Source organism: Prionailurus viverrinus, chromosome X (assembly GCF_022837055.1).
Source record: "Prionailurus viverrinus isolate Anna chromosome X, UM_Priviv_1.0, whole genome shotgun sequence".
Classification (NCBI taxonomy): Eukaryota; Metazoa; Chordata; class Mammalia; order Carnivora; family Felidae; genus Prionailurus; species Prionailurus viverrinus.
Window position 1 is genome coordinate 90,766,185 of NC_062579.1, and position 71,182 is coordinate 90,837,366.

The following is a 71,182-nucleotide window of genomic DNA, read 5'->3' on the forward strand; positions in this document are numbered from 1 at the left end:
GACGGGTTCAAACTCACGAAACTCTGAGATCAGGCATGACCTGAGCCGAAACTGAGAGTGGGACCCTTAACCGACTGAGCCACCCAGGCGCCCCTTGCCTGCGCTTTTGAAACACGAACGTGCATGTGACTCCTGGGGGTCATGTTAAAATGGAGATCGTGATTCAGTAGTTCTGGGATACTGGCCAAGATGGAGCGTCTCCAATAAGCTCCCAGCTAATGCCACGAACCACACTTTAAGTCACAACCCCCATCTGAATACAAGGTCCTTTCTGCAAATTTGTTCTTTCCCCTGCATACCTCCTCTTGGTGGATGATACGCTATCTGCCCAGCCACCCAAGGGTTTGGGGCATAAATTAGCTGTAGAGGGAATGGGAGAAGTAGACGCGGAATCCTAAGCCCTGTCCCATTCAACTTCTTAACCTGCGTCATATTCATCCCTGTGTTTACATCCTCGCTATCACGACTTTGATTTAGGTCCTCCTTTTCTCCCGAGGTAGGGCTCCTCACTGGTGTCCCTGCTCCAATAGCCACTCGTCCGAGGCACCCTCAATGTTCCCACCAGCATAATACTTCCAAAAAAGAAAAATGATCTCGGGTAAAGCCTGAACTCCGGAGTCAGCGCTTTGAGCTTAAGTCCCAGCTCTGCCCCTTACTAAGTGTGTGACTTTGGGCAAGTCACTTAACCCGTGTCTCAGTTTCCTCATCTATAAAAAGAGGATGATAACAGAACCTGACTCAGGGGAGAGAAATGAGTTAATTTACGTAACGTGTTTGTAACACGCAATACACCTTAGCTGTGAGGTTGGCCACATCGCTCCTGGTTTTAGTATCGTTGTTGACGGTACAAAGGAAGTAGAGGGGCGCCTGGTTAGGTCTGTTAAGCCTCGGACTCCGGCTCAGGTCATGATCTCACAGTGCATGAGTTCAAGCTGCCTTGGGTTGTCAGCGGGGAGCCCACTTAGGATCCTCTGTCCCCCTCTCTCTCTGCCCCTCCCCCGCTCATGTGCTCACGTTTTCACGTGCTCGAGCTTTCTCCCCGCCCCTCCCCCCGCTCCCCCCAAAAGAAAAATAAACATTAAATAGAAGAAGAAGGAAGTAGAAAGAGATCAAGCTGGACAGGTAGGCTGAGGCCAGATCATGGAAGGCTAGAGCCTTAGGCTGGGTTCCCTGGGGAAACAGACTCTGCGATGGGGTTTAGGTTATCAGAGGCTGATTGGGGAGTGCTCTTGGGATGTCCACCTGAAGGGTAAGGCAAGGAAGCAGGATCCGGAGAGCAGTCACAATGCAGCCTCAGTCAATCCCACGGGGAGCTCTGAGGCTGGGATGGCCCCACCCAGTCTGCCCCACAAACTACCTGCCTCGCAGTGTTTTATGAAGGGTACGTGAGTTATCCAATCACTAAAAAGAAACGCTAATGATGTGATGTGACAGAGGCGCGAATTATCGCCAAGGACAGCAATCATACACATGTACACCTTACATTTAGACAATATTCTATGTCAAACATGTTTCGATAAAAAAGAGTACACACGTTATTCCATACACAGGGTTTAGAACGTCGCCTAGCACATGAAAAGTGCTCGAACAATGTTAGTTCTATCACCAAAGATGCAGATTCTCAGGCTTTACCTCAGGCTTTACCTTCTACTGGATCAGAATCTTTGGGGGCTGATCCTAAGCATAGGTATGTTAATAATTACCCTCCCCCCCTCTCCAGATCATTCTGATCTTCACTAAAGTTTGAGAACCACTGGTTTCCCTAGAAAACTCATCGCTCCCTTGTCCACTTAGTAAACCTTTGTAAGGCTCAGGTCAAATGTCACTTCCTGTATGGAATCTTCCTAGATCAGACCTTCCAACCCTCCTTTCTCCACCTCCTCCTTGTCGTGTGCAGACCACAATCACAGCATCTATAACCTTTTGAGTGTCTGTCTCCCATTGCTAGATAGGGAGCTCTTTCCTTGAGGGGCAAAGACTTGGCATCCTTAACATCTACCACAGAGCCCAGCATGGAGCAGGATCTCAAGAGATCCTCAAGGTCAAGTGGCTGTAAATGGACAGATCCTTTTCGGGTCTCTTTAAAATCTCAGCACCAAATGCTGCCTACTCTAATCTCTGAAATTGAAAATGTGGAACCCATAGGTCGGTTTTTTGGTTTGTTGGTTGGTTTGTTTTGGGAAGCCATATGCCTCTATTACAGAAGACATAGTTGGCGACTTTGGAGTTTCGGTTTTTATCTTTTTAAAAGTTTGAATCTTGTGTTGCCTTGTAGAGTAATGCAAGTAATTTATGCTCCCTGTACAAAAAAGGAAGCAAAAATTCCCCATAATCTCACAACCCAGACATAGCTCTCATTAACTTTTTAAAAATTTTAATCCCACTCTAAATTTTTTTTTAACGTTTATTTATTTTTGAGACAGAGAGAGACAGAGCATGAGCAGGGGAGGGGCAGAGAGAGAGGGAGACACAGAATCCGAAACAAGCTCCAAGCTGTCAGCACAGAGCCCGTCGCGGGGCTCGAACTCACGGACCGCGAGATCGTGACCTGAGCCAAAGTCGGCCGCTTAACCGACTGAGCCACCCAGGTGCCCCAATCCCACTCTAGTTAATGTACTAGTTGTCATTAACTTCTGCGTGTATTTCCTTCATATTTTGTCTGTGCATGGGCTTCCATACTGAAATCAATTCAAGCCCACAAATATTTATTGAGCACCTAGCATATGTCAGTCACTGTTCTAAGTACAGGGGCTACCATAGGGAAGGAAACAAAATTTCTAAATTTGTTTTTAATGTTTATTTTATTTTGGAGACAGAGAGAGACACAGCATGAGTGGGGGAGGGCAGAGAGAGGGAAACACAGAGTCCGAAGCAGGCTCCAGGCTCCGAGCTGTCAGCACAGAGCCGGACGCGGGGCTCGAACTCGTCAACTGCGAGATCACGACCTGAGCCGAAGTCGGACACTCAACCGACTGAGCCACCCAGGCGCCCCGCTTTATGCTTTTTCTGTATAAATCTCTGTTCCCATCTCCGAGAACTTCCCTAGGAAAAAAGCTCAAGAAGTTAAATTCCTTGGTCACAGGTTAGGAATAATTTGCGTATTGCCAAAAGGGCTTTCTAGAAAGTCTGCACTCACTTAAAATGTAATTGCGTCCAACAATACGTATTTATAAATCGAGTGCCTACTACTAGGGGCTTGAAATACGCTGGTGAACAAAATGAATCTTTCACTCTAGCAATTTTCACTCTTGCCAGCTGTGTGCTCGCCAAAACCAAGTACTGCCATTCTTAAAAAGCCTCAAGAGACAAAAGGCAAAAAAAAAAAGAATGCTCCGGTCACTTGAATGGTGAAAAGGGGTACGTTGTTATTATGTCCTTCTGGATCTGTTCGATTACTAGTGCAGTTGAATTACTTCCCACACGTTTTCTAGCTAATCAGCCAATTGCCCTGTTTTTTCTTTAAAAGCTTTTGGAAAGCTTTGAAAATAATTTAAAGGAGGCAGGGAGTGTGGAAACATTAACAGACTGAACATATATCTCGGGAAAGAAGCAGCCCTCAGGTCAAGTACATAGGCTTTAGAAATTGATTTGAAGTCCAAGAGCATATATGATGCAACTCTCATGTCTGGAGACGGCTTATTAAGTAAGGCGCTCCCTCCCTATTCCCACAGAATTTTCGAACTCCGGCTGAGACCTCTCCAAGGAGTGTTGTGACGCGAGCCAGAAGGGGGGAATGCTTTTCCTCAACAATACCGACATCCCACCTAAGAGCCCGCCTTAACATCAAATCTGCGTTGACAGCATTTACATTTTCAAGCCGTATCACTGCTTCAAGTTTTAAGCTGCACATGTTTTTTACCCTCTGCATGAGGTAGGACTTCCCTCAACCTATCATCCAGGGGAATACAGAGGCGTAGCAGGAAGGACATTGGATTGCGATAAATGGAAAATCATAAATCCCCCAGCCATCCGTAAAAACATTTCCCCCACTTTTTAAACATTAAAAAAAAATTTTTTTTTAATTAAAGATTTTATGTTTAAGCAATCGCCACACCCAGCGTGGGGCTCGAACTCACAACCCCGAAATTAAGAGTCCCTTGCTCCACCTGAGCCAGCCAGGCGCCCCTCCCCCACTTTTTATATATAAAATATAGCACAGACGAGATGACACATAGCACTGTGTAAGTTTAAGGTCCACAACACACTGGCTTGATACATTTATACTGTAATGTGATTGCTGTTATAGCATAGCTGACACCTTCTGTCTCATCGCGTAATTATCATTTCTTCTAGCGGTGGGCACAATTAAGATCTAGTCCCTTAGGGGCCCGTGGATGGCTCAGATGGTTAAGCATCCAACTCTTGGTCTCCGCTCATCACGATCTCACGATTCACGGGTTCGAGCCCTGTTGGGATCCTCTCTTTCTCTGCCCTCTCCTCTCTCTCAAAACTAAATAAACATTTTTTTTTTAAATCTAGTCTCTTCACAAGTTTAATGTTTAAGATACAGTTCTGTTTATAATCACTGTACTGTATATCAGATCTTCAGGACTTATGTATCTACTAGTTATAAGTATGTACCCTTACACAACCTCTCTCCCCCTTCCCCACTCCCAGCATTCCACTCTGGGTCTTTTTTTGAGCTCAGTTTCTTTTTTTATTTATTTTTATTTTTTTAATGTTTGTTTTTTGAGAGAGAGAGAGAGAGAGAGAGCACGAGCGAGCACAAGCCAGGAAGGGGCAATGAGAGAGAGGGAGAGAGAAACCCCAAGCAGGCTCCACGCTGTCAGCACAGAGACCAACGCAGGGTTCTAACTCACAAACTGCGAGGTCATAACCCGAGCTGACATCAAGAGTCGGACACTTAACTGACGGAACCACCCAGGTGCCCCCCCCCGTTCCTTTTTTTTAGATTCCACATTTTTTCGATATCATGCAGGATTTGTCTTCCAATGTCTGACATTTCCACCGCTTCCAACAGTGGTTATTGTTGAGGAAAGAGAATCAGGGGTGAAGAGAAGGGCTTTAACTTACATTTTTGTGTCTTTCCATTGTTTGAATTTTATGTCCTTAAGCAAATATGGCTTTAAAATATTTCAACAAGTGTTATCTGGGTGGGAGCTAATGACTTACTCATTTTTTTTTTACTTTGTATCTCTCTTCACTAGGAAAAAAAACCCTGATGAACCATTTATTATTTTTAAATTTCCCCAGTTTTGTAAAACAAAATCTGTGTGTGTGTGTGTGTGTGTGTGTGTGTTTCATACGTCTGCAAAAATATAAACCAAACTGCTCATGTGGGGGCCCCATTCAAAGATTGTTTGGGGAGCTGGGAGAGAAAGAATGCATTTCATTTTTTTCCTATGCACTTCCGTATTGTTTAAGTTTGTTATTATAATGAGCATGTATTACCATTCTCCTTTCCATTTCATAAAAGTAATAATAAACCTTTTTTTTCTCTCCTGAGGCTAAAAGTGACATGAGCTCATTGCAGAAAAATGTAGAAAACTGCAAAGAAGAAACCAACAACCACAACAGTTAACATGTTTCCTTTTAGGTATCCTTTCAATGCATTTTTTTTTACATAGTTGAGTTTTCATGCTGTATCGTTTTGTATCTTCTTTTTCGGCCTCAAGGTTGTCGGTATTTTCCCCTGTCATGCATGTCGTAATAATATTGTATGGTTTTGTCACAATTCAGGTGGATTAATTAGCTATTTCTTAAAGTTTAACATTCAGGTTGTTTCTAGTTTTTTCATATGAAAAACGATTTTCTGGGGCACCTGGCTGGCTCAGTCAGCAGACCACGCAACTCTTGATCTTGGGGTCACGAGTTCAAGCCCCACGTTGGGCGTCGAGCTTACATTTTAAAAAACGGTTTTTTTTATTTAAATTTTTTTTCAACGTTTATTGATTTTTGGGACAGAGAGAGACAGAGCATGAACGGGGGAGGGGCAGAGAGAGAGGGAGACACAGAACCGGAAACAGGCTCCAGGCTCTGAGCCATCGGCCCAGAGCCCGACGTGGGGCTCGAACTCACGGAGCGCGAGATCGTGACCTGGCCGAAGTCGGACGCCCAACCGACTGCGCCACCCAGGCGGCCCTAAAAAATGGTTTTTTTGATGAGCATCTTAGTAGTGAAATCTTTGTTTGCATTTCTAAGTGTTTCCTTGGCATGGATTCCTAGAGGTCGAAGCGTGGACCAAAGAGTAGATTTCTAGAAGTGGGATTGATAGAAAGTATTTTTATGAATGACAGAAGATTATATCAATTTCTACTCGAACCCAAACCCACCAGTCAGGAGATCATGACCCGAGGTGAAGTCACACGGTTCACCAACTGAGTCACCCAGGTGCCCTGAGACACAACATTTTCCATATGCTTATTCACCACTGGTATCCCCCCCTTGGGTGGACGGACTACCTTTTCCACTTTTGCCCATCTCTTGACTAACACCTTATGGATTTTCTTATCAATTAAAACGAGCTCTTCCAAGATATTAACCCTTTCTCTGTCATTGGATGCAAATGAAACTATTTTTTCACAAGCTTGTTGTTTTTGGACAACAAATCTGGGCGGTAGATTTTTAAAACAAAAGATAATTGGAGTCTAACTACAGCCTTGTGCCCTCGGTTTAAGCCTGTTTTCCCTTGATTCAATCAAAGATCTGAAAGGGCCATTGCAGCTAACCCTAAATTTAGGTCTGTGAAAAAAAAAAAAAAAAGTGTGGGCCCGATTTAAGGATTATTCCGCTCATAGGTACTTTTAAATGATTTAAGAAGATGGGGTAGGGGGCAGGGATGGAAGCAGTTTGTGCCAGAAGTTTTTAGAATTCTCAGGTAAGAAGCCAGTTCTCCCAAATCTCTTGCGTGTTGAGAGGGGGAGTAAATTATGTGCAAGCGAACGGTACTCTTGATGGAAAAGTACTGCTCTGGGCTGCAGATGTGTACTGGGCTTGGTTTTAATTATTTTTCCCCCTTCTCTCTATCCTTTCTTCCGCTCCGCCCCCCCTAACCCCCGCCCCGGGCTGGTGACAGTAAAGAGGGCAGCCGGGTTAGGAATCTAAAGGGTATAGACAGGCCTTCCCCTGTTAGGCCTGCTCCAGTGCAGCCGGTTGGCCCAGCAATGGCAGGAGGAAATACCTAGGAAAGGAAGGGACCAAACTCAGGATCTTTCCAAACTCCCGCTTTCGTCTGGGATACAGCACAGGGAGGTGGCGACTGCCAAGGGTAGCTCGGCAGACTTCAAATAAAAGAACGCTGCCAACAAAGAAACTTTTGGTCATTATTCTGAGCCAAAAAAAAAAGAAAAAAGAAAAAGCGCGTTAACCACAGAGGGTTGCTTGCTGATGCGCTGGGACTGAGCAAATCTCTGATTGCCGAGAATGAACTCAACGTAAATCCGGCGAGCCGATCCGTCTCCCCAGATATTGGGAGAGTTGTCGGACAGGGGCCCGTGCACCGACTGGAGCTACCCCGGGGTGTCCACGCCACAGCCTCGGGCGGGGAGGACTGGAGAAGGGTCGTGGAGGAGAGTCAAAGGGGGCTCCCAAAGTGGAAATGGGTAGTCTGGGCCTCCAAGGTGCAAAAGGAGCTGGAGGAGAGAGTTTCCTTTCTGTCCCCCAAGAGAGCCCCGCGGCCCCGGGGGGGGGATGGGCGGGGAAAGGTGAGGCTTCAGAATGCAAGGCGGGGGAGAAGCCTGAAGCGGCAGAAATGGAGCCGTGCGCGGCGCGCATCAGGTGGCGGAGGAGGCCTCCGCCAGAGCTCTGCAAAGCCGAGGCTCTCGGAACCGGTCGGGGCGCAAGGAGCAAGCGAGGGTGCGGAGGAGGGCTGCGCGCTGCGTCGCGCTTAGCTAGAGGATGGCGCGACGATGGCGTGAGGCCGGGGCCGGGGCCTCGAAGGTAGGGCCGAGGCGGGGGGGGGGGGGGGCGGGGGGGCCGATCCCGCGGCGCCCCGGTAGGCGGGATCCGGCTGGGGGAGGGGAGCGACGGCCCGGAGGCCAGGTGGGGGGCCCGAGCTGGGCGGGGCGCGGCGCCCCGGCGGCCGCGGGGGAGGCGGGGCCGGGAGGCTCCGCCCGCCTAGGCCCCGCCCCGCCCCGCCTCCTCCGCTGGCTAGTCCTTGTCCGCCGATCCGTGCGCGCCACAAGCTCGCAGAGAGGGAGGAGAAAGCAGCCAGTTCCGGAGCCCTCCCTAGCCCGGCCCAACCTTTGCTCCAGAGATCATGGCTGCCGAGGATGTGGCGGCGACAGGCGCCGACCCGAGCGAGCTGGAGGGTGGCGGGCTGCTACACGAGATTTTCACGTCGCCGCTCAACCTGCTGCTGCTCGGCCTCTGCGTCTTCCTGCTGTACAAGATCGTGCGCGGGGACCAGCCGGCGGCCAGCAGCGACAGCGACGACGACGAGCCGCCCCCGCTGCCCCGCCTTAAGCGGCGCGACTTCACCCCTGCCGAGCTGCGGCGCTTCGACGGCGTCCAGGACCCGCGCATACTCATGGCCATCAACGGCAAGGTGTTCGACGTGACCAAAGGCCGCAAGTTCTACGGGCCCGGTAACGGCGGCCGCCCAGGGGACGCGGAGACAAAAGAAGGGGCCCCGGCCCGGGGCTGGGTCCGGGGGAGGCGAGGGGGAGCGAGGCGCCCCTGAGGGGAGGAATGGCGATCGTGGCGGGGCGGCTCCCAGCGGCAGAGGGCAAGGGGCCCTCAAGAAGTGCGGCCGGCGGGGGACGCCGCCAGCGCCGGGATGGGGGCGGAGGGAGAAGGCTGGAGCGCTCAGGCCGGGATGGGGGGGGGGGGGCGGGCGAGATCGCTAACCGGGAAGGGGGGCACCGCCGAGCGCAGTGTTCGAGGCGCTTCGAGGGCACGGGGTTTGGGGCTTCCTGGAAGGAGGGGAGGTGTCGGGCTGGAGAAGGGAAACGAGGGTGTCTCGAGGGAAGCCGGGGGGGGGGGGGAGGTCCAGCCTCGGAGAAGATGCGGAGGCCGCTGCCGCCGGGAGTGGCCGTGGTGTAACGTGAAGGTGCGGGAGATGGAGCGCGGAGGTGGGCTTAGCAGCAGGTCGAAGCCGCGTGCGCGCTGGCGGGTGATGTGTGTGTGCGTATCCCGTGTCCGTGGCTCGCCAGGCGCGTGTGTGCGTGCGCGCGCGCGCTTGGAATGTGGCATGTGTCAGGTATGTGTGTGGCATGTGTTTGGTATGTGTGTGCGCGCGCTGCGTGTGGCCGACCGAAAAGCTGGGAGGTGAACGCGGAGATTCCGTGGGGCGGGGGGGGGGGGGGGGGGATAGGGAGCTGCTCGAGGGCGGAATGAGGCTGAACGTAGCGGACAATGGGAATGTGGCCAGATGAGAAGGTAATAGAGCATTTCAGTCTATAGCGCGAGAGAAAGGACTAGAAGCCAAAAAAAAAAAAAAAATTAAAAATGGAGGGAGAGAGAAGTGGGAGGATCCTGGGAAACAAAAGGGGTAGGGCTGTGAGGGCTGCTGGGTGTGGGGATTTCAGGAAAAGCCAACCGGAGGGGAAATGAGGGTGGCTGACTGCTGAGCCATTGGAGGACAGCAGGCCCGAAGGGCCTTAGAGATGAGGCTTTCTAAGCCTGCTGGTGGATCAGAATCACCTGATGCGCTTGAGGAAAAACACCGATTCCCGGCTTAATCACCGCCACCGTGGAGGAGTCTGTCGGGGAGGTCCAGCAATCTGCATTATAAGAGGCTTTCCCGGGGGCGCCTTTGAGAAACGGCCGGGTTTGGAAAGTCGTGCCATGTAGAATATTTGGAGAGGAAGGAGGTTTTAGCTCATTTAATACGGACTCCTAAAAACCGAGAGCTCAGGGAGTGTGTCCACATCGAGAGTACTCTCTCTTGCTCGCGGGTGGGTCTGGAGAGAGGGAAGCGGTCTGGAGACGCGCACACATACCGGTGATCCCCGTCATCTCCACTCCTGCTTTGTCTTACTCGCCCAGTCCAACTAATCAAGATCAGATGTGGGAAAGTTCTTACGGAACTCGTCCCCTTAGCAGTGTTTCCTCGTGGCTGATTTAGAAGACCTACTTTCTGTAGGCCGTGTAGCTGTCAAGATCATTTGAAAACCACACCTCTATTACCGGCACTTACCCTGGCACACCTAGAGGCGTTTTCAGTGGACATAATCATGTAAATACCCGTTAGTACTGAGCTGCACCATCAAGTAGTCCAAAGACGTGCACGGGCCATCATCCTATGATTGTAATTTGCAAAGTCATTGGGAGGAATGTAGGCCTGTGCACAGAAACACAACACTGGGAATCAGGCGACCTGAGTTCTAATCCGGGTTGGATTACTGACCAGCTGTGTGACCTGGCACGAAGCATTGTTCTCTCTGGGCCTTAGCTGTCCCTCTGAAAAATGCTGAGGACGGCCCATTGGGAGATCTTCCTAAGTCTCTACCCTGCGCTGTCGTCCTGTGAGCCCATGAATGTGTGATATCATGTGCAAATGATAATCCGTGTTACAAAGGATTCCTAAAAATGATTCATTCCGGTGCCCATTATTCTATGCATGGCACCTTTGTGGGCACTGGGAATACAGCAGGGAGCAAAACAGAAAAAGGGGCTGCTCATGGAGCTTATATTCTAGGGAAGGTACATTCTGGTGAATATATTCCTAATGCTCCCCTTGGGCCATTTTTCAGTATTCAGTGACTATAATCTCTGAAGTAGCAAGGTCCAAGCCAGAACAATTGGCCTATTTTCAAGTACTAGATGTTACCATGTCCGCTAGAAGTGTGTGTGTGTGTATACAGTGTGAAAACTGTGAATCGTGTCATGTGAAAACTGTGTAATGGGTTTGTTGGGTTTTGCCTTCTCTAGTGGGAGAGCAAACAACCGATTTTCTTTAGAACCTTATTTGCGTTCAAAAGTTGGTCATAAATTTTGTCTAATTTATACACAAATAAATTCCTTGTGGATTGAGCTTTCCAGTGACCAGGGGGCATATTGAAACTTGATCCGTTCTCATACTTGGCCTCGTGGTTACCTACAAACTTTTTAATGTCAGAGTTGCTACCCAATCTACCTTGGGGAAACAGCACATGGTTTAAAGTACACTGGATTCTTTTCATTTACTTGTGCAATATTTAAATAAGTCTAAACATCCACGTCAAGTACCTACAAAATGATTCACCGCTCCCTTAGACAAAAGTCTATATAATAGCATTCTCATGTCTCACATATTTGTTTGGGATATTGATTCAGTCTTTGTTTTCCATGAAAGTGTGAGGATTTTGAGTCTTGTCTTCAAGCTCACCAGAGTGACAGAGGTGATCTCTGTGCTATTTCTTCTTTATTGACAGTGTAGATTATGTAACATGAGGAGAGATTTCTGAACCGCTGATACTCTCATAAAATGATTTCTCCTGCAGATACCGCATGTTAATGTTTAATACAGTCTCACAACCAAAGATCGCCATGAGATACTTTGGAGTCGCTAAAACAGATCAGAATACATTTTATAAGGAAATGTTTTCATTTATGCCTTAGTATTTATTACCTTAAGAAACTGTAACTTTCGCTGCCGTAGCCCTAGTGCCTAGAGGAGAGGCAGGCTCTGGGTTCAGTCCTAAAGCCGGATTCTGACCCGTGGGCTCAGTATTATCTTAAACGATTTCCTACCACCGCATCCCGCCCTAGGAGATAAGCATTCATGGCTTTCTTATTAGCTGTCTGAAAATCACAGGAAATGGATGGTGATGCATAACATACTGATTTGTGACAGTTTGAGGACAACAGATCCTCCAGTATCCACCATGTAATGACAAAAGCATCAACGTCACTTAGGGTTTCCAAATGGAATTGGATACTGCAGAAGGGGGCTTTCTTCCGTTGATGGGTAAGGAAGCTATTTCCTATGTATGAACCACAGAGAAACTGTCCGTCTAATAAAGAACTGATCTTTGGTTTGGTTTTGTTTTTTAAGAGGGGCCGTATGGGGTCTTTGCCGGAAGAGACGCATCCCGGGGCCTTGCCACCTTCTGCCTGGATAAGGAAGCCCTGAAGGACGAGTATGACGACCTTTCTGACCTCACTCCCGCCCAGCAGGAGACCCTGAGTGACTGGGACTCTCAGTTCACTTGTAAGCATTTTTGTAAAATTGTGCCTGGATCAAATTTCTACCAGTAATGGGATTCACGGCAGCACAATAGGTACTACTAAGCAGCCTGGAACTGGGGAGCATTTTGATAGGCTCCTGAACAGACGGATCAAGTTCATGGCTTGAAGTGATTGCAGCAGTGCTGAGTCACCTGCCATGATTGCGTCCAGTCTTTAGCTAGTTCCCCATGGAAACTTGGGTTTCTGTTATTTAAGTTTTCGACGGGTTTGCCTAGATTCCACACTAGGATTTGGTGCTTGGCCTGTCGGGGAAAGGATCATGGCCATGTAGGCTACAGAGAGGGATTTCAGAAGTCCTTACTAGCAAGCCTTGCTATTTAAAAGCAGCCCACATTTCTGTTGAAGAATGGGAGACTTGTGTTCAACAAAACAGCTTCTTTTTGAATCTAACTGAGCCTGACTATAGGCCTCATCTACAAATGATGCTTATAATCTGCCCAGCAACAATGGTGTCTGCATTTTTAAAAAGAAAGGGAAAAGGAGACACTTGTTTCCTGGCTTATGCTATGGGCCGAGGTCTTTGGGGCTGGAGGGTGGGGGGAGGGAGGACGGGGATTAGTTCAAATTTCGGGAGTTGAGGAATCAGCTCTTGTCACACCGAAGCGTTTATCACTTTAGCAACATCTCACTGCTAAGAATTTGACTAACCTTTCCCAGCTTTGAAACAGGATATAAAGACCATGACCATCACTTTCAGATTTTTTATTTATTTTTGGAGCACCTGGGTGGCTCAGTCGGTTAAGCACCTGACTTCAGCTCAGGTCATGATCTCACGGTTCGGGAGTTCGAGCCCCGCGTCGGGCTCTGTGCCGACAGCTCAGAGCCTGGAGCCTGCTTCCGGTGCTGTGTCTCCCTTTCTCTGCTCTCCTCTCTCTCTCTCTCTCTCTCTCAAAAATAAAAACATTTAAAAAAATTTTTAAGGATTTTTATTATTTTTTTTAATTTCTTTTAATGTTTTGTTTATTTTTGAGAGAGAGCGAGATAGAGGAGGAGCAGAGAGAGAGGGGGAGACACAGAATCCAAAGCAGGCTCCAGGCTCTGAGCTGTCGGCACAGAGCCCGACGCGGGGCTCGAACTCATGAACCGTGAGATGATGACCCGAGCTGAAGTCAGACGCTCAACCGACAGCCACTCAGGCACCCCCTAAGATTTTTTATTCTAAAATGCAGTTTTCTATTTGCTGTTCTCTATAGCCAGTTAAATATTACTGACTCTTTTAGCTAAATCCAACCTTTTTTTTTTTTTTTGAAAATAATGCTGACTTCGGTGTTAATTATTAGCCAGCTATGGCTCTACCCCTAGATTTTGAATCCCAAGCAGACAAAGTATAGCTTTCAAGTCTAGAGGCAAGTCTTTTTACTTTGAAAACGTGGTTCAGCTATTTAACACTATCTAACACAGTCCCTGGTTTTCTTGTATCCTAAGGATGCTTTTGTACACATAGAGAATATTCTTCTGTATGGAACCAGCGAGTTGTAATTTATTACTGACAAAGCTCTATCTTCTAGGGCCTGCCTTCACCAAGGAGGTAAAAACCGTAAAAACTTTCCCCCCCTTCCACTAAGACCCGCCCCAAGTTCTGTTGTGACACCGGAGCTCCACTCAAAACTAGCGTGGGTTCCCCTTAAAGCAGGTTTCTTGGGCGCCACCCGCCTTTTATTTGCTTTATGCAATCCCGGGCACCCTAGGGACCTTTACAACATGTTCAGATAGGGAAGTTCCAGTCTAGTGATTATTTCACACCAAAGCCGGTCTGGCTACCTGGTTAGACAGGTTGGTTACTACCTGTTCAGAAAGAGGAGACCCGGCCCTCTTGGCCTCTGGCATCCATAGGCTTAATCCCTCATGAGCTTGACCTCAAGAATGCAGCCAGTGGGGCCGTGATCCCTTCTCCTGCCTTTTGCATTCTGGTTTGCACCCTTAAATCTGTTGTGTCCAACATCTCCAGTGCTCTCCTGCCTCCTTAATCACTTGCTTTTAGCGATGCATAGCTTGTTGCTTGTGTTGGGAAAAACCACCGTCTCCCCCTTTTCCTCCATCCACTGGAGTCCTCGTTCCTGCCCTTCACTGTCACCCGTCTAAGAAGTGCTGGTCCCTAACCACTGCTTTCTTACTCCCAGCGGTGCAGTTTCCGTCCCCACAGTCCCGCAGAACTTCCCTTCCTGAAGGTTTCCAGGGACCTGCTTCTTGCCAGTATTAACTTCACTCCTCCCGCCCTTGTAGAGCTCCTGTCACGTGCCCCCGCCCCCCGGGGGGGGGGCCCCCCTCTCCAGAGTCCCCAGCTCCCGTTGGAACTTCATTAACTCGTATTTCCAGTTTTGCTTTAAAGTAGCTCGCATCCTTCCCTTTCCATTCCCACGGACGTCCTGCTTACTCCTGGCCCTTGTTCCTTCACATAGTGATGTGGCCGCCTGGGCTCCCTGCGCTGGGCCTCCTTGCTGTCATCTGCCTGGTCTGCCAAAGCGCTGGTTTCCCATGCCGTTCTTTTGTCACAAACCTTCAGTGCCCTTTGCCACCTGTAGACGAAGCCCAGACGCTTCGGGCCGGCTGTCCGCCACCTCCATCATATTCGCCCACACTGCTTAGCCAACCTTCCTCCCGCGCCGTTGAGCTCTCAACTCGGTCTCTCTGATGTTCCCCAGATGTGTGCAGCCTCGCCTGCATGCCTCGGTATGCGGCATTTTCATTTTCTGAAATCCCTCTTGCCGCACGTCCTCCTACGCGTCCTCCCAAGCATGTCGTCCTTCGTGAGGCGTTCTGAAACCCTTGCAACTAACTCCTAGCGAGCCCTGCTCTCCCGCTTGTGCACACAAACACGACTCTGCGTCAGCCTTCCCTTGCACACTCCTCGCCCGACACCGCCACCCCTTCTGTGTTTCTTCTGAACACAACTCTTAATTCCCGGTCCCCAAGGGCTGTGGCATAAGACCTTCCTAACAGAGACCTTCAAGAAGCCCGGCACATCGCCGCGTGGACCGTAGGCCTCTAGTGAATGTTTGCAGGTGGGAGGTAGTGGTTCTGGGTAAGGCACGAGAGCGATCATTTGTGTTTTCTTTGCCTCCAGTCAAGTATCATCACGTGGGCAAGCTGCTGAAGGAGGGGGAGGAGCCCACCGTGTACTCCGATGAGGAAGAAGCAAAAGATGAGAGCGCTCGGAAAAATGATTAGAGCGTCCAGTGGAAGCATATCTATTTTTGTATTTTGCAGAATCATTTGTAACATTCCAGTCTGTCTTTAAAACATGGTGATTTCCAATATTTAGAAACGTTTCGAACTTGGCTGTAAGTTTTTGTAATTAACATCACTCGTGACACTGATACACAGTTAACTCCCGTCTCCCAAGTGCATGATGCGTTTGTGTGTCGCAAATCCAGACCGTGAACTGCAGGGCCGTAATACAGACGTTATTACCGTTCCCTTCTCTCTGTAGTCAGTACGGGCCGACTTTCAGTTTGTTTTTCCTGAAAGAGACAGGCAAGACTTGGGTATTCCCTCCCTGCCCAAGCAGGTAAAGGTGTTAAGTGTGCAGAGCCCTTCCAGCAACCGAGAACGAAGGATGAACTTGCAGTCCCGACGTTCTCAAGACAGCAAATCCCTCATTTCTCAATTGACTTAGCTGCACGATTTCTGTTTTATCTACCTCTAAAGCAAATCGGCAGTATTCCAAAGCCTCTGGTATTGATTAAAGAAAGCTGTCCATTAAAAAAAAAAATTTTTTTTTTGAAATCTCAAAGCTGGGCTCAGTTGGGAAAAATACATTCGCTGTGTTTCTAGACCGCCTTACGATATTTTTTTTTTTTTTTTTTTTTTTTTTTTTTGTCCTCTGGACACTCAGATGCCCCCGCTAACACAGCGGTATACAGGGAGGCTTGAAATAGGATCTGAACATTTGAAGGGAAGCCTTGGAAGAAATCAGCCGGCTTGCCTGAAAAGCTAACTCTACGAAGAAAACGTAGGGACCCTCTTCCCCATCCCCACGTTCACGGTGGGACGATGGTTATCCGACCCGGTTTGCCGCGGGGGGGGGGGGGGGGGGGGGCGTGCCGAACAGAACACGAGTTTGCTCTCCCGGCAGCCCTCGCGCCCACCTCTGGGGAACGAAGTGAGTACAGGTCGCCGTAGCCACACGGCTCTCAAAATCCATTCGTTAAGGTAACCGTCATTCTTCTGTCCCGACAAAAGTAGCCGCCACAAGAGGAGTCGGGCCGGGTGTCTAGGTCTCTGATAACTGGGTCTTTTCGGTTAACAATAAACTTAGCTTAAGTAGACTGTACAGTCGTATGAATTCGTAAAAGTATATGAACTAGTGAGGTCTCCAACCCTTGTAACTGTAGTTGAATAGTCCTTGTATTTTCTTGTGAACCGTGTTTAATGGTTTTACCTCAGATCAGAAAACAAAATGAAGTGCTTTGGTCAGTTAATAAAAACGGTCTTACCCAGTATAGCGTGGTGGGTTGTCTTTTTTTTTAAACCTCGGAAATCAGATTCGGTCATTTTACTTTAGCTTGATATTCAGTTTTGCTCCTGAGGGGTGTGTGTGTGTGTGTGTGTGTGTGTGTGTGTGTGTATTCAAAAAGAAACCCGTTAAGGGGCAAGACCTCAGACCCTCACACCACAAACCAAATACCAGCTTATCTGGTGAAGAAGTAGTGAATTGAGGGGCACCTGGGGGTGGCTCAGTCGGTTAAGCGCCTGATGGGTTCAGGTCATGGTCTTGGGGTTCATGAGTTCAAGGCTCACGTTGGACTCTGCACGGACAGTGCGGAGCCTGCTTGGGATTCTGTCTCCCTCTCTCTCGGCCCCTCCCCGGCTTGCTCTCTTTCTCTCTTTCTCAAATAAAAATAAACTCGGGCTCAGTAGGTTAAGCGTCCGACTACGGCTCAGGTCATGATCTCATGGTCTGTGAGTTCAAGCCCCGCGTCGGGCTCTGGGCTGACAGCTCAGAGCCTGGAGCCGGCTTCGGATTCTGAGTGTCTCTCTCTCTGCCCCTCCCCTGCTTGTGCACTCTCTCTCTCCCTCAAAAATAAACATTAAAAATAAACCTAAGAAGACAGTGAATCGAGATTAGCTAAGCTGCCTTAATTCCAACGTACAAATGGACATTTTTAAAAAAAACTAGTGAATTTATTTTTTGTGACTTGTCATTCTGCCTCAGAACTTTTCTAAACTCCAAGGCAGACCTCTGCCTTCGGGTCCATAGCAAGGTTATTAAGGGGTAACTGCTGATGGCATTAGCAAGTGCCAAGGCACGGTTGGTTGTTTCCGTTTCCAGATACCATCTGACCAGGAGAACATTCAGGAATTCTTTCACGGTAGCTAATTCCCCTCCTAGCAAAAGATCAGATTTGCATATGCACTTGGTTGTATAAATACAGCCTATTAATATTAGTGTTTTGCCATTTTGACGTTAAAATTGGCAGAGTTTTCTTACGAGGGATGTACTCCCTGGACGAAAGAGGGCTTGCAGCTTTCCGGTTTTTCTGTTACCAAACATTGCCTATTTCTTTAAGTTTTTATTTATTTATTTCGGGAGGGGGGGCAGAGAGGGGGAGGGAATCCCAAGCAGGCTCCATGCCATCAGCACGGAGTCCGATGCGGGGCTTGAACTCACAAACCAGGAGATCATGGCCTGAGCCAAGACCATGGCCTGAGTCAGCTGCTTAATCAACTGAGCCACCCAAGTGCCCCTGTTTTTGTTTTTAAATGAGCTTTTCCCCGCCCCCTGCCCCGCCCCCACTAGGTTTCATGCAACTAATATTCCAGTTGCCTGTTTCGTGCCAAGCACCCTATCACGCTGTGTGCTTCTGGGAAGGGGTGGGAGGGAGAAGTTGGGCCACCTTGCAGCCTGAAATCTTTCAGATGCGAAGATTAGGCTGCTCCTTTTTCTAAGCTAAACGGGTGTGTCCGATGCCAAGAGGAAAACATCCAGGGCCCTGTTAAAGTTTCAATCTCAAATAGCCCGATTCCCCACCATTGAGAATGAAATCAACGTTGTATTGATTACATGTAAAAGGATATTACTAGAAGGCAGGACTTCAGTCTAGAAACTTCTCAAATCCAGCTAGCATATTCAGAAGCCACATTATGTAAAAGGTGCCATTTAAGATGGGGGCGTGGAGGTTACAGGCACCCGGCCAGTGGGGGAGGTGTGAGGTGAACATCTGCTTGTTCCCCTGCCTTTATCCAGCCCCTGCAGAGGCCCTGCGTTCTCAGGACTAGCGTCCTAAGCATTCTCTCCGTGTTTGCCGCGCCTCCCCGTATCTGTGGCTTCTCTACATAACAACACGTTCACAACACGTCGTCGTCGGAGGGCCAAACAGGCTAATCCTAGACCCAGAACAAGCATCCGGACAGCCCTTGCTGTTTCAGAGAGAGAGCTTTCTGACCCCCCCCAAAAGGGACCCTTTCAGCTGTAAAGTACCCAGATTGTACTAAGGTACAGGCAGCCTTTGTTACGGAACACTTCGAGGCAGCGTGCCGGACGCTTCACGTGAAAATACAGGTGACACCCGAACGGTCAAAGATTGACCAGGGAAGCCCCTGAGATGCCCCCACACCCCCACTTAGTCCCGGCTATTGTAGAACTTGAACACTGCCACCAGGTGCTGAAGGGGTGAAATGAGATGCCATGGAGTCCGTTTTGCTACCTTCAAAGATTATTGATAAAACCTTTGCCGGGGCGCCTGGGTGGCTCAGTCGGCTGAGCGTCCGACTTCAGCTCAGGTCATGATCTCGCGGTCCGTGAGTTCGAGCCCCGCGTCGGGCTCTGTGCTGGCAGCCCGGAGCCTGGAGCCTGCTTCGGATTCTGTGTCTCCCTCTCTCTCTGCCCCTAACCCACTCGCATTCTGTCTCTGTCTCTCTCAAATATAAATAAGCATTAAAACAAACAAACAAACAAACAAAAAACCTTTCCCGAAGGGAGGATAGTCTTAAGTCCAGATACTATCATTTCACCTTATCCAAACTGAAGATCAAACTGTGATCTTCGGTTGTGTGAGCTCTGACACAGTTCCCAAACATCAGCGTCATAAAGGGAAAAATTGCATAGAAGCAAAAAGGCTCTTTTTAAAAATTTATTTATCTTTTCATGTTTATTTTTGAAAGAGACATAGAGACAGAGCAGGAGTAGGGGAGGAGGAAGGGAAGAGAGAGAGAGGGAGACAGTCCGAAGCAGGCTCCAGGCTCTGAGCTGTCAGCACAGCCCGACTCGGGCCTCGAACCCACAAAACGTGAGATCACGACCTGAGCCGAAATCGGTCACCTAACTGACCGAGCCACCCAGGTGCCCCTATAATTTTTTTCTTAACATTTATTTTTGAGAGAGACAGAGTGGGAGCAGGGGAGGGGCAGAGAGAGAGGGAGGCACAGAATTCAAAGAAGGTTCCAGGCTCCGAGCTGTCAGAGCTGTCAGCACAGAGCCCGACGCAGGACTCGAACCCAAGAACTGCGAGATCCCAACCTGAGCTGAAGTCGAGTGCTCAACAGACCCCCACATAGGAGCAAGACTAAAACTGGACATGGATAGGGGCGCCCGGCTGGCTCGGTCGGAGGAGTGCGCAACTCTTGATCTCGGGGTCATGAGCTGGAGCCCCATGCTGGGTGTAGAGAGAACTTAAATGAGTGAATGAAACTTAAAAAAAACAACCCAAAAACTGGGCACGTAGATTTTCACAGAAAATGTAGATGATGCACGTGGTAAATGAACAGGCAGTAGGTAGTCACTATGACCATTTTATTTTTAATATATCTGAAAATTAAATATGTATTATTTCTCTAACAATGCAAATGAGGATCGACAACATTAGTGCAAAGCGGCATCCTACAAGTAGAAACTCACCCCGCCCCGGTGAAATTATTAGCGTTTAAGAGTTCACATTCTAAACAGTCTTTGCCACACAAAAAAATGCGTTTATTTGGTTCTTACTTTCAAAATTACCAGGTTACATGGCTTTCTACCTGAGAAATTCAAACAAATCGAACAAAAATACATTGACAGGTTTTTAGTTTTCGTAAAGCACTATCAGCACATACGAGGAAAAACATGGAGATGTCTGTCTAAAAAGACAAAATTTAAAGTTCAGGCCCTTACTTACTTAATAAGACATAGAAAAAAGATGTGAGAAAAAACTCTTGCACCACTTAAATAACAGCACAACAAAGAATAACTAAGTAACTAGAACTAATAGAAAGTGATCACAATATTTTCGGTTCTATCTCATTGCTTACTAAGCCACTCACTCCATTGAAAAGTATAGGATAAATTGTTCTCTTCCTCATTTAAGGCCTATGCGCACACACACACACACACACACACAAAAGAAGTTTATTTAAATCTAAAACTCATTACTATAAGACATATAAAAATTGAAGGTGGTACAGAAAGTAAACATGAAATCAGTATTTTTACTAACTTCTAGGTCCCAGGATGGTATTTAGCAAACAAACAAAACCAGACAAAAATATTAGATAGAAGTGACTTAGCACCGGTTCTATTATACCAAAAAAAAAAAAAAAAAAATTGCACATGCTGTATTCTGCAATTTATTTTTTATGCCTGGTTACTGAGCAGCAAATTGTTTTCATGCCCCAAAATCTCTGCAAAGAAAAATTATCTAGTGACAGCAGAAATGAAGATTTGTTTTCCAAACAACCATAACTGCTTTCCATTACGAACCCATAGTGTTCTTGGTTTCAATGGCATGGAGCATGAAAAAAGGAGGAGGCAGAGGAGGAGAAAAACACCTAGTTACCAAAAGCTGTCTGACAAAATACAAGCTCTTAGCACTTTAAAAGGCTACTCTGGACAACAGTACTTTGAACATTAATAGTCGCTGCTAGTCTTCAGAGGAGAAAAGGCACTCACCCCACGAAACGATTTTTCAGATTTGACAAGCCAAACCTAGTTTTAACGGCAGAGTCACTAGGTTGAAAGTGGAACCGAATACAAGAGAACCAACGAACCGTCCGCTGGTTATCATCTCCTTAATGATAAACACAATCCACTACATTACTTGTAAACTTTCGCACGTCCTAGCGTAGCTCTCTTAAATGGGAGGAGAAGAGATCAATGAAACAACGTGTGGTTCTTACTTCCGGTAACTTAGAAGATCTTGGGGCCCCTTTAGAGATCAGGTTGCTCGAGTGGCTGGCTGGTTATGAGCACTTAACGTGCCTCGTCACTCGGGGCAACCACACTGACTGGCATTCCACCTTGCCTCTACCGGCTGGTACTTTTCCACAGAATATCAAGTGAAGACTGAAATGAATCATGTCACAGGGAGATGTTGCCTTCCACTACTTCTGTGAATGAAAATCACCCTCTCGTCCTGCCAGCCAGTCTGATCTCATCGATGTCTTCAACTGCCGAGTCAGGGAGAGCTTGGCTGGGGGTGGGGAAAAAAAAGGTCATCTACTGCCCCTGAGGGTCCTAAATCCAATATAAGGCGGAATGAATCAGCCGAGCTTTTAATAGAACATGCACTGCGTTAAGATGTAAGTCTTTATGAATCTATAAAATATCTCAATTTAAAAACATAGTCAAGAAGTCCAAAACCAGTAGGTAAAAAGAGAAACTGCTTATGTTACGAGTTTACAAAGCCTTCACACGTACCATTTTTCCCCAGCTAGAAAACTAGGGCTTTGCCCTCGACTCCTAACTCCATGGCGTTATTGAGGATTGGGGAGGCACTTGTTAACGTGTTATCAAAAGTCGGTTTGGGGATAGTCAGCGGCTTGTTACAAACTGATGTCACCCAACCCTGAGTGAAAGGATTACACAACCTGAAATGAAATACTGCCACGTCCTGTCCTCCCAAAGTGCTGGTATCGGTGGCCCAGGATCTTTCGGCATTTCCTTTTGCAAATCCCACCGGTTCTTTTACTTCCATTCTCTTGCTTCTCTAGGATGGAATGACGTGGGGTTCTTCAAAAAAAAAAAACCACACACACACAAGAACAAAAAAGAAAGAACAAAACAAAACTCTGCAAATGGTCCACCATCCGTTTAAACGTCAAGGGACAATCCGAGCCCCTTTTAGTTTCGTCTTCCAAACTTTGTTTCTAAAAGGACAACTCTTTGAGTACTGTGAACATATTTAAAAGATTAATTTCCCTCTGGTGGGTGGTCACGTAACCTTCCGATGTCGTGAAGGAGTCTCTGGTATGTCCTTGCTGTCATCCCTTCTGTCACCTACAGCCATTTCTGGATAAAAGTCAGGAAAGTTTCGTCGCTGCACGTGGTGTTTCTGACCAAGGCTAAGAAGGTATAAAAAGACCTTATTTCATGCGCTGTTGTCCCTTTTGAAGATAAATGACACTAAATGATGCTGTAAGAACAGCTAAAGAGCCACAGAGGGCCATCTCAACTCCTCTCAACGTTCATTTGCTCCCTCGCTGGCACCCAGTTAAAGTCGCGGCTGAACCGTAGAAATGTCTGTCCTCGGATCAAGAAGTTTTGCGGGCACACTGTTTTACCAACCTTCAGAGTCTGGATGTTTTTTATTTCTAAAGTTTGCCAGCACACTGGCAGTCATTTATGCTTTATGCTTTGGCAAGAGAAACAAGGTTTTTGCATTTGACCTTGCTCAAGCTTTTAAGTGTCGCTCTCTTGCTCTGTAGTTGCCAACTACATCGCTATATTTGGTTTTAAGTTTTCTTCTTGCAATTTGTTTGCTGCGAATGAGAGCGTTTTCTGAACTGAAAGAACTTCAAAACATTTGATAATACAGAGGACTAGTGCAGCCGTTTTGTGAATAGCTGCCATAGTCCGCGTGCTCCTGACTGTTACGTCTAATATAATAATTATCAGAATTCAGCCTGGAATCTTTAGAATTCTCATATCTTTTGAACCTTCTCACCTCCTGGTTGTAGTCTGGCCTCCAGGGGGTCTCTCTTCTTCGGGGGAAACCCCTCAAGTAGAAAACATCGGCGCTGTTTGATGATGTTATTGGCACATGAGGGGGCCTATAGTTCACGTTCTGGCCGAATGTGCTATCATCGAACCTCCTCCTCTTTCTTACCATGTCGTCTAACAGATCACTGGGGCTGGATCCGCGGCAGTAGCCTTCATCAAACAAATATTTGGGGGCCAGTGTTTCCCTGTTTTGGCTTTTGTTCTTCTCACCTCTCATGGAACCGTTTTCACCTTCAAGCCATGGGCATGTCAGCTCATACCTGGACCTCTTGACTGGTTTCCAAAGCTCATATTTAGAGTAGCGTTCCTCGCCCTCACGGTTCCACTCTGAACACCAGGTCTGCGGACTTGACCTAACTTCTTGATCGCTAGTGATAATTTCAGCAGCATCAAGAGATCTTTTTTCTGGGGCGCTATCATTCGTAGTCACAGATTTCTCATTGTCTTCTTTCTTTATGCTAAGGATTTCGCTGAAGCATTCAGAATCACTACTGATTTCCTCTAAGAAATCGGTCAACTCCATTTCTAAGTCTGCTGACCTGTTGGGTGAGGAATCCTGGCTTTGACTGGTGGATTTGGAAACTCTGACCTCGTAAGCATAAATCTCTTCCGACAGATGGCTCATTGCATCAGCTGGGGACAAATGACCACCAGCCTCACTGGCTGTGTCCTTGCAATGATTTAACTCCTTGCGACTTTCTTTGGCATAATCCGCTCTTCCTCTCTTTTGTGGTTTATGCTCAGGACCCCGAGTACAAATCTCTGAGCAGCCATCATCTTTTTGAGCCTGTCGTCTTGTTGCCAGGGTTTGCACTGGGTTCAGGCTGGTGGAGTGATAGTTACGTTTTCTCAGAGTGACTCGCAATCCATTTCCCTTAGCATGGACAGCCCTCTGCCACTCACGCGTGCTTTCTGGGCCACTTGGTTCTAGGCAGATACGGGCATGGCTTGGAGGTTGATAGCAGTTTAACATGTAATCAATAAATTCATCTGTTTCATAGATCTTCTGCTTCCTGCCACGCCCTCGCTCAAACAATCTGGAGGAATTGGATTTATGAGAATTGCTGCGGTCTTCTTTCTCAAGAGGCTGACCTTGGACTGTTGCATTTTGCAGAGAACTCTGGTCAGAGACCGAACTATCGTTGTATCCATCAGCTAATGATTTTCCAGCTCTTGCTCCTCTAGCTGAAGAGCTTATTTCTTTTCTCCTAAGGTGGTGGGGAGACTGATGTAAGTGAGCCCTATTTATTTTCTTCATTTTTTGTTTTTGTTTATGGTGTAACTTGGCAACCTGATATCTTGGCACTTCTTCTTGATTCTGAAGGTACTGGCTGTGTAGCTCTTCTTTCTTCAGAGTTTCCAACGTGTTCCCTGGAGTCTGGTTCGCTCTGGGGCTTGGATCGTCTACCCCCTGTGGGTTAAACTGGGTGGATTCCTTTAAAGAAAAAGGTTAAACATCTCACATGAAAACTGTAACGGTTTAAACATTTCAAAGAAAACTGGGCTTTCTGGCATGGTTCTGAAGTGGTTTCTAAGCTGTAAGGTGGATCCAGACTAGGAACAACATCGCACTGAGGAAAGAAGAGGCACGAATGAAGTGTCTCGGGCTAACGCAAACACTAGGTCTGTGCTCGACCGTTTACACGCCTTCAGAGCACATGACCCTTTCCTTTATATATGCGCAAACTGGCGAGCATTTACTGTTCCGGGTCTTACACTAGGGGCTGGGGACAGTAAAAGAAGACATGCTCTACAGCCTTCCCAGAAAATCCTAGAACAAGAAGAGACTGATGGGTGCGATGTGTGTCTAAAAGGGAATCGCCTGGCCTAAAACATGAACCGCCTTTCTGTTTTTCATTCCAGCCTCTTCCCGTGGATTGTAGGGGAGGATATCCCTGAGCTGTCCCCTCTCCCCTGCTTCATTCAGAAGCAAGATGACAGGTAGAAAACACGACCATGCCAGTGGTTCTGCCTGTGTTGTCTGCTCTGCACAACCAAAGGGCGGGTTAAAGGTGCTGCCCACGGGCCCCACCCCTCGGGGAGAGTGTGCACTGTGCCCTCACTGACGGCTCGCGTCAGTCGGGACAGTGCCCACCCGTTACCCGGGATCCAAACCTGAGGACCGCACGCAATCAGTGTGTGGTATCAGTGGGGCCAAGGATTAGGCACCACACACGTGTAAAAAGGTAAATTCTTAAAAAGGGGGTCGCCCCCAGAGATCAGTAAGGTACATTTAAAAGATTCAGCTAGCCTTATTAGAAAGTCTATGTGAGAGTTTTCTGATCTTGATTTCACTCGGGTCGGTTGTCCACACTAATGAGAGGCCTCTGATACTGAGGCCATTTACTCTTCGTCTTTAAAAACACTGAAGGGGCGCCTGGGGGGCTCAGTCGGTAACGCATCCAAATTCAGCTCAGGTCTGATCTCACCGTCCGTGAGTTCGAGCCCCGCAAGGGGCTCTCTGTTGTCACCGAGGAGCCTGCTTTGGATCCTCTGTCTCCCTCTCTCTCGGCTCCTCCCCTGCTCTCCCTCTCTCTCTCTCTTGCTCTTTCTCTCTCTCTCAAAAAAAATAAATAAATAAAATAAAAACACTGAATATGCATTTTTAAATTAATAATTTGGGAACCTTTCTGACCTTCACTCCAGGATATCTGTGGAGCCTGGTTATCTTTAGGAGGTCAGTAAAGTGGGGCAAAAGCCAAAAACAACAACAACAACAACAACAACAGCAAAACCCAAAACTCCAAAACGGAAACTCTCCAAACAAAACAATTGCTCTGTGATGTGAGAAATTCCTTAGCAAATAGTTTAAGACTAGACTAACATGAACCTGCTACCCTAAGGTCTCTGTTCAAGGTTCTTCCTTCCCATCCAAACCTGTTGCAGATGAATGGACAAGTTAATGGAAGGCTACGCACCTAACACCCCTTCCCTCGCCCTGGCGCCTTCCGTTATATCCATGAGAAACTCAGAGAAGATACACTAGCTATAGGGCTCTGGGTCAGACCATCCTGGAGTTCGGGAACACACAGTGTGCCAGACGGTAAGGGTGAGACACGAGTGCTTTGGACAATTTGGGTACCTCTTTCGCAAATCCACAACTGGGCTACTGGAGATCAGCCTATTGAAAACGAATCCCAAGGAAGGCAAAGAGTCTTCCATGGAGTCGATTTGAAACAGGCCACTGCTTCAGCGTAGAAGTGTGCCTCAGAAAGATCAGTACCTACCAAAAGTGATGGCTGATCGAGAAAGAACCTTACTGCAATTTTCCTCAAGAGGACGCGTAGCAACCGAAGGGCCTCCCCCCTCCTCTGAGCCAGCAGGCACTTCCTCTCCTCCCACTCTTCCCAAGAGTCGGGCTCACGCGCAGCTTCAGCTTTGGCTGGCTCCTTCTGTTTCCTTTGCCGGTGTCTGTCTCTTTCCTTCAGGGCTCGCCGCCTGACCCTGGCCCTCCTCCTCTTTTCCTGGGCTCTCCTCTCCTCCTCTTTCCTTTTCCTGGACAATGATGAAGATTCAGTCATTCAGAAGGTATTTATTAGGCATTTGCTCTCCTTCCAGCTCCCTCCCCACTGCCCGGGGAGGATGGATCGTTTAGGTTTCCAGGAATCACTCAGTGCGAACCCCAGGGCCTGACACAGACAACTTAGGGAATAAGACACCACGCATGGGGCACCGGGGTGGCTCAGTCAGTTAAGCCTCTGACTCTTGATTCCGGCTCAGGCCATGATCCCATGGTTCGTGAGTTCGAACCCTGCGTCGGGCTCTGGGCTGACAACGCAGAGCCTGCTTGGAATCCCCTCTCCCTCTCTGCCCCTCCCCTGATCTTGCCCTCTCAAAATAAATAAATAAACTTAAAAAAAAAAAAAGGCTCCATGTCCATCAGTCGAAACAGAAGGACACAAAATTGAGCTGGTTGGTTAGAAGCATGTACAGGAGAGAGTGTACAAAAGGAAGGCTCCAGAATTCAAAGGAGGGGTTTCTAGAAGTCCCCACTTTCTCAAACCACAAGCAGTCCAGCTCGTGGACTCAGCTGTCGCAGTGCTGATTTCATTTCTCTTGAGATCAAAACCTTCCGTGGAGTTGACTTCTCCTTGGCTTATAAAACAGGGAAGTCAAGGCACTCAGAAAATCTTACGGATGAGAACTGGTACTTAACACAGTACACTATCATAAAAACATACTGGCTTAGAAAAATACAGGCTTTGGGGCACCTGGGTGGCTCAGTCAGTTAAGCGTTGGGCTCTTGATCTCAGCTCAGGTCAGGACCTCACGGTTCGTGAGGCTCTTGATCTCAGCTCAGGTCAGGGCCGCACAGTTCATGAGGCTCTTGATCTCAGCTCAGGTCAGGACCTCACGGTTCATGAGGCTCTTGATCTCAGCTCAGGTCAGGGCCTCACGGTTCGTGAGTTCAAGCCCCGAGTTGGGCTCTGCGCTGATGGCGTGGAGCCTGCTTGGGATTCTCTCTTCTCTGCCCCTTCCCTGCTTGTGTTCGTTCTCTCTCTCTCTCTTTCTCTCTCTCTCTCTCTCTCAAAATAAATAAATAAACTTAAAAAAAGAAGAAGAATATGGGCTTTGTTTATAGCTGTTCTCTGAAAAATGAAACTGTTTTGGTTAGGCCCTTATGGAAACGTGGGGAAGGAGAAAGAAGGGACAGTTACCTGAGTGAGGACTTAGCCAAAAGCTGAAGGATTATCTAAACTGCATGTTTTGTCCAGAAATTTGGGGCGACAGTTACCTTGACTGGGCTCAATTTCTGGCCAAGTTTCACAGACATGATCTCAATCAACTCCTATTACCCCACCAGCCAAAAAAGTGAAAGGTCCATGAAGGGGTACCCTTTCTCTCCTTTTTTGAACCGCTATAATTCACATGAAAGACTGCAAGAATAAACATGGAAGTGGAGGGGCCAAGAGGTAAGACTTGTTTTTTTTTTTTAATTTTTTCATGTTTATGTTATTTTTGAGACAGAGAGACAAAGCGTGAACGGAGGAGGGGTGGAGAGAGAGGGAGACACAGACTCTGAAGCAGGGTCCAGGCTCCGAGCTGTCCACACAGAGCCCAGTGCGGGGCTCAAACTCATGGACCTGTGAGATGATGACCCGAGCCGAAGTCGGACGCTTCACCGACCGAGCCACCCAGGCGCCCCACGTAAGACTTGTTTTGAGAGCCCTGTAGTTCCAGCCCATTTGTACCTTCGTGGCAAACCTTTGGCAATCCAATCGCCCTTTCTAGGCCCAAGTCCCTAATTTCAAGACAAGGAGAAGCTCAAAGAAATAAACATGGGGGCTCCTTAATTTCACCGAAAGACCTTAGGCCAACAGGAAATAGAATGCCAAGAAATACATGCCTTCCTGCCTGTCAGTTGGTTTGACTGCTGAGCATTTTGTGGAAGAAAATCTTTTCCAGTCCTAAAAAGAATTTGTTTTTATTTAAATTGGTAGGCAAGGTAAAATTTGGTAAAGTGGGGGGTAAATTGGTATACTTGTTAATTTGGTGGGCTAGGATTTTCATTCTAAAAGCCCCTGATCCTTTCTTTTTGAATCCTTTCTTCCCAGATATCTTAATCTAGCTCATTACTTGTTCTCCCCGAGAACCTTCTTTTTAAGTTTCCTGTTTTCAGTTGTCTGGCCATTTTGGTCTTGTAACAGCACAGTCGGAAGACGATAGGCTTCCACAGAATTTTCCAACCTGCAGCAATTCCTACTGCCCCCCACCTCATTGTCACCTATTCACCCAAAGGGAAAAAATCCACTCATCGGAAGTGAAAAACCCTCTTTGTTAAAGTCGGTCTCCTCACCTCGCAGCCTCTTCCTCGTCTCTCCTCTTTTCTTTTTTCCTTTCTTCCTCTAGTTCTTGTAATTTTAGCCTTTCTTGATTTCTCCTCCTTATGGCTCCTTCGCTGAAATGTTTGGTCCTATCAAACATAACCTGCCCACAAACAATGCAGAGCTTCATTAGAAAAGTTTGCCAGCTGGCTGGGTATGTCCCAGGTCAGTGAGATGGAACAGGTATGTACATTACCATCCAAAACCCAAGGAGTTCAAAATGCCCTCTCTGCATCCCAGTGTCCAGATGGTTCCGCTGCTTCGTGGTCACCTGCCAAACAGCCCTGTCGAATTTCCTTTGGCAGAACCCTTGAGGAGCTCTAATATAGCTATAGATGACATCACGGTGTCATTTTGGGCACAGGGTCTGAGGGATGTGAGTATATTACCTCTGGTTTGTTATAGCAATCAACTGAGTTCATGTATTTTTTTTTTTAATCATCAGAGACAAAAATAGTCAAAAAATGGGGGGGGGGAGCAGAGGGGGCGGGGAGCGAAGAGGCAAGAAAACTGACCTAATGGGACACAGACATCGGACTGTAGTGATTATTAAGCTACTTTGCAAATCTCAAAATACAGTGAAAGTCAGATCGAGGCACTACAAACAAATTTGCTCGAAAAATAAAAGGAGACAGAAATAGCCCTTTTAAATATACACAAGAATGATAAACACCAAATTCACAATCATGGCTATCTTTGAGGGGAGGAAGGGGAATGGGGTCTCATCTCACTGGTGATGTTTTCTTTTGTAAGCCGGGCAATGGGTACATGGGTGGTCACCATGGTACGTGTTATATCTTTTGTCTGGCTGAATAGCTCCTAATTTAAAAAGATATATTTTAGGGGTGCCTGGGTGGCTCAGTTGGTTGAACGTCTGACTCTTGATTTTGGTCATGATCAAAGGGTTGTGGGATCAAGCCTCAGGTTGGACTCTGCACTGAGTGTAGAGCCTGCTTAAGATATTCTCTCTCTCTCTCTCTCTCTCTCTCTCTCTCCCCCCCCTCCTTCCTCCCCCCTCCCTTCCTCCCCCCTCCCTCCCCCCCTGCCCCTCTCCTCCACTTGCACGCACTCTCTCTAAGAAGATGGCCAAGCATTCAGACATCGATGAGGTGGCATGACTGGACAGACAGGATGATCTTGAAAGGAAAGCATCCAAGCTTGTTGAGGTTACGTTCCAACAATTTACCTGACGGACATCCTGAAAATGTAAGCTGTTGCCCCAAGAGGACAGAGGGAGTAAACCGCTCTCCTGTGGTTTCAAACTGCATGTATCCCTCTCTCTCAGCAACTCGTCAAATAGAACAGGCATACGAGACAGTTCCATAAGGGCCAGAGGAATTCTTCAGTGCCCTGGAGAAGTTAGGGCAGAACCCCGGATAATAACAAAACCCCAGCCAGCAGCATGCCTGCTAGCAGAGAATGTTCAAATCCGGATTATTTTTATTCCTAAACATCCATTTATTAGTGACAACACAAATCTCCACATTAGCTGTCAATCAGAGCCTGGTGGGGTCTAAGGAAATTTATTCTAGATGCTTCCTTCCAGCTTTTGCTCAGGACCACCTGGACAGTGGGGAATGAAAGAAATTCTGGCTCCTTCTTACCTTGATGTTACAGGCCAGAGCTTTCCCATCGTCTCCTTTGAGCATTAGCTTCATACCTCGAAGGGACTCCATGGCTTTCACAAAGTCCGTCGACTCCTGGTACTGTATAAAGGCCTCAAACGTCTGCAAGCCGAAGCCGAAGCCCCCGAAGTTCCCACCAGTCGTCACTTCTCGGTAGGGGTCTAGCATAGGGATATCCACATTCTTGATCTTCCCAAAGCTTTCAAAGACCACCCGGAGGATCTCTTCACAGGGCTTCTCCCCGCTGGAACCTTTAGGTGCAAACCACTTGCAGGGCAAGCCTTCAAAATATATAGAGTCGGGGCTCTTATCCTGGTCCTGCTCTTCAGCCCCATCACTCGACGAGGCCTCCTTCTCCCTGGGGAAGCGCTCCCACTCTCCCTGGGCGTCCGTAGCCACTACTTTTAAGTCTGTTTTCAAACCGTTTAGCTTGATGATCTTTCCATGTAACTTTGCCTTCAAGATCTGAACCAGACTTCGCGTTTCGGCCTCCCCCTCGAACCGGATGAAGTCCTTGGTACTCTTAGAGAGCCGGACTGTGGTGAACTGATCAGGGCAAATTAGGCTCTTAAGCTGGTCGAGAACTTCCCAGTTGGAGAAGGGTCTCATGGGTTCTGAGCTCTCTGGGAGCAATACATTGATCATCAGTTTTGCTATGGGCTTGAGGTAGAGGTGCTGAGCTGCACAGAGCTCTGTGGCCTCAGAGTTATCATACACCACGGTGACCGTCATGGTAGCCCCCGGAAACCTTAGAGGGTGAGAGAGAACATTTTCATACAGATGGAGCAAAACACGGATTTGGACTTCGAAGGCTGCTAGCATTCCTGGACTTCAGGTCAACTGATAGGGGAAAGCACACTTTGGGGAGACTGAAGACAACAGCTCGCATTCGTTTAATGTGTTTTAGGGGTTTCAAAGTTTCCGTATACAGTTGGCCCTTGAACGGGACGGGGGTGAGGGGCACCAACCCCCCTCACCCTCATGCGGTTGAAAATCCACGCATGATTTTGGCTGCCCCCCAACCCAACTACTGTTAACCAGAGCCTTACCGACAACAGAAACAATCGAGGGACACATATTTTGCATGTTATATGGATGATATACCATATTCTTACAATGAAGTAAGCTAGAGGAAAGAAAATGTTCTGAAGAAAATCAGAAGGAAGGAAAAAAATGGGGGCGCCTGGCTGGCTCAGACAGTGGAGCATGCAACTCTCGATCTCGGGGTTCTGAGTTTGAGCACCGCATTGGGTGTAGAGGTTACTTTAAAAAAAGAAGAAGAAGAAGAAGAAGAAGAAGAAGAAGAAGAAGGGGCGCCTGGGTGGCTCGGTCGGTTAAGTGTCTGACTTCGGCTCGGGTCATGATCTCACGGTTCATGAGTTCGAGCCCCACGCTGGGCTTTGTGCTGACAGTGAGGAGCCTGCTTGGGATTCTCTCTCTCTCTCTCTCTCTGCCCCTCCCCCACTTGCGCACTCTCTCTCTTTCTCTCTGAGTGAATAAATAAACTTAAAAAAAAAAAGAAAAGGGGCGCCTGGGTGGCTCCGTCGGTTAAGCGGCCGACTTCGGCTCAGGTCATGATCTCACAGTCTGTGAGTTTGAGCCCCGCATCGGGCTCTGAGCTGAGTGCTCGGAGCCTGGAGCCTGCTTCCGATTCTGTGTCTCCCTCTTTCTCTGTCCCTCCCCCACTCACGCTCTGTCTCTCTCCCTCTCTCAAAAATAAATAAACATTAAAAAAAAAAGAAAATAAAAGAAAATCATAAGGGAAAATACATGTATGGTACTGTACTGTATTGATTGCAAAGAAATCCGTGTATAAATGGACCCGCACAGTTCAAATCTGTGTTGTTCAAGGGCCAACTGTACTGTGTTTCAGTTTCCTTCACTGAAAAATTGAGATTCTAGGATTTCTGAGAGGATTCAACGAGCAAGTACATGTGAAAGCTTAAGAATAGTGCCCGGCACAAAGGAAGTTCTCAATAAACACAAGCTATGATGATTCTTTATTTGTGGCAAAAGTGTTATTTTATCTCATTTGATTCACGAAGCAACCTATAAGAATTTTCATGCCTGTTTTACAGATAGGGAAATTCAGACGGATTCAGAAAAATTCAGTGACTTGCCCATACATTGAGACCCCAAGATTCCAAATCTCCAATCTATTGCATGATTGATCTCAAAGGTCAAATCCCAGAAAAACTGGCTGGGGGTACTACAGAAACGAGGCAAGGGTAAAACACCCATAGCGCATTCGGGAACACGCACCTGATTTAACATCCTTGGTCCAGGTTGGTTTCTAGGTCTTACGTGGACATATCCACTCGTATGCTCCCAGTCTATTGACATGAACTAAACTGAACTCTAAGTTCCAATGCAGAAGAACCATCCTCTTCTAATGAATGACCAAGTGAATTTGCCCTTGACCTAACAATCCCCCAAACATGAGTGCCTGCTGGCATTTCCTATTAACAAACTCTTTTAAGCTGCCCAAGGTGCCCCAAGATTACAAATACTGGGAATCAAGGATTTCTGCTCCTATTTGCTGACTTCAAATAGCACTTTCCAATAAAGGAGTTTTTTCTAAAGTGGATATATCCAGAGTCTATAAAGCCTGAGTTTCTCATGTTTTATGTCAACTTCCAATGTCAACTTCTGAGAGGTTTAGACTCAAGCATACATGGCCAGATGATAGAAATTCTAACACAAAATCCACTACTAAATCTTGGTTAACTTTGTAGGTACATAATTCTTTAATAACTGTCCATAAAGGACAGTCCAAGTCAATTTCCTTGAGGAGACAAAGTTTGCGTAGACTGTTTTTTTAAAGGCCTCCAAAGGTTATATCTAAGATATTAAGGTTCTTAGAAATTCTTATAATAGCAACACTGAACTGGGGTGTTATGAAAACAAACATGCTCTCTTTCTCCAAAAACATTATCTAAATAGCCAAATGAGGGAAAAAATCCAGTTACTTTGCTGCAACGTGCAACCTAAATGAGAGTCAACGCTAAGCTCCTTTAGGGGAGAAAAATTAATGTGATATTCAACCAAGATACACAGAACTCCCAAATTCATCTACAGTCAGTAGGTATTTGTTTACACAACCTAATTCAAAGCAACGGCTTTTAAAAAACCTTCCAGAAAAAATACACACAGAGTAGTTAACCACTTCAAAGTGATCAGGTTTGTCATGCTCTCCCCATTTATTCCAGTGACAAGCCTTTGTCTTAAACATTTCAGAATGCTTCCTTTTGGATTGATTTCAAAGTCCGGGTTACATTCTTTTAAATAGCCTTGACGGGGGTCAATTCTGAAATTCTTTTATCATGGATTTGATATTTAGAAATTATCAAAAATTACCTAGAATTGGGGCGCCTGGGTGGCTCAGTCGGTTAAGCGTCTGACTTTGGCTCAGGTCATGATCTCACAGTTTGTGAGTTCGAGCCCCGCATCGGGCTCTGTGCTGACAGCTCGGAGCCTGGAGCCTGCTTAGATTCTGTGTCTCCCTCTCTCTCTGACCCTCCCCCCGTTCATGCTCTGTCTCTGTCTCAAAAATAAATAAAAATTAAAAAAAAAATTACCTAGAATCAAGAACGTTGAATAAAATGGTTGACTATAAAAAACAAACTGATTTTCTTAACTGGCTGATAACCGCCTCCCCCCAAAAAAGGAGATTCTAATAAAGGCTCTGATTCTTGCTTTTTTAATTCGTGGGTACATCGTTGGAATGAGTGTAGAGCTTTGAAAGATGACAACTTTGAAGGACAACAGTCATTTGAATGTGGTGGTATAAGAGTTGTAAAAGTAATCGCAAGTTTCCACCCAGCCCCGTATCTACACTCTGCGATGTGACTTTGAGTTACTGCTATCAAGAGATAGAGTCAGGGCGCTTGGGTGTCTCAGTTGGTTAAGCGTCTGACTCTTGATTTCGGAAGATGTCCTAGACCAGCCAGCCCCCAGCCAACCCACCAACTGACCACTGACACGTGAGCAAGTACAACAGTCCTGCCAACCTATAGACTTGTGAGAAACAATAAATCCCTGTTGTTTAAGCCACTAAGTTTGGGGATGGTTTGTTACACAACAATAGCTAACTGATACATGTATCGAACTCTTAATTCGTTTCAAGATATACAATTACAAGGGCACCTGGGTGGCTCAGTCAGTTAAGCGTACGTCTTCAGCTCAGGTCATGATCTTGTGATTTGTATAAGTTCAAGCCCCGCGTCGGGCTCTGTGCTGACAGCTCGGAGCCTAGAGGCTGCTTCGGATTCTGTGTCTCCCTCTCTCTCTCTCTGCCCCTCCCCTGCTCGCGCTCTGTCTCTCTCTCTCTCTCTCTCTCTCAACACTAAATAGATACACAATTCCATTTAATAGTCTTTACACAAACGAATAAAAAGTTATAAAAGCCAATTCCTGGGAGAGTTTTGGGAAGAAAAAAACAGGCATCTTCATATCTTGCTAGAGACCATGTAAATCATCTTTTTCTGGAATAATTTAGCCAAACAAACCAAGAATCATAAAAATTCTCATCTCCTTTATCAAGTAACCTGCTCTAGAAACTTATCCTAGAGAAATAATTTAAAATAAGAAAAAAGCATGGGCATCTGGCTGGCTCAGTTGGTAGAGCATGCAACTCTTGATCTCAGGGTCATGAGTTCAAGCCCCACATTGGCCAGGGAGCCTACTTTAAAAAACAAAATCAAACCTGCTCAAAGCCACTTATTACAGTGTCATTTGGATATAATTTTGTGCAAATTATGTATGCACAGGAATAAAGTCCAGAAATTGAGTTATGAATTTTTTGGTAAGTAGTTTTCTTTTTAATTTTTTTTTAATGTTTATTTATTTTTGAGACAGAGACAGAACATGAATGGGGGAGGGGCAGAGAGAGAGGGAGACACAGAATCGGAAGCAGGCTCCAGGCTCCGAGCCATCAGCCCAGAGCCTGACACGGGGCTCAAACTCACGAACCGTGAGATCGCGACCTGAGCTGAAGTCGGACGCTCAACCGACTGAGCCACCCAGGCGCCCCGGGAAAGTAGTTTTTAATGACACATTTACTGATTTAATCAAACTTTTAATAGATGCATTTTTAGTCACTTGTTTAAAATTATGACCAATATAAATAGATCTTATTTAAAAATTTCTTCTACTTAAAATTAAATTCACAAAGACGACTAAAAATCATCACCGTTTTGAGATTTAACATATGCCTCACACCCCTCACAAGGATGATTTCTACATAACAAAACAAATTTCTATACTTTACCCACATCTCTCCACTTTCCTGAAGTGTAAAAAAAAAAAAAAAAAAAAAAAAAAAAAAAAGGCTCTTATCAAGTTTGGAGAGAAATGAGCCAAATACCATTTTAAAGTGTTTGATGAACCGTGTTTTTGACAGTTTTCAAAAAACTGGCTATCGCTTCCGTCTCACACTGAAGCAAAAATAAGCAGTAAATTCTACAGCAGAAGCCATAACTCGGATGCCTACAGCCAACAGCAAGACGGTCTCAGTGAACAAAGTAAACTGAGCAGAGACTGAGGAACGGGCCAATCTCAAAGGGCAAGTCCTCCTCAGGTCCAGCTGCAATGAGGGAAGAAGGGCCAGGATCGGCCAGAACGCCCGTGTTTTCCAGAAGCACCAGAAATCCAGGTCCTTACGTGAAATCTGATTTTCAGATGTTGGCAATCAATTGAAACGATTTAAAAGCAGTGCAGAGTACAAATAAACACATCTACAGGACTCTCTGGCGTGCTAGTCCTTGACCTCTCTGCTCTAGAGTATTGCTCTCAGCTCTTTCTCCAGGGATAAGACCCTACACCTGGATTAGGAAGCACCTAAGCTATTTTCTGACCTTCCCAAGATTGGTCTTAAAAACACAAACAAACAATAATGACCCCCTTTAAAGTTCCCAACGCAGGGTCCCCCCCCCCCGAGTCGGAGGAGCACGTGACCCTTGATCTCGGGGTGGTGGGTTCAAGCCCCAGGCCGGGTGTACAGATGACTTAAATAAATAAATAAACTTTTAAAAAATAAAATAAAATCCCCACGGCCAACTCCTGGCTCCCCCAAATAGTAACAATAATGAATTAGACAGTTGTCCTCATATCTTTCCCTGTTGTTCGTGGGCTTTAAAATTAAATGTTCATGAATATTTCATCTTAAAATTAAAATACTCTCCCAGAATAGGGAGCTAATTTTCCAATCTTAATTTTTAAAAATACTGAGGCATATGTCAGTTCATAATGAACCTATGGTCCACTGAGGCACTAGATTTTTTTTTTTTTTTGGTATTGTTGCCAGGTTCCGTTTTCTTTTTTTTAAAGTTTTTTTTTTCAACGTTTTTTATTTATTTTTGGGACAGAGAGAGACAGCATGAACGGGGGAGGGGCAGAGAGAGAGGGAGACACAGCATCGGAAACAGGCTCCAGGCTCTGAGCCATCAGCCCAGAGCCTGACTCGGGGCTCGAACTCACGGACCGCGAGATCGTGACCTGGCTGAAGTCAGACGCTTAACCGACTGCGCCACCCAGGCGCCCCTACCAGGTTCCATTTTCTTCTTGAAGCTGCTAAGGGATTGAAGCTGCTACTTTCTCATCTGTCTTGGGGACCGTGTGATTTCTTGTCTGTTTCCCTTTGGGTTATTGTTCCACTCTACCGCATAGCCCTTTGGCTAACCAAGGACTTCCTTCTTTATAAAATTTCAGTGGCTCTTGACAGTCTCCCGACTGTACATCAGTGAACACAACTATTCACACAACTATTCACATCAGTGTACACAACTATTCGCTGTGCCTTGGGTTTTCCCTGAACTTTTGGTTGTGCCTTTGGGTTTTTTTTTTTCTATATGCAATATTCTTCAGCAAATACATCATGTTTAAAATGGCAAGTGTAGGGGCGCCTGGGTGGCTCTGTCCGTTAAGCATCTGACTCCCGATTTCGGCTCAGGTCATGATCTCACAGTTGATGAGATCGAGATGGCGTCAGGCTCTGGGCTGACAGGGCTAACCTGCTTGGGATTCTCTCTCTCCCTCTCTCTCTGCCCCTCCCTGACTCCATGCACACACACCCTCTCTCTCGTTCTCTCTCTCTCTCAAAATAAATAAATAAACAGTTAACTCTCTCTCACAATAAATGAATAAACTTTAAAAGAAAAGGGGGGTGGTTACTGGGTGGCTTCGCAGTTAGGCATCCAACTCTTGGTTTCAGCTCAGGTCATGATCTCACGATTCCATGAGTTCAAGCCCCGCATTGGGGTCCCACTGATGGTGTAGAGCCTGCTGGGGATTCTTTCTCTCCCTCTCTCTCTGACTCTCTTTCTCTCAAAATAAATCAATAAACATTAAAAAAAAACCAAACAAACATTTTTAAAAAATAAATAAAATGACAGGTGTAGATGAGCTCCTCTGGGAATGAGAAAACATAGAACCAATCCCCGTGGGAAATTAACATTTAGAAGTCAGCATGAGGAGGAGGGCTCAGCAAGAAGACAGAAGAAGCTGGGGCGCCTGGGTGGCTCGGTCGGTTAAGCGTCTGACTTCAGCTCAGGTCATGATCTCATGGTCGTGAGTTCGAGCCCCGTGTCGGGCTCTGTGTTGATAGCTCAGAGCCTGGAGCCTGTTTCAGATTCTGTGTCTCCCTCTCTCTCTGCCCCTCCCCCGTTCATGCTCTGTCTCTCTCTGTCTCAAAAATAAATAAACGTTAAAAAAAATTAAAAAAAAAAGAAGACAGAAGAAGCAGCCAGACATGTAGAAGTGTTTCAAGAAGGAGGATTAGTCAGTGGTGTTGACTACTCCTAAGAGGTCAAGTAAGGTACTGGGGCACCTGAGTGGCTCAGTCGGTTAAGCATCCGGCTTTGGGTCAGGTCGTGATCTCACGGTTTGTGAGTTCAAGCCCCGCATCGGGCTCCATGCTGACAGCTCAGAGCCTGGAGGCTGCTTTGGATTCTGTGTCTCCCTCTCTCTCTGCTCCTCCCCCGCTCATGCTCTGTCTCTCTCTCAAAATAAATAAACATTAAAAAAATTTTTAAAGAGGTCAAGTAAGGGGAGAATAGAGAAGTGTCCACTAAAAATGTTTTTAAGATTTTATTCTTAAGTAATCTCTATACCCAACGTGGGACTTGAACTCACAACCCCAAGATCAAGAGTCACATTCTCTACCAACAAAGCCAGCCAGGCCCCCCAAAAAAGTGTCCACTGAATTTGGCAGCATTAGAGGCTGTTGGTGATCTTAGCAAGCATGGTCTTGTGGACTGTTGAGGGCAAAATCCAGATTGTATTAAGTTGAAGAGTTTAAAAGAAGTAGAGAAGCAGAGATGGTGTGTAGATTAGGATTTTAAGAAATGGAGCAGGGGCGCCTGGCTGGCTCAGTCAGTAGAGCATGTGACTCTTGATCTTGGGTCATGACTTCAAGCCCCACACTGGGCGTACAGCTGAAGGAGGAGGAGGAGAAGAGGAAGAGCAGGAGGAGGAGGAGGAGGAGGAGGAGGACGAGGACGAGGAGGAGGACGAGGAGGAGAAATGGAGCAGTATCTGGAGAATATTATAGGGTCAGCTGAGGCTTTAAGGATCAAGGGATATAATGTATGAGAAAGCGATTTGGAAATTGTAACTTGCCACATATGGGCAAAGAGAAATCCAGAAAGAAGATGGCTAAGGACACAACCCAGGGGGACACCCTCATTTAGAGAATGGAGTCAAAAAGAATTTCAGGGCATGATGCCAAGAATTTGAATAGTCTTCAGCTCATGCTGTATTGTTTGGAAATGTTTCGTTTACGAAGAACCTCACCATAACTGATAGAACCATTCCTCTTGTGGAGGGTCTGGGTTATTTTCACCTTGTTTCTATTGTGGATAATGCCTTTATAGTATACAGTATAGGGATAAGATTGTGGGTTCTAGAGCCACACTGCCCGGGTTTACATCCCAACTCTCACCACTTACTAGCTGTAGTTTTGGGCAAACTGTGTAAGCCATCCATATGTCAGTCTGCTCAATTTAGTATAAGTATCACGACAGTGTATCATTTCATTGATGTAAGGACCAAATGAGCAATTGTAAAGCGCTTAAAAACGGGGCCTGGCACACAGTAAACACTTAATAAACACGGGCTATTATTGTTAATATGTATCTTTGTGAATCTAGAGTCAAACTTCTGTTGAACTATTTCCCCAGGATAAAATTTCAGGTTGGGATTACTGCATATGTGGAACTTGAGAAACAAAGCAAAGAAAGGAAAAAGGAGACAAACAAAAAACCAGACTCTTAAACACAGAGAACAAACTGAGGGTTGCCAGAGGGGCGGCAGGTGGGGGGATAGGCGACATAGATCATGGGGACTGACAGTGTACTTATGGTGATGAGCACTGAGCAGTGTATAGAATTGTTGGATCATTTTATTGCACACCTGAAACTAATATAACACTGTATGTTAACTACGCATCAATAAAAAGGGATGACAAAACAATAATAAAATAAAAAGACTGAGGCATGGAGAATATGGTCAATAAGATGGTAATAGCATTCTTTGGTGACAGATGGTGACCACACTTATCGTGGTGCGCACTGAGTAATGTATAAAGTCATTGAGTCATTATGTTGTACACCTGAAATTAACACAACACTCTATGTCAATTATACTTCCATTAAAAACGTGTCTAAAAAACATATATCGGGGCGCCTGGGTGGCTCAGTTGATTGACTAACTGCAGCTCAGGTCATGATCTAGCGGTTCAAGAGTTCGAGCCCCACATCAGACTCACTGCAGTCAGCGCAGAGACTGCTTCGGATCCTCTGTCCCCCCGTTTCTCTGCTTCTCCCTCCCTGCTCTCTCTCTCTCTCAAAAATAAATAAACATTGGGGCACCTGGGTGGCTCAGTCAGTTAAGTGTCAGACTCTTGATTTCGGCTCAGGTCATGAGCTCACGGTTTGTGAGATCAAGCTCCTATCTGCTGACAGCACAGAGCCTTCTTGGAATTCTCTCTCTCTCTCTCCCTCTCTCTCTCTCTCTCTCCCTCTCTCTCTCTCTCTCTCTCTCTCTCCCTCTCTCTCTCTCTCTCTCTCTCTCTCTCTCTCTCTCCGCCCCTCTCCCCTCTCAAAAAGAAATAAATAAAAGCAACACTTTTTGTTTTGCTTCGTTGAAGGATTTCATTTTTAAGCAATCTCCACACCCAACATGGGACTTGAACCCACAACCCCCCAAGATCAAGAGTCACATGCTCGGCCAACCAAGCCAGCCAGGCCCCCCTAAAAGCAACACTTCTGAGACCACCTATTCCTTAACAGCTTTGCAGAGGCAAACGAGAGCTCCTCCAACCTTAAAAAATTGTAGTCATTCAACGATGTTTACACAGTGTGCATTCCAGCGGTATCTTGTGTATACAGCTTTACCAAGGCATTTCACTCAACATGCTCCCAATGCCAGGACATTTCTAGCAGATTCTCAGAGAAAAAGATTGCCCTCTCTAGTCATCTGTCCGCCTCTTTTTCCTTGCCTCTATACCCAGCGGCAAAGCTGACCAAATCGCAGTAGCATAAGAGAACGGACAAAAGAAGCCAGTCTTGAGATGCTCTCACAAGTGTAAAATGGTTGTTTTAACCAGCAGTGAAAATTCCAGAAATTCTGCGTCCAAGGTCCCTCTAATACCTTCCTTCATCTCAGAAGATACTTAGAGAGATTCCTCTGCTACATCTCAGGGCTCTCAGATCAAAAGTATAACTTTACAACTTTAAAAGCATTTGAATCATAAGCATAAGTGTCCATCATTCATTCTCTCTCGCTTTTACTCACACTCATAAATCTTTGCTATCGGAGTGCCAGCAAAGCCATTTCAACGAGGCGTGTTTTTAAAAACAGTGGGGAAAAAAATAGGACCATCTGCACAACTCCATATCCTCTTTCAAAGTAGTTCTTTGCTGCCTTTCTTTTCTCTCCAGGCCTTTGAACCTTAAAGGTAGTCATTTTGAAAGCATTTCAGATGTATAAAATTGTATCAACATATTTATAGGCAGTGGGGCAGCCGAGATGTATATGGATCAAAGCAACCTAGCCAATTTCCAGGCTCCTGGCTAGTACACAGTCCCAGTGAGCCTTGACCAAATAGAAATATTCCCTGGCTCTCCAGCCAAGAGGTCATGGATAAATATTCACGTGTTTTGACACATCCTTAACCCAAACAGCAATTTTAAAACTGAGGCTGACCATATGCTCTGATCTTGAAAAAACTAAAAGTCACATAATTAAAATGAGTGGCAGTCAGTGTTGCAGTAACAGGAATAGAGCCAATATAGGACGCACAGAATGACTAAATTTCCAAATCAAGATGGTCCTAGAGGGCTTATTGGGGTACTGGGGGCTTTTGGAACAGACAAAAAGGGACTTTTGGAGAGCCATAGCCATTCAGCAATGATACATTAGTGGCCATACCGGAGTCCTGCTGAGGGAGAATCTCTTCTGCCAGCACTCAAAGAAAATCTGTTCTAAGGTATAGGAGGAAAATCGTTTTATTCTGTAAGCTTCAGGTGTACAACATTGTAATTTGACATGCGTATGCACTACAAAGCGATCACTCCCAAAAGTCTAATTACCATCCAACACCCTACAATTGACCCCCTTTACCCCTTTGGCTCAACCCCCATCTCCTTTCCCCTGTGGTAACCACTGATCTGTTCTCTGTGTCTATGGATTTGTTCTTGCTTTGTTTTGTTTGCCTGTTTTCATACGGTTTGGCTTTTAGATTCTACATATGAGTGAAATCATATGCTATTTGTCTTTCTCCTTCTGACTTATTTCACTGAGCATAATGCCCTCAAGGTCCATCCACGTTGTCGTAAATGGCAAGATCTCATTTTTTATGGCTGAGTACTATTCCATTGTGTGTGCATGTGTGTGCGTGTGTGTGTGTGCATATACATATCTCCCACATCATCTTTATCCATTCATCTTTAATGGACAGTTAGGTTGTTTCCTATCTTGGCTATTGTAAACGATGCTGCAATAAATACAGAAGGGCCTGTCTTTTCAAATTAGTGTTTTCATATTCTTCAGATAAATATCCATGGCAGACCAGGTACATCATATGGCAGTTCTAGTCTTAATTTTTTTTGTCCCTATTTCAAGAGGTCATACTAATGCGTCCTTTGTCTGATAATGTTTATAAAAGCAAAGTGTTTCTAAAGCCACTAAAAAAAATTAACCCAAAGAAAGACTTGTAGCAGGCCTTTCCAGGCAAATGGATTTACATAACTCTATATATTGGTGAGGACAGGAGCAAGGGAGCTTTTTTGGGGTGTGGGGAGGGGGGGAGCTATTTTTTTTTAAATAAGCACACAGCAGTGAGCAGAGCCAGCTGACCAGTCCTTTGGTCTTTTGCCCCCTTCTCAGCACCAGAAACATTCTTGAACACCCCTCTCCAGACGCTTCCAGCCAGGAACACAACTTTGTATCTTGGATTAATTTACCATAATGCTACTACAGTAGACTTCTTGCTTTCTCTTCTTGTGACACAATAAAAGCTACCAGGGATTTAAAGCAATGCGGCTGAGTAGCTTTCTTTTTGTCTCACTCACTGAACAGTCAGGACATTATCCGTGGGCAATGCGTTTCACGAAGGCACCTGTGTTTTACTTCTCAGTTTTACCTTCACTGTCTGAAAATTACCAGCAAAATCCCTGCCCGCAAGTCGCCACCTAAAGCAACCTCTCCATGAGCCGGTGCTTGGTACAACTAAGCAGTTTCTCAAAGCAGCAGTATTTCCCAACCTTTTGAAAATCCCAAGGCAAACTTATTTGAATACGAGTCCTATGAAGAGGATATCGCCCAATACCTTATGGCGAAAATGTGATCAAGGAAGGAAAGATTGGAGAAGCCACAATGCATGTGAACTCTTCATGGCAGCCTGCTGTGTCGTGGCATCTTGACCACAGAACACTGCCAGGCAGAAAGAAGTGCAAAGTCAAAAGAGGATGGAATGGTTTTAAAAAAAATAAGACAGGGGCGCCTGGGTGGCTCAGTCGGTTAAGCATCCGACTTCAGCTCAGGTCACGATCTCACGGTCCGTGAGTTCGAGCCCCGCGTCGGGCTCTGGGCTGATGGCTCAGAGCCTGGAACCTGTTTCCGATTCTGTGTCTCCCTCTCTCTCTGCCCCTCCCCCGTTCATGCTCTGTCTCTCTCTGTCTCAAAAATAAATAAACGTTAAAAAAAAATTAAAAAAAAAAGACAGCGGTATATTTACGACTTTCAGCATAAACAGCGAAAACAGATGTCGAGGTGGTCAACACGTTGCTCATTTTTCGTGCCTACAGCAAATTTCTGTAGAAATTCCATATAGAGAGAAACCCTACACAAGTGCTAGAAAGACTGAGTATATATTTGGTAAGCTAGTCCCCTTCTCTAGGGATTTGCATTTTCCAATTAATCTTTTTAATTATTATTATTGAAAGAGCACTACACAGGGGCGTCTGGGTGGCTCAGTCGGTTGAGAGTCCGACTCTTGATTTCGGCTCCGGTCATGATCCCAGGGTCGTGGGATCAAGCCCCGCGTCAGTCTCTGTGCTGTGCGGAGCCTGGTAAAAATTCTCTCTCTCTCTCTCTCTCTCTCTCTCTCTCTCTCTCTCTCCCCCTCCCTCCCTCCCTCCGCCCCTCTCCCTGGCTCCTCCTCTCTCTCTCTCTCTCTCGCTCTCTCGCTCTCTCGCTCTCGCTCTCTAAAAGAAAAAAAAGAGAAAGAGCACTACCCTTCCCAAAGGAGCACCACTACCACTCTGTCTTTGTACACATTTTTTAACAAATTATTTCCTCAAAATGTGTTCCCACGTCAAGGGGCAGGAGTGAGCTTATAGGGCTCATGACAGACTGGCAAATTGTTCTTGTGAAGGATTACGACAATTTATCACGACCATAGCCGTATTAACGTGCCCGAGTCCCTTGTAGGCTTGCTGACACTGGATCGTTTCCATTTTTATTTCTGCTACTTTTATTGGTAGGTAACGGCAACTTGAAGTGGCTTGAATTCGCATCTCATTTTTCTTAAATTAAATAAAAAGTAAAGGTTGGCTTCAGCTTACGCTGACGTCCAACAGCCTATTCAACGTCTCCAAGCTGAAGGTTTCGTTCGCATCCCCAGCTAACAAGTGCAACAGATCTCTTCATTTCCATGCCCCTCCCAACTGCCCCCCACCTCAAACTTGACCCCCCACCCCACCCAGCGATTCCCATCGTCCTAAACACAGCCACCCACCTCCCAGGAGCTCAGGCTCAAAACCAGGACCTGTCCCTCCCCACCGCTCACATTCAACCCTTCAGCAAGTCCTTCTGATCCCACCTTTACCACGTTCCAAGGCCACCTCCATCACCGCTGCTGCTCCCCGGGTCCAAGCCAGCGCCATCTGGAACCTGGATGACTGCCACAGCCTCCCAACCAGTCTCTCCTTGTCATCCTTGCCCCATAGAGTCTATGCTAAGTGCCGGTCAAAACGATTTTTTTTTAAACCTCAAGTCAGATTGTGTCACTCTGTTTAAAACCCTCCAGTGACTTTTCATCATGCTCTGAACAAAATTCAAACGGCTTACCCTCAAAACCCAGCCCCGGCCCACCCGGCTCAACACACTGTGTGCCCCTTCTCCCCTACTGCCCTTGTTCTCTCTCCATCCAGCCTTCTTACCGTTCCTCGCAGATCCAAGTTCACGCCACAGGGCCTTTGCACTTGCGGTTCCCTCTGGCTGAAGTGCTCTCTCCCCTAACATTTTCTCACGGCTGGCTTCTTCTCATTTCTCACATTTGGCTCAAATGCCACCTCCTCAGAGAAGCCTTCCCAGAACACTATCTTAAATAGCACGGCTCCCCCCGCCCCCTGTCATGTTGAAGCATAGCACCCCATCTTATTTTCAGCGTGACACTGAAATGCTCGATTATCATGTGCGGTTGTTGACATGGTTTTTATCTGCCCCGCCCCCACCCCTAGTCTGGAAGTTCCACGAGGGCAGGCACCGGCCTCTGTCTGGGTCACCAGTTTATCTTCAGAGCCTAGAATGGTGCCTGGCACGTCGCGGGAACTTCAGAGTGCTAAACCAGAACCTAGGAAAACCTAAAGAGGAACAGTGAGATGCTGAAAAGCAGGCCCGTGTGCCCCTTCAGGCTCTCAGAGCTATCAGTGAGCGAATGTCGTCGAGATCAACCAAGTGTACCTACCAAGTGACGATTCCGTTTGAGACACTTTGGGGGCTACAGCAAGAAGTCGCCCTCGAAGATCGGAGTCTAGAGAGAAAAAGGAATGAAGACGATTAACTGGAAGCCGAGGAAGAAAACGGTGAGTGATGAAGCAGAGGATATTTCTGGGTCACCGAGAAGCAGAAAGGGTTCGAACAGCCTTTCGCTTGAAATGAGTGTTCGAATTCCTGGGGATACGCATCCAGGGGGTTTTGAACGTCCCGGTAACTGCTCCCTTCAGGAGTGTTGGGACACGCGTAGGAGCAGCCGGTTGTAGTTGTCACAGGGGCTGGCACAGGGAAGGGCACTGCTGCCACGTGGCAATCTGGGAGTCAGGGGGGCTAGACGTCCTGCGGCGCCTGGACAGACCGACACAAGGGAGAACGCTCCACCCCAAATGGCAAGGCAGAAATGGCTCGCACCTATCCATCCAGAACACATGCGGTGCCTTTGGGGACTTCTCGATTAATGGGGTTTTTTTTTTTGAAGGATGAAGGAGAATGGCAAGGCCAGCCCAAATGCCTCTTTGGGTCCCTAGCACAGCTGGATTCAAAACCCCAGTCCAGAAGAGAGGTTACCACCTCTGGATAGGGCTCAGAGTCTGACCATCAGACCGTCCCCAGTGACACCCACGACATCCCCGTGTGGCACGTTTATTCGCCTTTCACAGAGTCAGCTCTGCTGCGTGTCCAGCAATTCTCTAACCACACAGTAGGACAAGAAGCTAATCCTGAATTAGAATCTTCCCGAGGGGGGGCTTGTCTCCCTCAAGCGGTGGTCTGGGTCAGTGGTCCGGTAGGTCCCAGGACTGGGGGGATGTGGGACACTCAGACCCCCGTTAAAGCAGTTAGCATCCGCCTTCCGCAGGCGAGATGCAGATCAAGCCTTCTGGTGTTCCAAGAGAAACTGGAAATCCTGACTTTTATTGAAATCGTTCAGTTTTTATCTTTTTAAAAATTTTTAAATTTTACTTAAATCCGAGCTAGTTAACATATAGTGTCATAATGCTTTTGGGAGTGGAATTTAGTGATTCATCACTTACTGTAACACCCAGTGCCCACCCCAACAGGTGCCCTCCTTGATGCCCATCCCCCCCCACCTCCCCACCAGCAACCCTCAGCTTGTTCTCTGTATTTAAGAGTCTCTTATGGTTTGCTTCCCTCTGTTTTTATCTTATTTTTCCTTCCTTTCCCCTATGTTCATCTGTTTTGTTTCTTAAATTCCACATCTGAGTGAAATCCCATGTTATTTCTCTTTCTCTCACTGACTGATTTCCCTTAGCATCATACCCTCTAGTTCCACCTTTCTTTTTCTTTTTAAGTAATCTCTACCCACAACGTGGGGCTCGAACTCACAACCCCGAGATGAAGAGTCACATGCCCCACCGACTGAGCCAGCCAGGTGCCCCAAGATCTTTTGGTTTTTCACTGTTGACCCCTAATTCAATGGCTTTCTAAAATATCGTGCAGGCTGAAGCACACCCCTCTAAGGCTGACCCAGGGACAGCCCTTGACTCACGACAGGAGCTAAGATGGCCTCTGCAGGCCCCCTCCCCCCAGTGTTACTCCCCCTCAAATCAGTGCCATTCATTCTCTGATATGTATGCTAGCTGGGATTCCCTGGGGACCGGGGCGAGCAGGCTTATTCCACTGTCACTTTTCTCTGCGCTTAACAGGAGTCGGGGTAAAAACCCCTTCATGCAATTTACTCCATGCCTCCAGTGACTCCGTGCTTTGAGAGACCCCCCCCCCCCGCCCAAAAAAGCAGGGCACAGAAAAAATGTGACTCCTGGAATGCCATATTCTTTAAAAAGCAACCAAAAGGGGGCGCCTGGGTGGCTCAGTCGCTTAAGCGTCCGACTTGGGCTCAGGTCATGATCTCACGGTTGGTGGGTTCGAGCCCCACATCGGGCTCTCTGCTGTCAGCACAGAGCCCGCTTCGGATCCTCTGCCCCCCTGTCTGCCCCTACCCCCCCCCAAAATAAATAAACATTAAAAAAAAATAACGTGGGTGGGTACAGGGGCTTCACTTTAAAGTGGGTGGGTTTAGGGGCGCCTGGGTAGCTCAGTCGGTTAAGCCTCGGACTTAGGCTCAGGTCGTGATTTCACGGTTTGTCGGTTCGAGCCCCAGCCCCCCACCTTCCCCCAACCCCCGTCCTCCCCCACCCCACCCCCATCCCCCTTTGGGCTCTGTGCTGACAGCTCGGAGCCTGAAGCGTCCTTCAGATTCTGTCTCCCTGTCTCTCTCTGCCCCTCCCCCACTTGTTCTCTCTCTCTCTCTCTCTCTCTCTCTCTCTCTCTCGGAAATAAGTAAATAAATAGCTTAAAAAAAAAAGAAAGACAACCGAAAAACCAGAACTTGGGGGATCCCAACTAGATTAGCCCAAGGCGGGGATCTCCTCAGCATGAACGCCCCAGGCGCGCCGCCCAAGTTCACGCTAGGTCAACGGCACGAACTTTGAAAGTTACCTCAGAGGCCGGCGGGCAAACGGCCCCAAATGGGCGCCACCCTCGAAACCTTTACCCTCAAACGAGAAAAGACCCCGAGAAACCGAAAAGGCCCCCCAAGGCGACCCGCCCCGGCGCTGGGAGCCGCGCCTCGGTCGGCCGCGATCAAAAGTGCTCCGGGAACGGCCGCCTTCCGAACAAACGGCAAAAAGGGCAGGACGCCACACGCAAAGCCGAGGGTCCCCAGGGCCGAGGCTACCCCGTCTCCCCCCACCCCCCCACCCCGCCCCGAGTTCGGGGACGGCAGTTTCTCCCACAGCTTCGGCCTCCCCACCCCGCTTCTTCCCCTCGCCCCGCCCCCTGCCCCCCCTTCCCTGTTCCCCTGCCCCGCCCGCCCCCCTCGCCCCCCCACCCCGTTCCCACCTCGGGACCCGGTGCTTCGGGCCCCGGGAGGGAGTCCGGCTCTCCCAGTCAGACAGGGGAAGGGATTATCCCGCCCGCCGCCCCGGAACACCTCAAGTGACACTCTTGACAAGTCCCTGAAGCCAAAGGGGCCCGGTCACCCGCGGGGCCCCGTTAACTGGACGGGGCCGGGCGCGGGGGCGGCAGCGGGGGCAGGAGGGGGGGGGGCGGCCCCGGCCCCCACCTCGAACAGAAGAGGGCACCTTCGGTTCCCAGAAGCGGGAAGCCGCCGCCGGCGTACCCCGGGGAAGCGCCTCGAGTGACCTCTGTCGGGGCAGCGGCCTGAGGGGGCCCCTGAGCGCCCCCTAGTGCGGCGCCGGGGCCCGGCGCGGTCCAGGGAGAAGGGAGAGGACCAGGGGAAGAGCCCAGGCGCATCTCTGGAAAGCCCGACTCTGTGGGGGCAGGTGGGGCGGCCCGGGCCTCCCGCGCCTCCCCTCCCCAATCTCCACCGAGGGTCCTTCGTGGCCCGGTCGAAGCGGTACCAGAGCTTCCCCCCCACCCCACCCCGCCCCCCCCCCCTCGCCTAGGCCGGGGCGGCCGGCGGGGGCCCGAGAGACGCAGCGGGACGTGGCTGCCTGTCAGCGAGAGCCGCGGAGGGCATTTACCCGGAGCCTGAGGGGCCGCTGCGCCTCCGCTCGGGTCTCCGCTGAGGTAACGGGACCGCCGCCGCCGCCTCTTCCCGGCCGCCGCAGTCGCAACCGCCAACGCTCTCGATCGCTCTCTGCGACTGTGGCCCGCGAGGCCAGCTGTTGAATGGCCGCGTCCAAGCCGGCGACGCACGCGCGCGCCCCGATGCCAACGCCCCGTGCGCCCCCTCGCCCCGCTGCGGCCCTGGCGAGCTCGCCGCGGCTGCTTCCCGACTCCGGGATCCCGGCTCTCGGCAGCGGGCTCGCCCACCCGCCCGTCCGTCCGCCGGCTCCCTCCCACCGCTTGGTGGGCTCTCGCCTAGCCAATTGCCGGCCCTCGCCGGCTCCGCCCCCTGGCTGCGATCCCTCAACTCGCCCTCTGGACCAATGGCAACGATGGGCTAGTCCCGCCCCTTCGAATCCCCCGGGGCCAATCGCCTTCTCCTGAGGACCCGTTCAAGTTAACCCCGCCCCTCTCGTGCGGCGGAGCTGCAGCCAAAGTTGATCCCACTGCGCGGTTGCTCCTGACGATTGAGAGGCTTCGCCCGGGCTCCCCCCACCCCCAACCCCCCCCCCCCCCCCCGCGCCAAGTTCAGTGATTTCAAGGCTGCAGCTCACCCGGTCTGCCGACCCCCACGCGACCTATTCTGAATAAGCGAATACTTAAAAAGCTAATGAGAGAGGTACCGTTGTCCATCTCATCCCTGAGCAGGGCCGCTGCGAAATGTACACCGTCCTGGCCACAACTCACACATCACAGGGTCAGCAAGAACCTCGAAGGTCATCCGCTGACTCTGTCCCCGCATTGCTGTGTGTCTTGCTTGTGTTTTGTTGTTGTTGTTTGTCCCACGTACAGGGGCTCTGCCCTCCAGGCTGGACAACTTCTGGTGACAAGCACTCACTGGCACCACGGACCGCCACTTGGGTCGCGTGAGACTGAGTGAAATCGGCCCCCTGGTAACTTCTACCCCCTTGAAACCACACAAAGGCAGCTTGGCCCCTCTTCCCACGGGGGTCCAACAATTTGAAGGCAAATCTGGCCCCACAGTTCTTCCAGGCTCTGTTGTTACAAAGAACGGAGTTCAAGTCTCTCCTTCGAGTTTACGCCAATTCCTTTATAGCTTTCCCAAGTGGAAGGTGGGAAATGAGTCTCTCTCCCCGCCCCCCCCCCCAACCCCCAACCCCAGGGCACAGACCCTTGTGTACAGAGCAGACCAGGACAGTCACATCCCTTGTCTAGACACTAGATTTTTCTACTCAGAGCTCCCTAAGATGGCATTTGCTTTCTTGACGGCTATATCACAGACAACGAATATTAGATTTACTGTCAACTAACCCCTGGGCTATTTCTCACTGCTGCTGCTATCACAGGGCTCTGTTTTCTACTTGATTAGCTGGTAAATGTCATTGGGTTTTGCTGGGGGTGGGAGGGGAGTGCTAATTTCACTCTTTTCTCTCAGGACCTCTTCACTGGCTCATTCGGTACTTAACATCTCTCCATCTGTCTTGCTACCAACGCCAAGCTCAGGCCCTCATCCTGTGTGCACAACTGCCTCCCCACAGGACACCTTACCTCTAGGCTTGTGCCCTCCCGGTGGCCTCCCAATGCTCCTCTCCTCATCCATTTGACACCAGAAGCCACAGTCGTCTCTAAAACACGAAGATAATCCTGTTACCCCACCTGACCTAAAAGCCCACCCCAGCTTCAGATCCTTTCTTACTCCTTCTCCAACCCCCTCCCCCCCCCCCCCCCCGCCTTCAATTCCAGGATAAGATCCCAAACCCCCGAATAACATGTGAAACCCTGGTGATCTGGCCTCACCTGCCCGGCGTCTGTCTCACCTGCACCACAGAGCACTCTATACTTCAGATCCGCTGAACTTCCTTCTGTTTCTCAAATGAGCCATGGTCTCCGACACTTCTATGCCTCTGATACAAAGTCTGGAATAACCTGTCCCCTACCCTCCTAATCCTGACCTACAACACATTGATGTATTTTATTCATTCATTGAACACATATCCTGAGCACCTACGTGTGTCAAGTATGGGGGAGGGGGTATAACAACATGATTTCTAAATATTTGATTCGATCCCTTCATCAGGTGCTTCCAGTATAATGATTCTACTTCCATTCACATTGCCACATAGACATCAGGCAGCTATTTGTAATGATTGGACTCCAGATTCATCCAGGCAACTGAGATTGGGATTTTCTTCCTTGTGGAGTATCAGCGAATAATATTCAAACTCAGTCCATTAAGGTTGGCATTTCCAAGGCCGGAGGTTACAGCCCTTTTCTTTCATTTCCTTCACCTTAACTTAGAAAAAAAAAAAAACAATGTAAGATTAAAATATTCTGTATTTGAGAGAGTATGTGCTTATTGTGTATGTTGAATTCTTTTTGTCTTTTATTTTTCTTTTTTAAGATCAGGATAAATCAGAGGAACCTTGGTGGCTCAGTCAGTTGAGTGTCGAACTCTTGATTAAACCTCAGGTCATGAGCTCACAGTTCGTGGGCTCAAGCCCAGAGTCAGGCTCTGCCTGACAGAGAGGAGCCTGCTTGGGATTCTCTCTCTGCCCCTTCCCCACATGTGTGCACACACACTCTCTTTCTCTCAAAATATACAAACATTTTTTAAAAGACCAGGGGGGCTCCTGGGGGGCTCAGTCGGTTGAGTGTCCGACTCTTGGTTTTGGCTCAGGTCATGATCTCTCAGTTTTGTGAGTCTGAGCCCCATGTCGGGCTCTGTACTGACATCGTGCAGCCCGCTTGGGGTTCTCTCTCTCCCTCTCTCTCTGCCCGTACCCCACCCGCACTGCCTCTGTCTCTCTCAAAATAAATAAATAAAAACTTAAAAAAAATAAAAATAAAAAAACATCAGAATAAATCAATCCAACACATTGTACACTTTAAAGTTACACAATGTTATATGTCAATTATATCTCAAAAACTTAGATGAACAATTAGATCCAGATAGCAATTTGTAACATACCATAGGCATGGATGTTTCTGGATCTGAAGAGAAAGGACATGAACAGGACTGACTGTATGTTATCAAAATGAAGCCATTGGAATCATGTAATTACAGAACTTCAGTGTTAGAAGGCACTTTTAAGTTAATTTAATCAAATTTCACCCTAGATGCTAGAAACTACTATGTGGGCAGTTTTTCAGGTTCTTTACAAAGTCCTCAGCTCCTTGGCCTCTGAAAGCAGGCTGTGTTCTTACTGTTCAAATATTGGCTCTGCACGACTAAGGGATTTGAGGGGCACCCAGAATGCTTCTCTGTCCATTTTTTTCCCCCTCTAGGATTAGACGTGTCCTCAGGATCTCCTCTTTCAAAATGCAAATAAAACCTGGGCACCTGGGTGGCTCAGCTGGTTGAAAGTCCAGCTGTTGATTTCGGCCTGCGTCCTGATCCCAGGGTGGTGGGATCGAGCCCCACACTCGGCATGGAGCCTGCTTAAGACTCTATTTCTCCCTCTCTCTCTCTCTCTCTGCCCCTCTCCCCTGCTCCCACACATGCGCTTTCTCTCAAAAAATTTTAAAAAAAATTTCAAAATGCAAATCCCACTTGGAAGAGCCACATGCCAGTATGTGTTAGTGATTAACATTTAGCATAAGGAAGACAGCCTAGCTCAATAGAAAAAAAACTTTTTAAGGTGCCTATCCCAATTTGCAGTTTTCAGAGTGGTTTCACTTACTTTATCATATTTGATCCTCAGAGTGACCTGAGTTAATACCTCGTTTTCCATTCTACAGGGGAGGAAGCGAAGACTCATCTACTCATCTACGTTAAATCATTCCTCGGGGTATTCAAATTTCAGCTCTGCTGTTAACCTTGGGCAAGTGACCGACCCGGCACCCTAGGTCTCAGTTTCCCCGTCACTAAAATCAAGTGAGATGCTTTGCAAGCTTTCTTTCAGCTCGGTCTGTCATCTCCCCCATCCTGCTGGCTGCGATCAGGACACTGGGGCCCTGGGCATTTTCACGGTGGCAGGAAATAATTTCGGACCAGAGGTACCTTTTGGAAAGGACGCGCATGCTCCAGCGTGAGAGCAGTGAACACTAGAAGGAGGAAAACCTGAGAAAGGACAGACCAGAAGCCCAGAACTCCAAACTTAACCTATGCCTCAGGTCCATGATGCAGTCGCTTCCATTAGAATTTTGAATTAAAAATTCCAACCCATCTGCCCTTAATGATTCAAGAACCGTCTATGTTGGGGCGCCTGGGTGGCGCAGTCGGTTAGGCGTCCGACTTCAGCCAGGTCACGATCTCGCGCTCCGTGAGTTCGAGCCCCGCGTCAGGCTCTGGGCTGATGGCTCGGAGCCTGGAGCCTGTTTCCGATTCTGTGTCTCCCTCTCTCTCTGCCCCTCCCCTGTTCATGCTCTGTCTCTCTCTGTCCCAAAAATAAATAAACGTTGAAAAAAAAAAAAGAACCGTCTATGCAAACCTTAATTAAAGTCTGCTTGGGAGGGGAAGGGGAAAAAAAAAAGTTAGAGAGGGAGGGAGGCAAACCATAAGAGACTCTTAAAAACTGAGAACAATCCGAGGGTTGATGGGGGGTGGGAGGGGGGGGAAAGCGGGAGGGGGGGGAAGCGGGAGGGGGGGGGGAAGCGGGAGGGGGGGGGGAAGCGGGAGGGGGGGGGAAGCGGGAGGGGGGGGGGAAGCGGGAGGGGGGGGGGAAGCGGGAGGGGGGGGAAGCGGGAGGGGGGGGAGCGGGTGATGGGCATCGAGGAGGGGAAGCGGGAGGGGGGGGAAGCGGGAGGGGGGGGAAGCGGGAGGGGGGGGGAAGCGGGAGGGGGGGGAAGCGGGGGGGGGGAAGCGGGGGGGGGGGGGAAGCGGGGGGGGGGGAAGCGGGAGGGGGGGGAAGCGGGAGGGGGGGGAAGCGGGTGATGGGCATCGAGGAGGGCACCTGTTGGGAGGAGCACTGGGTGTTGTAGGGAAACCAAGGTGACAATAACTTTCATATTAAAAAAAAAAAAAGTCTGCTTGGGCAAACTGTGTGATACTCAGATAAAAATTACCACAATAAATTCCATAAGCCTGTTGTGCGCCCCCTGCGTACTCCATATAACAAAAGGGCGGATAAGAAGCCACAGCCTAAAGGGAGCCTTTTGGAAGGAAAGCCAACAGGCAAAGGGATGCACTCTAATAATTTATGCAAGTCGCGGATGCCACACTGCCCCTGCCCCCCATTCATTTGCTGACAGCACTGAGATGCAGCTGATCTAATGACCCCATATTTGCTTAATCTCACTAAGCAAAGACAGGCTTTATGCCTAATATAAAAGGAATTTAAGATGCCAGGTGAGAAGCGGTGATCTTTAAACTGGTTGCGTAAGAAACCGAAAGCTAATTCCTGAGGTCATAAGCCTCCTTAATAGTCTGCTCTTTTTGGAGTGTTTAAAAACATGTTTAATTACAGTAGAATCAGTTTTCCATTACAGCCACCTAATCATTTTTTCAGTAAATGGCTCAAAAGTCAAAAGAAGTACCACACTAACCTACCTCACTGAGTTCTTACAAGGATTTGTTCATTGGTTTTAAAGGGTTTCGGAAGGCTTTAAAAAAAATTTTTTTTAATGTTTGTTTATTTTTAAGAGAGAGAAAGAGAGCCTGAGCAGCGGAAGGGCAGCGAGAGAGGGAGACACAGAAGCCGAAGCAGGCTCCAGGCTCTGCGCTGTCAGCACAGAGCCCGGCGTGAGGCTCGAACCCACAAACCATGAGATCATGACCTGAGCCGAAGTGGAAGTCGGACGCTTAACCCGACTGCGCCCCCCAGGCACCCCCCATGGGCTTTGGAAGTCTTATAAAACAGTGGCCAAGGAATCAGGACACCTAGATTTAGTACAGACCCCATCTTCAGTAGCTGTGTGGCCTGTAGTGATTTATTTTTTCCTCTGGGGCTCAGTTTCTCCACCTGTGAGATGAGGGGAATTGGGCTAGATAATCTCCAGATTTTTGATCTAACTTTTTAACACTCCAGGATTCCCCATCATTATACATAAACCATTTTTGTAGTAGCTTAAAACAGCAATCATCTTTTGGTTTTCCTCCAACTGGGCTCCTGGAAAAATTCTCCCAGTGTCCTGGTGCTCCCCGGACACAGTCCCTTACATATACTGCCCCAGCGAAACTGTCCCCGTATGAATAGAGAAAAATATGAAATATGAATAAATATGAATAAATATGTATAAATCTGAAATAGAAAGAACGGGAACAATAAAATCTAGACTTTCACATCCATGAACAAGTAAAGGGAAGCCATTCCTCGGTAACGGCAGACCCACACTTTCCTCTCCCCATCTTTTTTTTCCCTGCTTTTCTAAAGATTTGATTACTTGCCTCTCCTCTAAAATGAATGTGGGGCCCTCGCTGCCAGCTTTAAAAACACTGTGACTATTTATAAGAGGATTTGAGAAAAGGTGTTTTAAAAGGAAAATGGGGGCACCTGGGTGGCTCAGTCGGTTAAGCATCAAACTCATGATTTCAGCTCAGGTCATGATTCCATGGTTCATGAGTTCGAGCCCCACATCGGGCTCTGCCCTGGCTGTGCAGAGTCCGCTTGGATCCTCTGTCTCCCTCTGTCTCTCCGTCTCTGCCCCCCCCCCGCTCTCTCTCAAAAATAAATGAACATTAAAAAATAAAATGTAGGATTTAGTGTCAGATTGCCTGAGTTTGACTCAAGGAGGACTTACTACGTTGAGTGACGTTGAGTGACCTTGTGTGACCTTGGCCATGTTACTTAATCCCTCTGAGACTGTTTCCTATCTATAAGGTAGCAATAACACTAGTTTTTTTTCTACCTCATAGAGTAACTTTCAGATTAAATGAGCTACTCCATGTAGGTGCTTAGAACAATGCCTGGCACATTGTAAGCACTCAATATTAGCCATAATGTAAAATGTTAAACATTTATTATAAATACCATGTATGCATGTGGTAAGAAAAATAGTACAAAAGGCTTTATTTTTATTTATTTTTCCCCTCCCCCCAGTACAAAAGACTTTAACATAAAAAGTAAAGTGAGAACATAGAAATAGTTTTCCCCTTTTTAACTCCCAGCCTTTCTTTTTTTTTTTTTTTAATGTTTATTTATTTTTGAGAGAGATAGCCTGTGAGCGAGGAAGGGGCAGACAGAGAGAGAGACGCAGAATCCGAACAGGCTCCAGGCTCCAGGCTCCGCGCTGTCGGCACAGAGCCCTACACAGAGCTCAAACCCATGAACCACGGGATCATGACCTGAGCCTTCGTCGGACGCTCAACCGACTGAGCTACCCTGGCGCCCCTCCCAGCCTTACTTCTTGGAGTAACCCCTGTTAACAGCTTCTGATGTATCCTTCCAGAATTTTTTAAGGACAGACTCAAACATGTATCTTTCAAACACAGAATCTTGGCATACACACCATTTTTCACCTTGTTTTTTTCACTTAATGATCTCCCTTGGGAATCTCTCCATAGCAAACATCTAGATTTACTCATTTCTTTAGTGTGGTGAAAGTACAGAACCTGAAATTGACCCTTTTTATCATTTTTAAGTACACAGTTAAATATATATATAATATATATAAAGAATACATATATTGAATATATATAATATATATAAAGAATATATATATTGAGTATATATATAATATATGTAAAGAATATATATTGGGGGGCGCCTGGGTGGCTCAGTCGGTTAAGCATCCGACTTCGGCTCAGGTCATGATCTCACAGTCCGTGAGTTCGAGCCCCACGTCGGGCTCTGTGCTGACAGCTCAGAGCCTGGAGCCTGTTTCAGATTCTGTGTCTCCCTCTCTCTTTGCTCTTCCCCTATTCATGCTCTGTCTCTCTCTGTCTCAAAAATAAATAAACGTTAAAAAAAATTTAAAAAAAAGAATATATATTGAATATATATAATATATAAAGAATATATATAATATGTATATTATATATATTGAATATATACAGTATACATATATATGTTGAATATATATATTGAATATATAAAGAACATACATATATATATTCATACTGTTCTAAAACAGATCTCCAGAACCTTTTGTCTTGCAAATATGAAACTCTTATGCCCATTTAACAACCCTTTTCCCTGTCCCCCAGCCCCTGGCACCACCATTGTGCTGTTTGTGTGAATTTGACTAGGTTAGACATCTCATAATATGTGGAATCGTATAGTATTTGCCTTCCTGTGACTGGCTTCTTTCTAGCATAATGTCCTCAAGGTTCATCCATGGTGTGACACGTGATGTCCTTCCTTTTCAAAGCTGAATAATACTCCATTGTGTGTGTAGACACCGCATATTATTTATCCATTCATTCGCCAGTGGACATCTGGGTGGCTTCCACCTCCCGGCTATCGTGAATAGTGCCGCTATGAACATGATGTACAAATATGTCTTCAAGACCTTGCCTTCAATTCTTTTGGATACATACCCAGAAGTGGGGTTGCTGGGTCGTACGGTGGTTCTAGTTTTCATTTTTTTTTTTAATTTTTTTTTCAACCTTTATTTATTTTTGAGACAGAGAGAGACAGAGCATGAACGGGGGAGGGGCAGAGAGAGAGGGAGACACAGAATCGGAAACAGGCTCCAGGCTCCGAGCCATCAGCCCAGAGCCCGACACGGGGCTTGAACTCACGGACCGCGAGATGGTGACCTGGCTGAAGTCGGACGCCCAACCGACTGCGCCACCCAGGCGCCCCTAGTTTTCATTTTTTTAAGGAAGCTTTACACTGTTTTCCACAGCAGCTGCACCATTGTATATTTCCACCAAGAGGGCACAAGAGTCCCAATTTCTCCACATCCTCACCAACACTTGTCATTTTCTGTTTCGTTTTGTTTTGTTTTGTTTTATAGTAGTCACCCTAACAGGCCTGAGGTGATTTACTCTTTGTTTTTAACAGCTACACAGTGTTTCATGGTACAGAAAAAAAAAACCTCTATCAACGGACAATTCGATGGAGCCTGGTCTGCAACTATTTCAAATAATGCTACAATCAACATCCATGCGTGTATCTCTTTATACACGTGTTGGGTACTTTTTAGCAGGGGAATTGCCGGGACAAAAATGTGTGCATCTGGGGTAACTTTGGTAGTTGTTTTTTGGTAGCTTGTTTTTTCCAGCTTGACAAGAAATGATTTATTTTTTTTTTTTAAAATTTTTTTTTTTTTTTCAACGTTTATTTATTTTTGGGACAGAGAGAGACAGAGCATGAGCAGGGGAGGGGCAGAGAGAGAGGGAGACACAGAATCGGAAACAGGCTCCAGGCTCTGAGCCATCAGCCCAGAGCCTGACGCGGGGCTCGAACTCACGGACCGCGAGATCGTGACCTGGCTGAAGTCGGACGCTTAACCGACTGCGCCACCCAGGCGCCCCAAGAAATGATTTATTAAGGGGACCTAAGAACAGAAGTAGATCTCTGTAACCCCACCTTCTGTAAGACCTGCTTTTATAATCAGGGAGGCTGGGGAGTACACACAGGAAGGCAGCCCGGAGGAAATGTTTGAGAACCATAGTCATATCTCTAGAGCCGATCAAAGATGTTATGCCCTGGGAACTATTTTTTTTTTTAAGTAATCTCTACACCCAACGTGGGGCTCGAACTCACGACCCCAAGATCAAGAGTGCCATGCTCTACCGACTGAGCCAGCCAGGTGGCCCTTAGTAACTTTTTATTAAAAGACAATTTCAGACTTAACAGGCAAGTTGCGTGAACATCCATGTTCCTTTAACCCAGTTTCCTCAATTGCTAACAGTTTGTTCAATTGCTTTATCATTTCCTTTGAATAATAGGGTATTCCTTTTTTTCCTGAAGTATTTGGGAATAAATTTTACCCACGATGTTACTTTAAGACTAAATACTTCAGGGGCGCCTGGGTGGCGCAGTCGGTTAAGCGTCCGACTTCAGCCAGGTCACCATCTCGCGGTCCGTGAGTTCGAGCCCCGCGTCGGGCTCTGGGCTGACGGCTCGGAGCCTGGAGCCTGTTTCCGATTCTGTGTCTCCCTCTCTCTCTGCCCCTCCCCCGTTCATGCTCTGTCTCTCTCTGCCCCAAAAATAAATAAACGTTGGGAAAAAAAAATTAAAAAAAAAAAAGACTAAATACTTCAGCATGTATCTCTCAGAACAAAATATTTCTCTTCCGTAAGGACAGCACAAATATTAAAATTGGGAAATTAATATTGATGAAATACTGCTGTCTAACCTGTAGACCATATTCATAGTTCTTTAATTGCACAAATAATATTCTTCACAGCAAAAAAAAAATTGGGGGATGGGGTTTCTGGGATGCAATTCAGAATCAGACCTGACATTTGTCGTTTCCACCTAGCCTCCCTTAGTCTGAAAGAGTCCCTCCGACGGTCTCTGCCTTTCAAACCAAGCCATTCTTTTCATTATTGTTTTTTTTAAGATTTTATTTTTAAGTAATCTCTACACCCAATGTGGAGTTCAAACTCACAACCCCCAGATCAAGAGTCGCATATTCCACTGACTGAGCCATTATTATTATTATTATTATTACTTACTATTATTATTATGAAAAAACCACAAACTTACAGAAAAGTTGGAACTACAGCACAGAATGTCCTGGGTATTTCTTCCTGAACTATTTGACTGTAAGTTACCAACCCGGTGCCCCATTATCCCTGAATAATTTGTGTGGGTTTTGTGGCCAACAAGGACATCTTCCTATTTATGGCACAATCGTCAAAATCGGGAAATGAGCATTAATAATTAACATCGAATCCTCAGGTCCCACTCAGGCCTCATCGGTTTCCCCCAGATGGTGTGTGATAGCAAAAGTTCCGAACCATATGGTGCTTTTCACTGTCACATTTTCATCTCCATTAGTCTGGACTATTTCCTTGGTCCTTCATTGACTTTCAAGACCTTGGCACTTACGAAAACTACAGGCCAGTTCTTTTGGAGAATGTCCCTCAGTTTGGGTGGGTGTGATGTGTCCTCATAATTAGGTTCAGGTTACACATCTTTGGCGGGACTGTGACAGAAGTGACACCGTACTCTGCATGCCATCAGGCGGAGCGTGATGTCTACATGTCCTGATGTTTCCCCACCCTGATTCTTCGTCGTCAATAAATATATCGCGGGAAAGTGCTTTGAAGTTGTGTAAATCTTCCATTTCCCATCAAACTTTCAATGTCTTCATCTGTTTATTTATAATGGTATAGACTCGGGGTTTCTTATTGATTACTTCCATTGTTTACTTTGCTACTCGAGTTGTCCTAGGTTTGGTCACCGGGGGCTCCTTTGAACTGGCTTCTATGTCCCTTTGACACGTCCCCATCATTCTTTGAGTGCTTCTGGCGCAAGATAGTCCAGGATCATCTTGTACTTTCACTGCCTCAGTCCTGAAATTAGCCACCTTTCTGAGAAGCTCCAGTTCCCTTTAGTGGAAAATAGCATTTAGGAGCCAAATCTGGGGGCGCTTGGGTGGCTCAGTCGGTTAAGCGATCAACTGTAGCTCAGGTCATGATCTCCTGATCTCCATGATCTCCGTGATCTCCATGATCTCAGGTTCATGGGTTCGAGCCCCTCATCTGTTGGGGTGGAGCCTGCTTGGAATTTTCTCTCTCTCCCTTTCTCTCTGCCCCTCCCCCATTTTCTCTCTCTCCTTTCTCTCTCTCTCTCTCTCTCAATAAATGGAAAAAGAAGCCAAATCTGGGTGCTAGGTGTAGATATGGCTACCAGTGTGTTGCCTCTCTCTGGCCCTCTCAAGGTCTCCACTTACGCATCTTTACTCACATGCTTAAACACACACACTCACACACACACTCACAGACCTTATATCTATAGCTATAGCTGTCTCTCTCTATCTATCTATCTAACCATGAGTTCACTCTGAAATATCCCATCCAACACCACTGCACTCATTCCAGTCTGGTGGCTTTCTGTATTTGTTGTGACAGTGAGATAACTAGTTTCTTTTCTTTTCTTTTTTTAAAGTAGTCTCCACACCCAATGTGGAGCCAACCCCCGGGCCTGAAATCACAACCCTGAGATCAAGACCTGAGTTGAGATCCAGAGTCAGATGCTTGACCAGCTGAGTCACCCAGGCACCCCAAGATAACTAGTTTCTATTATACTTAATATAGTTACTCACTTTATCAATCCCCCTGTATGTAACTGTGCTGGGAAGTTTCTTTTCTATTTATGTGTGTGTGTGTGTGTGTGTGTGTGTGTGTGTGTGTGTGTGTGTTTATCTATTTATTTATTTTAGTGATCTCTAACCCCAACATGGGGCTTGAACTCACGATCAGGAGTCACATGCTCCACTGACTGAGCCAGCCAGGTGCCCCTCTTTTCTTTTTTAGCAGTAACTACCATTTATTGACTGCTTGTCATGTGCCAAGCACTATCCTACCGCTTTACATGCAAAACTTTGTTGAGTTCTCAGTATACCCTATGAGATGGGCATGATTATCCCCATTTTAGACAGGAAATTGAAGCATAGAGAGAGTAAATGGCCCAAGGTAGGATAGCTACCAGGGATTAAACAGATAGGATGGAGCTGGGGTTAAACAAAGATCTAAATGACTTCCTAAGCACTGTGCTGTTCCTCCTCCTCCTCCTTCTTTCTTCCTCTTCTTCCCCTTCTTCTCCTTCTTCCTCTTTTTCTTCTTCTTCTTCTTCTTCTTCTTCTTCTTCTTCTTTATTGTGGTAAGAACACTTAATGTGAGATCTATTCTCTTAACAGATTTTTCAGTGCACAATAAGCACAGTGTTATACAGCAGATGGCTAGAACTTATTCGTCTTCCACGATGAAACTTCATACCCTTGAACTGCAACACTGCACCCCCTCCTTCCCCAAACCCCTGCGAACAACCATTCTACTCGCTTCTTCCATGAATGTGACGATTTAGATGCCTCACATAAGTGGAATAATGCAATATGTGCCCTTCTATGACTGGCTGATTTCACTTAGCATAATGTCCTCGAGGTCCATCCACGCTGTTGTTTATGGCAGGATTTCATTCTTTTTGAAGGCTGAATAATAATCCACTGTATGTATAGACCGTATTTTCTTTGTCCTTTCATCTGTCAGTGAACACCTAGGACGTTTCCACATCTTGGCTATTGTGAATAATGCTGCAGTGAACATGGGAACACATATCTCTTTGAGATCCTGATTTCAATTCTTTTGGATATATATCCCCAGAAGTGGGATAGCTGGATCATAATATAGTTCTATTTTTAATTTTTTGAGGAGACTCCATTCTGTTTCTCCATGGTGGTCACACCACCCAAGCGCCCAAGGGTTCCAATTTCTCCTCATCCTCACCAACACTTGTTATCTGGTGTCTTTTTTGATTATAGCCACCTTAACAGATGCGAGGTGTTTTTGAGCTGCATTTGCCTTATGATCAGTGATGACAATCACTTCTTTTTACACCCAGTGGCTATTTTTATGTCTTAACTGAAGAAATGTCTACTTCACTTTTTGCCCATTTGAAAAATCAAGTTATTCGATTTTTTTTGTTGTTTTTCACCTATAAGAGTTTCTTATATTTTTTGGATATTAACCCCTTCCCAGATATATGTTTGGCAAATATTTTCTCCCATTCCATGGGTTGCCTTTCCACTATGTTGTTTCCTTTGCTGTGCAGAAGCTTTTTAGGTTGATATTGTCTTATTTGTCTATTTTTGCTTTTGTTGCCTGTGCAACACCAAAGGTTTCATAGCCGTGAAACCATCACCAAGATCAATGCCATGAAGCTTTTCCCCTGTTTTCTTCTATGAGTTCTACTGCCTCTGATCTTACATTTAAATCTTTAATACATTTTGAGTTGGTTTTTGTGTATAAGAGAAGGGTTTAGTTTCATTATTTTGTACGTGGATATCTAGTTTTCTCAACACGATTTGTTGAAGACACCGTCCTTCCCTCATTGTGTATTCTTGGCACCCTGGTTGAACCTTTACTGTACATGAGTTGATCTCCAAGTACTTTATTCTGTTCCACGGGCCTATGTGTCTGTTTTTTTATGCCAGTATCATACGGTTTTAATTATTGTCACTTTGTATTTTGAAATCAGCAAGTGTGCTTCCTCCAGCTTTTTTCTTCTTTCTCAAGATTGGTTTGGCTCTTCATAGCCTTTTGTGGCTCTTTATGAATTTTAGGGTTGTTGTTTCTAGTTCTATAAACACTGCCATTGGGACTTGCACAGGGATTGCCTTGAATCTGTAGGCCACTTTGGGTAGTATGGACAATTTTTCTAAAATGTCCCTCAATGATCTCTGCCTAGTGGTATTCTCCCACTTGTGTGACCACTTCCCCTTGACCGTGAGCTGGATCTAGTGAATCCCGCCTAATGATAGAATTCAGCAAATTTTGTAAGAAAAGTTACAAGAAGATTCTGGCTCCTAATTTGCTCCGGCTTGCTCACTTGCACTCTCTCTCCCCCTCCCTTGCTCTCAGGGAAGCTAGCCGCCGGACGGAGAGTCCCATGTAGCAAGGAGCTGAGGGAGGCTCCTGGCCAATACCCACGGAGGGACTGAGGCCCTCAGACAACAGCTCACCAGGAACTAAATCTTGCTAACAACCACATGGTTGCTTGGAAGCAGATGCTCCCCCAGCTGAGCCTTCAGATTGTAGCTTTGTGAGAGACTCTGAGCCAGAGGCATCCGGCTGGGCCGGGCCGGGCCCGGATTCCCGACACACAAAACCTGAGCTGAGAGATGTTGGCTGTTCTGAGCCACTGAGTTTGTGGGTAAATTGCTACGTGCAACTAGATAACTAATATGGTAACCAATCTCCCATTTCCATTACCACCCTCCTTGACATGGGAGTCTGCTCGTCCTGTTTGGGGTCCCTCGTTCCCCGTCAGGGGCTGCCCCCCTACACAGATTTCCTCCCCACCCAGCTCAGGCTGACACTCCCTGGCAATGACACTCCATCATGACACGCCTTCATGAGATGCCCTCATCCATCCTCCCAGGCTCTGCTTCCCACACCGGGCCGCCCTTCCCCGAGGATACCTGCACCTGCCTGCTTGGACCCTGGCCCTTCCTACGAGGCCGCCCTCCGCAGGGACACCCCCCTCACTGTGCTCAGTATCCAGCACCCTAATCGGACCGTGGATGGCTACCTTGTTCTGCTTCCCCTAATGGCTTTCGAACTCAATTTTTTTTTAGGAAAGTGAGGCAGAAGGACAGAGCGTGTGCATTTTTATTTCCAGCGTATATATTGCCAAAATACCCTCCAAAAATCTTACATCCATTTACACTCTGGTCTCTGTCTCCTCTCCTTGTCTCACAGGGTGCTGGTTGGTTTTTCCTTTCTAGTGCTGGTTCTAGGTTTTATTCCAATGAAACGTCAAGTCGCCCAATTCTTTTCAAAAACAGCTGCTGGGTCAGTCTGCCCTGACATATCTAAATAGAGATCATTTTCCCCTTAAAATGCAAATCCTCTCTCTCACTCTCATTGACAGTTATGGGTTTCTGTCCTTGGTCACTGGTTTGTAATGCGGACAACTCTGGATATTTGTATCCAGAGAAGAGCAGTACACCTTCCAACAATTTGTGACAAAGATAGACATTTATTTATTTTTTTTAATGTTTTAAGTTTATTTATTTATTTTTGACAGAAAGAGAGAGACAGAGACAGAGATATCCCAAACAGGCTCTGCACCGTCAGCACAGAGCCTGACGTGGGGCTCGAACTCACGAACCACGAGATCACCACCTGAGCCGAAATGAACAGTCAGACGCTTCGCCGACTGAACAACCCAGGCGCCCCACAAAGATGGACCTTTAAATTGTAGGCCTACAGGAACTTTTTAAAAAGGGGTTACCTGGCCCTTTGTTAAGTTCTGAGTGAATATATATCTAGCCGAGAAGGGGCTATTTCTGTCTCAGCCCATCTCTTCACTTTCAGGTTGCAATTTGTGCATATCTGTGTGTTTACTCTACCTGAAGCCCCAGCTTTTCTGGTTTTACGGCTTCATCCCTGAAGGTAAGGCAATACTTGTAATTAACATTTAGAAAGCACTTCACTGCCCCTATTTAACACGTGAGAAAAAACTGAACCTCTGAGTGCACGACTTACCCAAGGTGGTCACACAGCTGGTTAGTGACAAACCTGGGGCTGGAACTCAAGCCTGCTAACTCCGGACCCTGAACTCTTCCCGCTCCATTGTACTACCTTTCCGGGTTCTTCTCCTTCAAGGAAGTATTCTTAAAGGCTTGAACTGCCCTTCCAAACTGGAGCCTGAATATGTAGAAACCTCTGTCCAGCCTGGCAAACTCTATTTGGCCAGGCCAAATCCATTCTTTAGAAGTGATTTGTACTTGGATTTAACTGTAGCTCTTTATCGCATCATTAAAATAATGTTTTTAAAAAATGTTTACTTATTTACTTTGAGAAAGAGAGAGAGAGAGCATGAACACGGAGGGACAGAGAGAGACAGAATCCCAAGAAGGCTCTGCGCTGCCAGCACAGAGCCCAATGTGGGGCTCAAACCAATGAACCATGAGATCATGACCTGAGCCAAAACCAAGAGTTGGGCGCTCAACCGACCGAGCCACCCAGGTGCCCCAAAATTACAGTTTTACTGAAAGCCGGGGTAGCAATACTTGTGTCAGACAAAATAGACTTTAAAACAAAGGCTGAGGGGCGCCTGGGTGGCTCGGTCGGTTGGGCGTCCGACTTCGGCTCAGGTCACGATCTCGCGGTCCGAGAGTTCGAGCCCCACGTCGGGCTCTGGGCTGACGGCTCAGAGCCTGGAGCCTGCTTCCGATTCTGTGTCTCCCTCTCTCTCTGCTCCTCCCCCATTCATGCTCTGTCTCTCTCTGTCTCAAAAATAAATAAATGTTAAAAAAGAAATTAAAAAAAAAACAGAAAAAAAAGAATTAAAACAAAGGCTGTAACAAGAGACAAAGACACTATACGATAATAAATTGGACGATCCAACAAGATACAGCAATTGTAAATATTCACACACCCAGCACGGAAGCACCTAACGACATAAAACAGTTAATAACAAACATAAAGGAACTACTTGATTGTAATACGATAATAGTAAGGGACTTAACACCTCATTTAGATCAATGGACGGATCATCCACACACTGGACTAGATGCCCTTGATAGATATATTCAGAACAGCAGAATACACATTTTTTTTCAAGTACACATGGAATATTCTCCAGAATAGATCACACACTGGGGCCCCGTTGAGCATACGAACGACTCTTGGTTTTGGCTCAGGTCATGATCCCAGGATTGTGGGCTCAAGCCCCACATCAGGCTCTGTGCTGAGCGTGGAACCTGCTTAAGATTCTCTCTCTCTCCTCTGCCCTTCTCCCCCACCCATGTGCTCGCTCTCTCTCTCTCTCTCTCTCAAATAAAAAATAAAAAATAAATGAAAAATAAGAATAGATCACACATTAGGCCACAAAATAAGTCTCAACAAATTCAAGAATACTGAAGTCGTACCAGGCATCTTTTCTGACTACAACACTATGAAACTCGAGGTCAATCGCAAGAAGGAATCTGGAGAGACCACAAATACCTGGAGGGTAAAGAACATGCTACTAAACAATGAATGGGTCAACCAGGAAATCAAAGAAGAAATTACAGGGAAAGAAATGAAAATGAAAATGAAAATACAATGCTCCAAAATGTTTGGGATGGCAGCAGAAGCAGTTCTATGAAGGAAGTTTATAGCAATACAGACCTCCCTCAAGAAACAAGAAAAATCTCAAATCAACAACCTAACTTTACACCTAGAGGAGCTAGAAAAAGAAGAGCAAACAAAACCCAAAACCAACAGAAGGAAGGACATAATGAAGATTAGAGCAGAAACACATGATATAGAGACTAAAAAAACAATAGAACAGATCAATGAAACCAGGAGCTGGCTCTTAAAAATATCTACCAAATTGATAAACCTCTAGCCAGACTCATCAGAGAGAGAGAGAACTCAAATAAACAAAATTACAAATGAAAAAGGAGAAATAGCAACCAATACCACAGAAATACAAACAATTGTAAGAGGATATTATGAAAAATTATATGCCAACAAATTAGACAACCTAGAAGAAATGGATAAATTCCTAGAAACACATTACCTACCGAAACTGAAGCAGGAAGAAATAGAAAATTTGAACAGACCAATTACCAGCAATGAAACTGAATCAAAAAACAACAACAAAAAACCTCCCAACAAACAAAAGACCGGGACCAGAAGGCTTCACAGGCAAATTTTACCAAACATTTAAATAAGAGTTAATACTGGGGCGCCTGGGTGGCTCAGTCAGTTGGGAGTCTGACTTCGGCTCAGGTCACGATCTCCACGGTTTGTGAGTTTGAGCCCCGCGTCGGGCTCTGTGCTGACAGCTCAGAGCCTGGAGCCTGCTTCGGATTCTGGGTCTCCCTCTCTCTCTGCCTCTCCCCCACTTGTGCTCTGTCTCTCTCTCTCTTTCTCTCTCTCTCTCTCTCTCAAAAACAAATGCATATTAAAAAAAACAAGACGAGGATGGCCACTCTTACCGTTTTTACTCAGCACAGTCCCGGAAGTCCTTGCAACAGCCATCAGACAGCAAGAAGAAATAAGAGGAGTCCAAATTGGTGAGGAAGAAGTAAAATTGTCACTATTTGCAGATAACATGATACTCTATATAGAAAACCCGAAAGACGCCACCAAGAAACTACTAGAATCGATAGATGAATTCAGTAAAGTCGCAGGATACAAAAGCAATGTACAGAAATCCATCGCATTTCTTTTTTCTTTTTTATTTTTTTATTTTTGAGAGATACCGAGCGCGAGCAGGGGAGGGGCAGAGCGAGAGGGAGACACAGAATCTGAAGCGGGCTCCAGGCTCCGAGCTGCCAGCACAGAGCCCGACGCGGGGCTCGAACGCACGAACTGTGAGATCATGACCTGAGCGGAAGTCAGATGCTTAACCGACAGTGAGTTCGAGCCCTGCATCAGGCTCTGTGCTGGCAGCTCCAAGCCTGGAGCCTGCTTCGGATTCTGTGTCTCCCTCTCACTCTGCCCCTCCCCTGCTCATGCTCTCTCTCTCTCTCTCTCTCTGGCAAAAATAAATAAACTTAAAAAAAAATTTTTTTAATGGGCAGAAGACATGAATAGGCATTTCTCCAAAGAAGACCTACAGATGGCCAACAGACACATGAAAAGATGCTCCACATGACTCATCATCAGGGAAACACAAATCAAAACCACAATGAGATACCACCTCACACCTGTCACAATGCCTAAAATCTAAAACACAGAAGACAACAGGTGTGGGAGAGGACGTGGAGAAAAAGGAACCCTCGTGCACTGTTGGTGGGAATGCAAACTGGTGCAGCCACTGTGGAAAACAATTTAGAAGTTCCTCAAAAAGTTAAAAAACAGAACTACCCTATAATCCAGTAATCACACTACTGGATATTTACCACCACCCCCCCCCACCACCACAAAATTTAAAAACACTAGTTCAAATGGATATATGCATCCTTGTTTATTGCAATATTATTAATAGACAAATTATGGAAGCAACCCAAGTGTCCATTGATAAATGGACATCAATAAATAAAGAAGATGTGATATGTATATATTACACATAAGATTTTATATATATATATAATCACACTGTGATTATATATATATATCACACATAATATTTTATATATATATATATATACACCACATTGTGGTATTCACATTGTGAATATTATTCAGCCATAAAAAAGAACAAAATCTTGCCATTTGCAATAGCCTGGATAGAGCTAGAAAGTATAACGCTAAGCGAAATAAGTCATTCAGAGAAAGATTTCATTCATATGTGAAATTTAAGAAACAAAACAAACAAGCAAAGGGAGGGAAAAGAGAAAAATCAAGAAACAGACTTTTTTTTTTTTTTTTGAGTAAACTCTAAGCCGTACTTGGGGCTTGAACTCATGACACTGACATCAGGAATCGCAATGTTCTACAGACCAAGCCAGCCAGGCGCCCCCAAGAAACAGATTCTTTTTTTTTTTTTTAGTGTTTATTTTGAGAGACAGCGCGAGAGAGACACAGAGGTGAGCGGAGGAGGGGCTGAGGGAGAGGGAGACACAGAATCCGAAGCAGGCTCCAGGCTCCGAGCTGTCAGCACAGAGCCTGACGCGGGGCTCGAACTCACGAACCATGGAGATCATGGCCTGAGCTGGAGTTGGGATGCTTAACCCACTGAGCCACCCAGGTGCCCTAGACTCTTAACTATAGGGAACAAACTGATGGTTCCCGAAGAGGTGGATGGGGGGGTGGGGGAAATAGGTGATGGTGATTAAGGAGTTCACTTGTCTTAATGAGCACTTGATGTGTGGAATTATTGAATTGGTATATCATACACCTGAAATTAATAAAACCCTGTATGTTAACTATACTAGAATCAAAATTAAAACCTAACAAAAAAAAAGACAGTTTAAAAAAATGTCTTGGGGATACTGAGATGATTACTTATTGAAAAAAATACAAATATAAATAAATTGTTATACTAAGCACAAAAAATATCCAAGACCTTCATCAGCAACACCATGTTGGGAACTATTTTTTTGTTCACTGGTGAACTTCAATTTATGAAGATAGACCAGATGCCAATGAAACAAATGAAATATCCTTCAAAGGGGACCAGTTAAATAAATTGCAGGACAAGAAAATACTGTATAGATGTTAAAAAAAGAATAAGGCAGATCAATATATGAAGTGATTTCCGAGCTATGTTGTTAAGTGAAAACAAATACAGACAAAAACCAATGTGAATAGTATGCTACCGTTTGTGACACATGTATATGTATGTGTGTGTATTTGTATATATACATACATATGTGTATGCATATATTTGTATATGCATAGGATAATAGAATATCTCTGGAGGGATACACAAAAAAATGAGATAGTAGATGTTCCTGGGGAGGACAAAGTTGGAAAGGAGGCTTATTTTTCACTGTCTATCCCCTTATGCCATTTTTTTATGTCATGTGAGTTTTTGTAAGATTTTATTTTTTTTAATGTTTATTTATTTATTTTTGAGACAGAGAGAGTGAGAGAGAGAGCGCACAAGTGGGGGAGGGACAGAGAGAGAGGGAGACACAGAATCGGAAGCAGGCTCCAGGCTCTGAGCTGTCAGCACAGAGCCCGACACGGGGCTCGAACCCACCGTGAGATCATAACCTGAGCCGAAGTCAGAAGCTTAACCGACTGAGCCACCCAGGCGCCCCTGTAAGATTTTATTTTGAAGTATTCTCTACACCAAACTCGAGGCTCGAACTCACAACCCCGATATTAAGAGTCGCACGCTCCACCGACCAAGCCAGCCCCGTATCATCTGGATTTTTATCACGTGCCTGGATTGCCTGTTAAAAAATATATATATATATTGTTATGTTGGGCTGAGCACCGGGTGTTGTGTGGAAACCAATTTGACAATAAATTTCATATCAAAAAATATATATATATATTGTCAGTTACATAGTGCTTTGCCATTTGTAAAGTATTGTTACATATGTGATTTTGTTGACTATACATGCGGCCCAAGGTGGTCAGTCTTACATCTTGCTGATAGAGACCTTCAAGCTGGTTCCCGCATGCCGAGGCCACACCTACGAGAAGAGTCTCTCCCTCTCTCCCGCCAGCAGGGCCCCCAGCTCCCCTCTCTCATCCCTTCTAATTAATGCGACTAGGCATTGTGTTCCATAATTACAGGGTTTGTCGGTGAAATCAATAGTTGCCTCCCTTGTGACAATGACATTTTAGTTCCATCATTCTCCCCAGAGCCTGGCAGCTTCTCGGAGCCAACAAGACTCCCAAGGTTATTCACATGTCCCTTTGCCCTCACTCATTATCATGCATGCAAGGAAGTGAGCGGATTCTCACTTCACACGATCTCAGACACCCTGCCCATTATTATTTGGAGATAAAATGACAATCAAATGTATAT

The 71,182-nt window shown here is 46.6% G+C and overlaps 2 protein-coding genes across 2 annotated transcripts; one reads left to right on the forward strand and one right to left on the reverse strand.

The window, feature by feature from the left end:
* Nucleotides 1-8,118: 8,118 nt before the first annotated feature.
* On the forward strand, nucleotides 8,119-16,574 carry PGRMC1 (progesterone receptor membrane component 1). Its single transcript, XM_047844554.1, has 3 exons — nucleotides 8,119-8,546; nucleotides 11,939-12,094; nucleotides 15,197-16,574. Exons 1-3 carry the CDS (start codon nucleotides 8,219-8,221, stop codon nucleotides 15,298-15,300), a joined length of 588 nt encoding a protein of 195 aa, XP_047700510.1. The 5' UTR covers nucleotides 8,119-8,218; the 3' UTR covers nucleotides 15,301-16,574.
* A 3,445-nt stretch (nucleotides 16,575-20,019) lies between these two features.
* LOC125157788 (A-kinase anchor protein 17B-like) lies at nucleotides 20,020-49,439 on the reverse strand. Its single transcript, XM_047844786.1, has 6 exons — nucleotides 49,214-49,439; nucleotides 45,682-45,747; nucleotides 30,474-31,242; nucleotides 28,842-28,972; nucleotides 26,305-26,539; nucleotides 20,020-24,479 (listed from the first exon to the last, which is right to left on the reverse strand). Exons 3-6 carry the CDS (start codon nucleotides 31,224-31,226, stop codon nucleotides 22,839-22,841), a joined length of 2,760 nt encoding a protein of 919 aa, XP_047700742.1. The 5' UTR covers nucleotides 31,227-31,242; nucleotides 45,682-45,747; nucleotides 49,214-49,439; the 3' UTR covers nucleotides 20,020-22,838.
* Nucleotides 49,440-71,182: the final 21,743 nt, after the last annotated feature.

Coding starts and splice junctions, on each gene's coding strand:
- LOC125157788 (XM_047844786.1), bottom strand. CDS start 31,226: ATGACGGTCACCGTGGTGTATGATAACTCTGAGGCCACAGAGCTCTGT. Junction 28,973..30,473: donor CTCTGGCCTGTAACATCAAG/GTAAGAAGGAGC, acceptor GTTTGTGGGCAG/GTTATGTTTGATAGGACCAA. Junction 24,480..26,304: donor TCCTCTTGAGGAAAATTGCA/GTAAGGTTCTTT, acceptor TTTTCTTTAAAG/GAATCCACCCAGTTTAACCC.
- PGRMC1 (XM_047844554.1), top strand. CDS start 8,219: ATGGCTGCCGAGGATGTGGCGGCGACAGGCGCCGACCCGAGCGAGCTG. Junction 8,547..11,938: donor CCGCAAGTTCTACGGGCCCG/GTAACGGCGGCC, acceptor TTGTTTTTTAAG/AGGGGCCGTATGGGGTCTTT. Junction 12,095..15,196: donor CTGGGACTCTCAGTTCACTT/GTAAGCATTTTT, acceptor CTTTGCCTCCAG/TCAAGTATCATCACGTGGGC.